Source organism: Neofelis nebulosa, chromosome 2 (genome assembly GCF_028018385.1).
Source record: "Neofelis nebulosa isolate mNeoNeb1 chromosome 2, mNeoNeb1.pri, whole genome shotgun sequence".
NCBI lineage: Eukaryota > Metazoa > Chordata > Mammalia > Carnivora > Felidae > Neofelis > Neofelis nebulosa.
Window position 1 is genome coordinate 27,818,733 of NC_080783.1, and position 72,089 is coordinate 27,890,821.

A 72,089-nucleotide genomic window follows, 5' to 3' on the forward strand; every position below is an offset into this window, starting at 1 on the left:
GTATTTTCTCTGTACTGCGTAAGGGAGTTAAAACTTAGATCATAGTTTTCCAGAAATAAGTCTCAAGGAAATCATTTTGAATCTTTGAAGACAGTTTTGAAAACTATGAGCCCAAAATGGTGAATCTCATTTTCATAAATGACCTCTAGAGAATTGAAAGAAAGTTCATTTATATTAGCAAACTCTGCCCAATTTTTGTCAAATCTAACATTTTCAGAACATATATATAAATATACATATTTGTAGTTATATAAAAGAGAACAATAGTTTGGTTCAATAAAGGACCAGTATTCTTGGTGAATACCAAATGACATTATTTCATGGAAAATGCCCTTTTTAACACACTTATGTGGGTCATCATACTATTGGAAGTCAGATTTTGAATGTGTGTAATACATGTTGGCCCATATTTTATCTAATGGTCATAGTTTATTTGTAGTATTTGTAGTATTTTCAGAAAGGGAAGGTTTACCATCACTGAAAATGCATGCAGTTTCCTCTTTGAAGGAATTTAATTATTATTTCTAGTTTTTTACTTGTTTCCATGAATTTCCTAGGAAAGCGCTTATATAGAATTTAAATTATGGCAATTTTTCTTTGTATTTTTAATTGTTTTTTTAATGTTTATTTATTTTTGAGAGCAAGAGAGAGAGACAAACTGTGAGTGGGGGAGGGGCAGAAAGAAAGGGAGACATAGAATCCAAAGTAGGTTCTAGGCTCCAAACTGTCAGCACAGAGTTTGAGGCGGGGCTCCAGCTCATGAACTGTGAGATAATGACCTGAGCCACAGTCGGATGCTTACCCGACTGAGCCACCGAGGTGCCCCAATCTTTTTCTTTTTAATATTGACTCCTCTTATTCACTATCCTTGGCTTATTACGTTGGCTAGAGCGTCAAGCTAAATAGAAGTGGAGATTACAGGAATTGCTAATTTATTCCTGAATTTGATGACTTACTTCACATGGTTCACATTTATCTGGTTTGTCAGATTTCTGTTACATACAATTTACAAGGTGATAGAAGTGTTCTTCTATTTTTGGTCTGCTTAGACTTTTAATAATTTCTTTGGCATTATATTTATCATGCAATAATAGATTTTCTCACATTGAATTTCTCTTTTGTCATTTTTGGAATGAATCTAATTTGTTCAAAATGAATTAATATTTTAATACAGTATTTAATTTTTTAATATTTTATATTTAGTTTTTACATCGATATTCATAATTGGTATAGTTGTTTAATTTTTGCATATGAGTGTCCTAGTTTCCTGTAATGAATTGAGAGATTTTCATCTTCCTATTTCTCTTTTTGTTGTTTTTCTTGTTTTTCTCCTAGTCACACTATTGATCAAAGTTCTTTTCAGGGGATCTAATTTTTCTTTGTCTCTGGATGGGAAGTTTGTCATTTCTTTTTTGTTTGTTTTTCATTTTTTCACTTAAAATTTGTAAGATAACATACACACAAGTGTGTACATATTTAAAAATCATTTTAAAGCAAATAGTCATGGAAACAACCAGATCAAGGAAAAGAACATTTACATATTCCTAAGGTCCTACTAATCAATATTCATTTTTTCCTTCTCTGGTCTTTCTTCTCAAGGTAATCACCATCCTAACTTTGTGACTATTAATTTTACTGATTTTCCTTTAGAGTTCTGTCAATTATAGATGCTTATCTAAAAAATACATTATGCCTGTCTTTGAAATTAATATAAATGAAATATCCTGTAGAAATACACTTTGTGTAATGCCCTTTAAGTCAGCATTTTGAGGAGCACCATTCATATATATAACTGTACTTCATTCATTTTCATCACTATATAAAATTGATTGTATGAATGTACAATTCATAGGTCCATTCTCCTCTTGATAGATATTTAGAATAATTTCAGTTTGGGGCTACAATAGTTGTGAGCTATTTTTAGTTATGTGCTCTTGAAAACAATACTTTCAGAGCTTTTTTTTTTTGCATGTATCTTGGTATAATTATGCAAGCGTTCCTTTAATATACACACACATATCCTACAAGTGAAATAGCTGGTTTATAAAAAATGCAAATCTTCAAACTTACTAAATAATGCCAAATTGTTTTCTAAAACCTGCTATATCAATTTATTGAATTGAAGAGCCCAACCCAGGACTCGATGCCATGACCCTGGAATCATGATCTGAGCCATAATCAAGAGCTGGATGTTCAACTGACTGAGACACCCAGGCACCCCATTAGTCCCATTAGTCATATCTGATTTTAATTCTCTGTACATAATCATCAATGTTATTGAAGGCCTTTTTCATATGTTTTGTTTTTCATATCTCCTAAAGAAATCAAAGATATATCACACATTAGCTTTCTGTCCCTGTAGTAAAAAAAAAAAAAACAAACAAAAAAAACAGCATGAACTTTGAAATTTGACAAGTTTTGTTTCACATGCTGGCATTGATTTTTATTAAATGGAACTACATTTTTGTTTTCAATGAGGTTTTAGGGCTAAAATTATGCTGAGGGGAAAAAAGGACACAAAAGAGTGCATTCTGTATGGTTCTATTTTTATGATGCTCTGGAAAAACTGAATGCATCAAATATATGACCTTGAACTAGTCATGTTAATTCACTGAGCCTAATTACTTTCATTTAAAATGGGACTAATAACCACTTCAAGGGTTATTTTGGGAATTAAGATGTATAATGTATATAATAGCATCAAACACAAAACCTAATCCATATTAGAAGATGAATCAATGCCCCTCTATGTCTTTTGCTTTCTTTTATTTTTCTGTTGCTTTACATGACAAATATGAGACATCAGTGCAGTTAATGTCTCTTATTACTTGTTATCTGGATGACTCAGATATGAAAGAAGACTTCATTTAAATGTGTTATTTTACATGGATTTTTTATTTTTTTAAATTTTTTTTTCAACGTTTTTTATTTATTTTTGGGACAGAGAGAGACAGAGCATGAACGAGGGAGGGGCAGAGAGAGGGGAGACACAGAATCGGAAACAGGCTCCAGGCTCTGAGCCATCGGCCCAGAGCCTGACACGGGGCTCGAACTCACGGACCGCGAGATCGTGACCTGGCTGAAGTCGAACGCTTAACCAACTGCGCCACCCAGGTGCCCCTTACATGGATTTTTTTAAACTGTAGGTTGATTTTGTACAAGAAAACATCTTTGAAAACAGCATGTCTCTTGGTACTATTTACATACCTGAAAAACATTATTTTATGCTGAAAATATAAATTTTTACATTTTTTGATAATATGTTTACATTGTAGTTTCTCAGGATTATGCAAAACTGGGCCAAACCAGCCATTCAACTGCCTTCTAGTTCTAATTATACATGAATTCCCATCAAATTTCCAATTTTCCTGGATTTTAGGGACAGCTGCTGTGATGTATAGAATATCCCTAGGTTACTGCTTATGCCAATCAAACACACATGCACTCATATGATCAAGAGAGCTTAGAGAAAAAAAACACAGTAACTCTGAAAGCTGGAGATACCCTCTTGCCTTTCTCCATTTCATATGCATGAGTTACAAACAGAACCTGGCTAGCTGCTTTAGAACTTTGTACTACTAGTGGTGGAAATATCGTTAGGGAATAAGAAGCATCAAATCATGTAAAGGTGCTTCTGAAAACCTGCACTCATTCTGAGATTTAGGTAACAATTTTTAAAGCTAAATAACACAGAGTTGTTAAGCATTGTTTGGTTGAATATATAAATCCTATCATTTTTTTTAAATTATAAATTATATAATGGAAATACAGAGCACTTATTTTGAATTTCTACCTTCAGAAAATCATTTTCACTATGTTGTAAATAAGAACTCAGAAATGCATCTGGTGGCTGTGTCCACACAAATGGAAAACTGAAACTACATTCCCTACCTGTGAAGAAAAAATGTTCTGATAAATAAAAATAGTCCATGTCACTAAAACTATTTCAAAATAAGTCAAGTTCTTTATTATCTTCCAGGAAACATAGACATGGCCACAGTAATACTAATTCATTCACCCTTTCCTTTCTCTCCTTCCAATATCCATCTTTATCTTCTCTACTCTAGCTCCCATCTCCAACTCCAGAAAGTCCTCAGTCCTCATGCCTTTGACTCCTTTTTTAATGTGTTTCCCCCACATGTTTCCCCCACTGTGGAAGACCTACGGACATGTTCTGTGTCATGTCATCCTCATGACAACCTTATGTCATGACATCTCAGGACATCTCTACTTTACAGATAAGGAAATTGAGGCTTTCTGAATTGCCCAAGTGGAGAGTAAAAACTAAAATTCAATTTATTGACTCCCAAGCCTATATTCATTGCCATTCTGCTCTTTTCCTTTTCTAATGAAATGTACCTATGGGCCCTTACACTTTCAAGGCATTCACATTAGTATAAATAATTATAATAGAGACAGATGTGAAGGCGAATCTGGTTCTGGAAAAGAGTCAAATCTTGTTGGAGCCATGGTTATAAAATTAAGTAAATCAGAACACTGAATGCTATGCTATTGGGTAAGAACTCCCTTTTATGTACCCAAAATAATGAGGCAGAATTTCCATGTGATTCATAAAATGGTTCTAAAGATGTCTCAAGGTCATGATGTATTTGTATTCACGTTTGGAGGCATTAAAACACTAGTTCAAATATAGATTCTAAAGTATACATGTCAGGGTGCTGGGTGGCTCAGTCAGTTGAGCGTTCAACTCTTGGTCTTGGCTCAGGTCATGATCTCAAGGTTCGTGAGTTCAAGCTCCACATTGGGCTCTGCACTGATGGTGCAGAGACTGCTTGGGATTCTCTCTCTCTCTCTCCCTCTGTCTTGCTGCCCCTCCTGTCTCTCTCTCTTTCTCTGAAAATAAATAAGTAAACATAAAAAATTCATTCACTCTTTGCATATAAAATATACAAATCAATGGGGCGCCTGGGTGGCGCAGTCGGTTAAGTGTCCGACTTCAGCCAGGTCACGATCTCGCGGTCCGTGAGTTCGAGCCCCGCGTCAGGCTCTGGGCTGATGGCTCGGAGCCTGGAGCCTGTTTCCGATTCTGTGTCTCCCTCTCTCTCTGCCCCTGCCCCGTTCATGCTTTGTCTCTCTCTGTCCCAAAAATAAATAAAAAACGTTGAAAAAAAAAAATTAAAAAATAAAATAAAATAAAATAAAATATACAAATCAATAGTGTGTGTATTTGGTTTTTGTAGGTTAATAATTGTGACATTAAAAGTGATCATCCAGGGGAGGGGACCAAGATGGTGCAGCAGCATGGAAATTCTCTGCTCCTCTCATCCCTGAAATGCAGCTAGATCAGCACCAAACCATTTCGCACACCTTGAAGATTGATCTGAGGACTAACACAACAATCTGCATCATTTGAGCCACAGAACTCAGCAGATACATGGTGCCAAGAGGTGAACTGGGGAAGAGAGAAGCCACAGAGGGTAGGGAGCTGGAAGGAGGTGTTGCTTGGCAGACTGACAGCATGGTCACAGTGTAGAAGCCGGGAGTGGATGGAAGCTGGAGACAAAGGAGGGGTGCTTGACTACAGGTTGGCAAGAGCACAGAGTTCTGATGCTAGAGGCTGAGAAGCTGGATGATGCCATTTTCACCTCTCCCAGACACGTGCATACAGGCTTACACACACCACAACAATCTACCCCAGTAAGCTAAGCAGTGCCGCCTAGTGGAGAACAGAGCCATTACACCAAGACCAATCCAACTACGCCAACCAAGCCCTAGCGGACCACCATAAGTCTCTCCACCTGCTTAGTTTACAGACTATAAAGTGCTTCATAGTTTGACCTCTAGGGGAAACTACATGTAATTTCATTTAGATTTTATTCTATTTGCTGGTCCATCTATTATTTTTTTTTCTTTTCTTATTCTTTGATACAGAAGGAGAAAAAAATATTTTTATTTTCCGTATTTATGAAAAAGATTTTTCTTTAATTTCTTTTCTACTGTTTTTTAATTATTTTTATAATTTCTTAGTCTATTTTACTTTCTTCATTTCATTTTATTCTATTTTATTGTATATATTTTAAAATTTTTTAAACTTTTTCTTACATTTTTCCCCTTTTTTTCTTTTCTTTCCTTTCCCTTTTTTCTCTATTCTATCAAGATCCTTTCAACAACCAGACCAAAACACATCTACGATCTAGCTTCCTTTATTTGATTTTTGGGGGGTATTGTTTTTAATCTTTTTTATTTTATTTTTTATTTTGTTAATTCTATTTCTTCCTCCAAAATGACAAACAAAGGAATTCACCCCAAAAGAAAGAACAGGAAGAAATGATAGGAACTCAATCAACACTGATATAAGCAAGATATCTGACCAGAATTTAGAATCACGATAATAAGAATACCAGAAGGGGTTGAAAAAAAGCATAGAATCCCTTTCTGTGGAGATAAAAGAGGTAAAATCTAGTCAGGACAAAATTAAAAATTCATAACAGAGATGTAATCTCGAAAGGATGCCATGGTGGCAAGGATGGATGAAGCACAACAACAAATCAGCTATATAGAAGACAAACTTACAGAGGATAATGAAGCAGGGAAAAAAAGGAAAACAGAGGCAAAAAATCATGATACAAGAATTAGAGAACTCAGTGACTCATTAAAAAGGAATAACATCCAAATCATGGGGGTCCCAGAAGATGAAGAGAGAGAAATAGGGGTAGAGGTTTATGTGAGCAAATCATAGCAGAAAACTTTCCTAACCTGGGGAAAGACACAGACATCATAATCCAGGAATCACAGAAAACTCCAATTAGATTCAACAAAAACCGACCATCAACAAGGCGTATTATCATCAAATTCACAAAATACACAAACAAGGAAAGAATTATGAAAGCAGCAAGGGAAAAAAACCCTTTACCCATAAGGGAAGACAGATCAGGTTTGCAGCAGACCTAGCCACAGAAACTTGGCTGGCCAGAAAGGAGTGGCAGGATATAGTCAATGTGATGAATCAGAAAAATATGCAGCCATGGGGCGCCTGGGTGGCGCAGTCGGTTAAGCGTCCGACTTCAGCCAGGTCACGATCTCGCGGTCTGTGAGTTCGAGCCCCGCGTCAGGCTCTGGGCTGATGGCTCGGAGCCTGGAGCCTGTTTCCGATTCTGTGTCTCCCTCTCTCTCTGCCCCTCCCCCGTTCGTGCTCTGTCTCTCTCTGTCCCAAAAATAAATAAAAAACGTTGAAAAAAAAAATTTAAAAAAAAAAAAAAGAAAAATATGCAGCCAAGAATTCTTTATCCAGCAAGGCTGTCATTCTTCAAAGGAAGGAGAGTGTCCCAGAAAAACAAAAACTAAAGGACTTCATGACCACTAAACCTACCCTGCAAGAAATTTTAAGGGGGACTCTCTGAGGGGAGAAAAAATGTAACAAAACAAAAAGACCAAAAGAAACAAAGACTATAAGGGGCCAGAAACACCACTAGAAATTCCAACTCTACAAGAAACATAATGGCAATAAACTCATATCTTTCAGTACTCACTCTAAATGTCAATGGATTAAATGCTCCAATCAAAAGACATAGGGTACCAGAATGGATAAGAAAACAAGATCCATCTAAATTCTGTTTGCAACAGACCCATTTTAGACCTAAAGGCACTTTCATATTGAAATTAAGGGGATGAAGAACATCTATCATGCTAATGGTCATGAAAAGAAAGCTGTAATAGCCATATTTATATCAGACACACTAGATTTTATTTTATTTTATTTTTTTTTAATGTTTATTTTTGAGAGAGAGAGAGACAGAACACAAGCAGGGGAGGGGCAGAAAGAGAGGGAGACACAGAATCTGAAGCAGTCTCCAGGCTCTGAGCTGTCAGCACAAAGTGTGATGCAGGTCTTGAATTCATAAGCCATGAGATCATGACCTGAGCAGAAACCAAGAGTCAGACACTTAACTGACTGAGCCACCCAGGCACCCTGAGACAAAGTAGATTTTAAAACAAAGACTGCAACAAGAGATGAAGAAGGGCAATTATTTCATCATTAGGGGTCTATCCACCAGGAAGATCTAACAATTGTAAACATTTATGCCCCCAAAATAGAAAACCCAGATATATAAATCAATTAGTTACAAACATAAAAAAAAACTCATTGACAATAATATCATAATAGTAGAGGACTTCAATACCCCACTTACAACAATGGACGGATCATCTAAGCAGAAAATCCGTAAGGAAACAATAGCTTTGAATGACACACTGGACCAGATGGACTTAACAGATATTATCAGAACATTTCATCCTAAAGCAGCAGAATACACATTCTTCTCTAGTGCACATGGAACATACTTTAGAATAGATCACATGCTAGGACACAAATCATACCTCAAAAAGTAAAAAAAGATAAAGATCATACCGTGCATATTTTCATACCACAACACTATGAAACTCAAAGTCAACACCAAGAAAAAATTTGGAAAGACAAAAATACTTAGAGACTAAAGAACATCCTACTAAAGAATGAATGGATTAACCAAGAAGTTAAAGAGGAAATTTAAAAGTACATGAAAGCCAATGAAAATGATAACACCACATCCAAAACCTCTCAGATGCAGCAAAGGTCAACTTAAGAGAGAAGTATATAGTAATCTAGGCCTTCCTAATGAAAGAAGAAAGGTCTCAGATACACAACCTAACCTTACAGCCTAAAGAGCTGGGAAAATAACAGCAAACAAAACCCCCAAACAGCAGAAGACAGTAAATAAAAAAGATTAGAGCAGAAATCAATACTATCGAAATAAAAAAAAAAAAAAAAAAACAGAACAGATCAATGAAACCAGGAGCTGGTTCTTTGAAAGAATTAACAAAATTGATAAACTCCTAGACAGTTTGATCAAAAAGAAAAAGGAAAGGACCCAAAGAAATAAAATCAAGAATGAAAGAGGAGAGATTACAACCAACACAACAGAAATAAAAACAATAAGAGAATATTATGAGCAATTATATGCCAATAAACTGGGCAGACTGGAAGAAATGGACAAATTCCTAGAAACATATACACTACCAAAACTGAAACAGGAAGAAATAGAAAATTTGAACAGACCCAAAACCAGTAAGGAAATTGAATTAGTAATAAAAAATCTGCCAAAAATCAAAAGTCCAGGGCCAGATGGCTTTCCAGGGGAATTCTACCAAACATTTAAGGAAGAGTTAATACCTATTCTCTTGAAACTGTTCCAAAAAGTAGAAATGGAAGGAAAACTCCCAAACTCTTTCTATGAAGCCAGCATTACCTTGATTCCAAAACCAGACAGAGACCACACTAAAAAGGAGAACTATAGCCCAATTTTCCTGATGAACATGGATGCAAAAATCTTCAACAAGATATTAGCCAACTGGATCCAACAATACATTAAAAAAATTATTCACCACGAAAAGCGGGATTTATACCTGGGATGCAGGGCTGGTTCAATATCGGCAAATCAATCAATGTGATACATCATGTTAATAAAAGAAAGGAGGGGCGCCTGGGTGGCGCAGTCGGTTAAGCGTCCGACTTCAGCCAGGTCACGATCTCGCGGTCCGTGAGTTCGAGCCCCGCGTCGGGCTCTGGGCCGATGGCTCGGAGCCTGGAGCCTGTTTCCGATTCTGTGTCTCCCTCTCTCTCTGCCCCTCCCCCGTTCATGCTCTGTCTCTCTCTGTCCCAAAAATAAATAAAAAACGTTGAAAAAAAAATTTAAAAAAAAAAATAAAATAAAAGAAAGGAAAAGAACCACATGATTTTCTCAATTGGTGCAGAGAAAGCATTTGATAAAATACAGCATTTCTTAATAATAATAATAATAATAATAACCTTAAGAAAGCAGGGATAGAAGCATCATACCTTGAGATCATAAATGCCATATATTAGAGACTCACCACTAATATTATTCTCTATGGGGAAAAACTGAGAGCTTTCCCCCTAAGATCAGGAATACGACAAGGATGTCCACTCTCACCACTGTTATTCGACATAATATTGGAAGTCCTAGCCTTAGCAATTAGACAACACAAAGGAATAAAAGACATCCAAATCAGCAAAGAGGAAGTCAAACTTTCACTCTTCACAGATGACACAATATTCTATATGGAAAACCCAAAAGATTTCCACCAAAAAACTGCTAGAACTAGTTCATGAATTCAGCAAAGTCACAGGATATAAAATCAATGCACAGAAAACAGTTGCATTTCAACACACCAATACTGAAGCAACAGAAAGAGAAATCAAGGAATCAATCCCACTGACAATTGCACCAAAACCCATAAAACACTAGGAATAAACCTAACCAAAGAGTTGAAAAAATTATACACTGAAAACTATAGAAAGCTTATGAAAGAAATTGAAGACACAAAAAAATGGAAAAATATTCCATGCTCCTGGATAGGAAGAACAAATATTGTTAAAGTGTCGATATTACCCAAAGCAATCTACCTATTTAATGCAATCCCTATCAAATTAACACCAGCATTCTTCATAGAGCTAGAACAAACAATCCTAAAATTTGTATGGAACCAGAAAAGACCCCAAATAGCAAAAGGAATCCTGAAAAAGAAAACCAAAGCAGGAGGCATCACAATCCCAGACTTCAAGCTATACTACAAAGCTGTAACCATCAAGACAGTATGGTACTGGCACAAGAACAGACACTCAGATCAATGGAACAGAATAGAGAACCCAGAAATGGACCCACAAACATATGGCCAACATATGTTGGCCATATGTTTCCTGCTTTGACAAAGCAGGAAAGAATATCTAATGGAATAAAGGCAGTCTCTTCAGCAAGTGGTGCTGGGAAAACTGGACAGCGACATGCAGAAGAATGAACCTGGACCACTTTCTTACACCATACACAAAAATAAACTCAAAGTGGATGAAAGACCTAAATGTAAGACAATAAGCCTTCAAAGTCCTCGAGGGGAGAGCAGGAAAAAAACCTCTGACGGCCGCCACAACTTCCTACTCAGCACGTCTCCAGAGGCAATGGAAACAAAAGCAAAAATGAACTACTGGGACCTCATCAAGATAAAAAGCTTCTGTACAGTGAAGGAAACAGCCAGCAAAACTAAAAGACAACCGAAGGAATGGGAGAAGATATTTGCAAATGACATATCAGATAAAGGATTAGTATCCAAAATCTATAAAGAATTTATTGAACTCAACACCCAAAAAACAAATAATCCAGTGAAGAAATGGGCAAAAGATGTGATTAGACACTTTTCCAAAGAAGACATCCAGATGGCTAAGAGACACATGAAAAAAATGCTCAACATCACTCATCATCTGGGAAATACAAATCAAAATCATAATGATATACCACCTCACACCAGTCAGAATGGCTAAAATTAACAACTCAGGCAACAACGACAAATGATGCCGAAAAAGGGATACTCTTTTGCACTGCTGGTGGGAATGCAAACTGGTGCAGCCACTCTGGAAAACAGTACAGAAGCTCCTCAAAAAATTAAAAATAAAAATACCCTATGGCTTAGCAGTTGCACTACTAGGTAGTTATCCAAATAATACAGGTGTGCTCTTTCAAAGGGGCACATTCGCCTCAATGTTTATAGCAGTTATATCGACAATAGCCAAAGTATGGAAAGAGCCCAAATGTCCATCAACAGATGAACGGATAAAGATGATGTGGTATATATATATATATATATATATATATATATATATATATATACAGTGGAGTATTACTCAGTAATCCAAAGAAATGAAATCTTGCCATTTCCAACTACGTGGATGGAACTAGAGGGTATTATGCTAAGAGAAATTAGTCAGAAGAAGACAAATATCATATGACTTCACTCATATGTGGAATTTAGGATACAAAACAAATGAACGTAGGGGAAGGGAAGCAAAAATAATATAAAAACAGAGAGGCTCTTAAATATAGAGAACAAACTGAGGGTTGCTGGAGGGGTTGTGGGTGAGGGCATGGTTAAATGGGTAGATGGCATTAAGGAAGACACTTGTTGGGATGGGCATTATATATAGGGAATGAATCACTGAACTCTACCCCTGAAATCATTATTGCACTATATGCTAACTAACTTGGATGTAAATTAAAAAAAAAGGAAAGTATTATTTCTAAAACAGTGTCAACTTTACATCGATATAGTGGCACTAATATGTACTCAATTGTGATACTTATTAGAAAATCTAAGACCCTCTTAAAAAAACGTGATCATCCATACAATGTGCTTAGTAGGATATTAAAGTACTATGAATATAGTAAATACTTCATAAATGCTTCCATTGGCATTAATAATAATTACAACCAATTAATTACTTTGAAATCATGAATTATATATCTGTATCTGCAGCTAAATAAGAATTAAAAAAGTAAAATCAGACTACTTTAACAAGAAATAAATAAAATAACATAAATAACATAGATGGATAATATTAAACCGGAAACCAATGGTTTTCTTAGAACCATTATAGAAGAAGGCAACATAGGAACTACAAATACTCAGCCACATATGAACTTAAACTATCAATAGATCTGAAGCAACTTCTTGTATCTGAACGTGGAAAGATGTTTATCTTCCAGACAGAATTAAGCAATCAGTGGTTTAATAAAAAATCTTGATAATTAATAGGTGATTAGGAGAGATAAAAAAGATTAACATGTTTTAAAAAAGAAAGAAAATAAATGTGTTCATTAGTGATGGATAGGTTAAATATGGATGAGCTAATGGGGTCTTAATGAATCCATATGCCATGGATTTCCCACTAATTAAGAAATCAACAAAGATGACCAAACAAAATGTGTGACATTTACAAACCATCTTTCAAAATTACTTCAGAAGTGTTAAGTTACTAGAGAAAATTTTTTCTGAATTATACCAAAATATACATGTACCTCACACTAGGGTAGTCTTCTCCCATTGGCTTATGGCTCTTTTGTGATGGTGTCCAGAGCAGTGGTTCTCAAACTTTAGTATGTGTAAGAATCCCACGGAAGGCTGGATAAAACATAGTTCCTGAGCCTCACTCCCATGTTCCTGGTTCAGTGGGGCTGGGATAGGGCCAAGATTTGCCTTTCTAACAAGTTCCAGGTGATGTTGATAACTGCTAGTCTTGGGACTAGGTTTGAGGACCACAGTTTTGGAGTCTTTGTATAAACAAAGTACATGCCCTTCAGAACAAGAACACAAAGAACATAAACATAAAGCAGGGTTGAGGTCACAATAATCTAAAGAAATTTGATACAAGAATGGCAGAAACACTCCTTCAAGGAAATTTTTTCCACTCCAATGTCACCTTGCAGTTACAAATACATCTTGTGCAAAACACTTATGCAGAACTTGGTTTATGATCTTGCTCTAACAAGCTATAATGTTTATTTTTTTGAACAATTAAAAATATGACTTTGCTGTCAAGCAGTCTTCCTAAGGTATATGAAACACAACAGGTTTTACAGGTTTTTTGTGTCCTACATTTTGGCTCTCATTGTGGGCAGAGGGAAATAAGCTGATGTAAGCCAAAAACACTTCTAACCTGTCAAGTTATTTTTTAAGAACTTACATGTTTATAAGAGAAAAATAACAATCTTGGAAGGATGATTTTCTGCTCTATAAATAAATATGATTACTGGCTTTTTCACTCTCTTTTTATAGTTTTATTAGTTATATTTTTATTGTTCTTTGGAGATATTTTAATGACAACTTGGGAGTACAGGCAGTATGAAAACCTCTTCCTGATGAAGTATTCATAGTTATTAACAGAAGGCAAGTGTTAATGTATTGAAACAGAATGAGACAAAAAGACTCAAGTTCCTGGTCAGATGCTTTGGTTCTAACTAATGAAATAAACGCATGTTACACAGAATGGCTTCTGGCTACCTTATCAGATTTTCCCTCTTGTTTCAGCCTATTTCTACTGAATTGAGCCCATGTTAGCACTATGCACTTAAAGAGATGGAGAAGACTCTTTTAGGTGAGTTGTATCAAGGTAAGAACAGAAGTGGCACCAACTGCCCTTTTCCCTATGCTCTGTCCTCAGGATAGGGCACTTGTCTGGCCCAGCCATTCTCACTGGGAATGAATATGGCTGTGTACAGATCACATGTTAGTAAGCATTCTTGGATTACAAATGGTTGTTTCAGGGAGTCTCACTGGGTTCTAATTAGACTTCAAAAAATAGTCATTCTGTCCTCTGAATTAGTCCTTAGTGTTACAGAAGATTGGGCTCACTTATTTCCTATATCTGGTCTCTCAAAGGCCCAAAAGACCTTTGTTTATGAGAAGCAGATTTTCTCATAAATGTTAAATCTGAAGTGGGAGTTTTTCTTTCATTAACTCACTTTCTATTAAGAATGAGTTAGTGGGGTATTAATGGCTCAACTACTTTATCTGTTTATATGATCCTTGTAGCCTGGCTTTCGTATTCATTTTAAAGGAAAAAGTACTCAATATCTAACACATTCAACATCGAGTTTAATTCTCATTATCTAAAGTTTGATAACCATAAGAGATATTCTGTGGAAAAGTCCTCATAATAAACATGATCAGAGCCTCACAGGCTTCATTTCTGTTTTCTATTTTCTTCATTTCACCAATATTAAATAATCACAGTCAGAACTTTTTTCAGTTTTTATTTACATTCCAGTTAGTTAACATACAGTGTAAAATTAGCTTCAAGCGTACAATTTAGTGATTCAACACTTCCATACATCAGCTGGTGCTCATCACAAGTACACTTCTTAATCCCCATTACTAATTTCACTCATCCCATCACCCACCTCCTCTCTGGTAACCATCAGTTCATTCTCTATAGTTAAGAGTCTGTTTCTTGGTTTGCCTCTCTTTTTTTCCACTATGATCAATTGTTTTGTTTTGTAAATTCAACATATGAGTGAAATCACATGAAATTTGTCTTTCTCTGCAAAAGGCAAGATCTCATTCTTTTTTATGGTTGAGTAGTATTCTAGTGTGTCCACATCTTTATCCATCAGTCAGTGGACATTTGGGCTCTCTCCATAGTTTGCCTATTGTTGACAGTATTGCTATAAATATCAGGGTGCATGTATCCCTTTAAATTAGTATTTTTGTATCCTTAGGGTAAATATCTAGTAGTGTAATTGCTAGATCATTGGGTATTTCTATCTTTAACTTTTTGAGGACCCTCCACACTGTTTTCTAGAGTGTCTGCTCAGGTTTGCATTCCCACCAACAATGCACAAGTGTTCCCCTTTCTCCACATCCTCACCAACACCCGTTGTCTCTTGTGTTGTTAATTTTAGCCATTCTAACTTATGTGAGGTGATATCTCATTATAGTTTTGATTTGCATTTCCTTGATGATGAGTGACATTGAGCATCTTTTCATATGTCTGTTGGTCATCTGTATGTTTTCTTTGGAAGAATATCTATTCGTGTCTTCTGTCCCCTTTTTAACTGGATTATTTGTTTTTCTGGGTGTTGAGTTTTATAAGTTCTTTATATATTTTGGATACTAACCCTTTATCAGACATGTCATTTGCAAATATCTTCTCCCATTCCATAGGTTGCCTGTCAGTTTTGTTGATTGTTTCCTTTGCCGTGCAGAAGCTTTCTATTTTGATGATGTCCCAACACTTTATTTTTCTTTTGCTTCCCTTGCCTCAGGAGACATATCTACTAAGAAGTTGCTGTGGCTATTGTCAAAGAGGTTACTGCCTGTGTTCTCCTCTAGGATTTTAATGATTCCATGTCTCACATTTAGGTCTTTAATCCATTTTGAGTTTATTTTTGTGTATGGAGTAAGAAAGTGGTCCAGGTTCATTATTTTGCATGTTGCTGTCCAATTTTCCCAACACCATTTGTTGAAGAGACTGTCTGATATTCTTTCCTGCTTTATTGAAGATTAACTGACCATATAGTTGTGGATTCATTTCTGGGTTTTCTAATCTGTTCTTTTGATCTATGTGTCTCTTTTTGTGCCAATACCATACTGTATTGATTACTATAGCTTTGTAACATAAATTAAAGTTCAGAATTGTGATACCTCCAACTTTGATTTTTCTTTTTCAGGATTTCTTTCACTATTCAGGGTCTTTTGTGGTTCCATACAGATTTTAGAATAGTTTGTTCTAGCTCTGAAAAATGCTGGTGTATTTTAATAGGGGTTACATTAAATGTGTAGATTGCTTTGGGTAATATAGATATTTTACCAATATTTGTTCTTCCAATTCGCGAGCATGGAATGTTTTTTTTTTCCATTTCCTTGTGTCCTCTTCAATTTCTTTCATAAGTGTTCTATAGTTTTTAGAGTACAGATCTTTTACCACTTTTGTTAGGTTTATTCCTGGGTATCTTATGGTTTTTGGTGCAATTGTAAATGGGATCAATTCTTTGATTTCCCTTTCTACTGCTTCACTATTGGTATATAGAAACGCAACAGATTTCTGCATGTTGATTTTGTATCCTGTGACTTTATCAGTAAAACATCACATATCAGTTCATGCCATAGTTTGGTGGAGTCTTTTGGGTTTTCTACATAGAGTATTATGTCATTTGCAAAAAGTGAAAGTTTGACTTCTCCTTTGCTGATTTAGATGACTTTTATTTATTTGTATTGTCTGATTGCTGTGGGTAGAACCTCCAGTACTATGTTAAATAACAGTAGTGATAGTGGGGCATCCCTGTCTTGTTTCTGACCATAAAGGAAAACCTCTCAGTTTTTTCCCATTGAGGATGATATCACCTGCAAGTTTTTCATATATGGCCTTTATTATGTTGAAGTATGTTTTCTCTAATCCCACTTTGTTGAGTATTTTATCATGAATGGATGTTGTACTTTGTCAAATGCTTTTTCTGCATCTGTTAAAAGGATCATATAGTTTCCATCTTTTTATTAATGTGGAGTATCATGCTGATCGATTGGTGGATATTGAACCATCATTGCAGTCCAGGAATAAATCCCACTTGATAGTCATGAATGATTCTCTTCATGTACTGAAAATTTTTGCATCCACATTCATCAGGGATATTGCCCTGTAGATCTTTTTTTTCTTAGTGGAGTCTTTATGTGGTTTTGGTATCAGTAATGCTGGCCTCGTAGAATGAATTTGGAAGTTTTCCTTCATTTCTATTTTTTGGAATAGTTTGAGAAGAATAGGTATTAACTCTTCTTTAGATGTTTGGTAAAATTCACCTGTGAAGGCATCCAGTCCTAAAGTTTTGTTTGTTGGGAGTTTTTTGATTACTGATTCCATTTCTTTGCTGGTTATTGGTCTGTTCAAGTTTTCTATTTCTTCTTGTTTCAGTGTTGGTAGTTTATATGTTTCTATGAATTTATCCGTTTCTTCCAGATTGTCTAGTTTGTTGCCATATAGTTTTTCATAATGCTCTCTTATAATTGTTTGTATTTCTGTGGTATTCTGTTCTCCTTTCTCATTCGTGATTTTATTTATTTGGGCTCTTTCTCTTTTCTTTTTGATAAGTCTGCCTCGGGGGTTATCAATTTATTTTATTTTTTCAAAAAACCAGCCCCTGGTTTCATTTATCTGTTCTACTGGTATTTTTTGGTTTCTACATCATTTCTTTCTGCTCTAATCCTCATTATTTCTCATCTCCTGGCTTTAGGCTTTGTTTTTTTTTCTCTTTTCCTAGCTCCTTTAGGTGTAATGTTAGGTTGTTTATTTGAGATTTTTCCTGCTTCTTAAGGTAGACCTGTATTGCTACATACTTTCCTCTTAGGACCGCTTTTGCTGCATCCCAACGGTTTTGGAACACCATGTTTTCATGATCGTTTGTTTCCATGTATTTTTTATTTCTTCTTTGATTTCCTGGTTGACCCATTCATTATTTAGTAGCATGTTGTTTAACTTCCATATATTTGTGGTCTTTCCAATTTTTTTCTTGTGGTTGACTTCAAGTTTTATAGTTTTGTGGTCAGAAAATATGCATGGTATGATCTCAATCTTTTTGTACTTGCTGGGGCCTGACTTCTGACCTAGTGATCTATTCTGGAGAATGTTCTGTGAATAACAGTCAGAATTTTGAAAGACATTCTTTGCAGCACATCTTCAGAACTAATGCATTTCAAACATGTTATGAGCAGAATTCAGTATATCTTACTCTCTTCCAGATTCCTTTTTCTGGAATTTCTTGCCATATATTTTTACTTCTATTCTTGTATTTTTCATTATTTAATAAAATTGTGAACAGCTAGCAGACTACTTTGAGTGTATATATTTCTTATTTTCCAGTACATTTTGTTCTTGAATTAATTGAAATACATTCCCTTTTAATTCTTTAGCATGAAGCTGAGCCAGAATCCTGGTTATTGATACAGCAATTCCACAGAAATCCTAGCTAATAGATATCTTTTATTAATTACTTAGAGTATTCAGAAACCATGTCAACTACTTTACATGCATTACCTCATGTAACTCTCATAGCAACTCCATGAACTAGGTATTATTATATACTCATATTTTTAAGGTAATACTACAGTAAGTAACTTGCTCAAAGTCTCAAAACTCTTAATGACTGACCCATGACTCAAACCCAAATTATTTTTATTCTGAAACACATGTTTCAATGAATACCATGTACTAGGGCTATTTTCAGGAATTTGAGGCTGTACATATATTTTTGAAGTGAGCAGTTATCTCTGGCGTATGATAGAAGACCTCTCACTGTCAAATATCTCTTCCATGAGTCTATGGTAATTCAAAAATTTATCCTTCAAAATGCATTATTTTAATTAAAGCTTTTCCCTTCTGTTTATGCCTATGACTGGCAATAAATTACATCTTATATATTAATCTGTTCTCTATTATCACCTCTTTCTCTTTCCTCTTACAGATTTTCCCCCTTGTTTAAGGAAGCCTTCTAGCTGGACTTTTGTTTCCACATTTCCCTGTTTTCCTCTCCTTATCTCAGGATATCAGGATATCTTATATCTTCATGGGAGGCCTCTGAGCAGAGAAATCAGCCCAGAGAAGGTAGGTTTCTGAACTTGCAGCCAACTCTCACCCAGAGAAGTCCTGCCTTTACCTGCTTCAGGTATTGAGTAACAGTACTTGGCATACTAAACCTCTCCCCTTCTACTACCTCCTTCTTCTCTGTTTAAACAGCTAGAGATAACTTGATGTTACTTTGTTCAAAACTTGGAATCTTCTAAAAGGACCAGAATCCATTGGCTGAGCAGTCCTATGCACTAATAAACCATATAACTGAGCCTCTGGGCTTTTTCTCTGAGACATTTTCTCCAATGGCTTTGCTAATCATAACGCTCATCACCTTGTCTCTTGAACCAAGAAAGATATGCTCATACTCCACAAGGGGACCAAAATTTATCTTACAATGAACCTGTGTAATTTATAACAAAATCTAAGGTTTTATTAACATTCTTTTCCAGAAGTGGCTTTCTTCAATATTACCATTTCCATAGTTACTGCTTTTCCCTAACAATTAAACTTTAGACAACTAATAATTCTTTAATATCTGCTCTGTGTTATAATTTAACTTTTAAAACAACTTTGAAAGGTAGACCTTACCATACTCATTTTTCAAATAAAGTACTTGAAGTTAAGAGAGTTTAGATAATTTCCCCAAGAGAACACATACAGAGCTTTGATAACAACCATAAAAGCTGGACTAGACCATAGTTACTTTAGATCCTATATACTTTCTCCTACATCATGCTTAAAGTTGTTTTGCAAATAACAGCTTCATTAAGATTTTGATCCCAAAACTTGCAGATTATTACTTAAGGATGTCTACATGCAAAATAGGTTGTGTTTTAAATGAAAATTATGATTTAAAATATTTAAACTGGAGAAATATTATTAACTGAATAAGAGCCCCAAGAAAAATCATATGAATTTCTAAATAAATAGTTAGCAAAACAAAAGATGGATTAAACACAAGGAAATGAAAACTTATAAGTCAGAGCAAGAAACACTTTATTTATGATTCATCTCCTGACTCACTCTCAAGTAGGGTAAAAAACATCTTCTGACCTGATATGTATAAAAGGCACAGTGTATTCATTTGGGAAAAGTAATTTTGAAATCTCAAAAAAACTTAAAATACTTCAAAATATATAGCACAAAATAAATTGGAAAATAAGTTTGCTAAGTTTCCAGTCTTTGAAAAAACTTTAGAAAAATTGATCCACATATGTCTAAGAATAGAAAAAAAATTATTGCCATTTAATTTAAAAATTTGAAAAACAGAGATATCTGGGTGGCTCAGTGGGTTAAGCATCCAACTTTGGCTCAGGTCATGATCTCACAGTTCGTGAGTTTGAGCCCCACATTGGACTCTGTGTGCTGACAACTTGGAGCTTGGAGCTGGCTTCAGATTCTGTGTCTCCCTCTTTCTTTCTGCCCCTCCCCCATTCATGCTCTGTCTCTCTCTTTCAAAAATAAACGTTAAAAAAATGAAAAACATTTGATAACTGAATGACAAATCTAAGCAAAACATTTATTGAAAATTATTAAGAGATTAGAATAAGAAATGTTTCTACATGGACATTATATCATCATTGTCCTCCACTTGGTAATACATATCTTTGACAAACTTATTTTGCAATAAACCAATTGTTAGAGTTCTTAGTGTCATCAGACATTAGGTTTACCAATAATGCTTCGCAATAGTCCCATATTCTAAAATGTGGTCTACATGGACTAAATTTTATTGTTTCAACTTTCAAGATATTAATTGACATAAATATATCTTTAGAGTTTTGGAAACAGTTTCTAACTCTTATATAAAGACAAGGAAGATAAAACAACCTCATTCAAGTGATGTAATTATAAGAAGGCAGGATGTGTTATAGATTTAGCAAGTCAGCATCCTGTATATCCACAATACTTCTCACTGAAGGCTGGTGTCTGGGCTTCCATTATTACAGATGGTTTATATGGTATGAGTTGTCCCTGGGTGATGTTATATTAGTTACGATTCTTGGGCTTTGGCTAAAATTTTTAAAATTGTATTTAGAAAGATATACAGGGTTTAGACAACTGATAGAACAGGCATGAAAAGTTAGTCAAACACTTCACAGTTCAGAAGGATCAACTAGCAAAGCAAATCTCTTTTGTCAGGAATAAGGCTCGTCTGGATATATCTGCTATCACCGAACTTTGATGTTTCTGCCACTGGCCACGTCTCTGCTGCTGTCACCAGTGAATTATCCACTTGAGCTTCACCTCCCAGCAATGAGCCAAGTGTGGGACTTAAGCCTTAGCTCCCTCAGAAAAGCAGTGGGAGGACTCTGCTTTTCTGGATCCCATAGTGAAGGGTAAGCCATTTCCTGTGTATCAGTCAGGACTGAGGCAGAAAAAGAGAACCCTCTCTGAGTGTTTCAATTGGAAGAGGTTTAATTTTTAAAAAAGAAGAAGAAGAACTAGATGCTTATGAATAATGAGAAGAGTTTCTAGTCCTCAGATTTTTGCTAGCCTTTCGACACGCTGGAGGTAGATAATGTGGCTTTGGCCATAATCTTATGAGATTGTTTATTATCAGTCGCTTGCGTTTCAGCACCCACATGTAGGATTTGAGGGGTTATGCCTAGAGACTGCTGTAAAATCTCGTATTTGACAAAGGCTGTGAATTTGCCAGCTGCTGCTAGAGGAAGGGATAATGACCTTTGCTTCACGTCTACCTTTCAGATGTGGTGTGAATGCCTAATTAGCGGGGTTTAAACACAACTCTGCTGACAAAAAAAAAGTCTCCAAAATGTAGCTCCCAAGTGTTCTCTGATTTGGGGATAGGCACAGAAGGGAGCGAGTGTATTGCCAACCCATAGTTCTATATTCCTTCACAGAGACTAGACATATATACATAGAATCATCTCCAAATAGAAAGACAGATCTCACACTGGAGGAAAAGACTACAGAAATACACATCACAATGTAATGCTCACATGTTCTTCATCTCATGTGTATTTTCTGAACAGATGATAATATCCAATAAAAATTTATTTTTTAAATTACCAATTAATCTCTCTATTCCAGCCATTTTCAGATACAATCTTATGGCACAGATACCACAGCTCTATGGAAGCCCTATTTTTTACTAATATGATTGCTATGTGCTAGTATAACTAGGGAAAACAATACTGAAAAATACAAACGTACACACCGACTCTCTCTTGTCCTCTTCCATCCATTATATACAAAGATTGCTCTTGGATCTTTGGCTGCGCCTTCAGATAGTATTCTTATATTTGTTACATTTTGGACATGTGGTCTGCCAGAGATAAGCTATTTATTTCATGGTTTTCCTTAGGCAATCTTAGTTTAATTATTTAAACTCACTCTAGGCTATACATGAATTCATTATTCTTTGTCTGCTAGATTAACCATTCTAGACAACAATGGTTTTTCAGAAATTCATTTATAATACACAGCCAATCCAAGGGACCCTAGTTGCCTTAAACCTCATTGTGAGCTCCTTGTGAAATGTAAAACTATTTTAATTCAACCTTTCACCAACATAGAAACTGGCACATAGTAGGCACTTAATAAATATTTGATGAATGAATGAATCAGTAACAGTAAACTAGCCATAGCCAGGACTTAATCATTGGTTGATCTATATTTATTGTTTTATGTAACATAACTCCAGATATAAAAACATGTGACACATGACATAAATCCAAAAAAAAATTTCTTTTTAAGTTTTTTTTTTTAATGTTTATTTTTGAGAGAGAGAGAGAGACACATACACACAGAGTGCAGGGGGAGGCGGGGGGAGGGTCAGAGAGAGCAGAAGACACAGAATCTGAAGCGGGCTCCAGGCTCTGAGCTGTCAGCACAGAGCCCAGTGCGGGGCTTGAACTCATAAACGGTGAGATCAGATGCGAGCTGAAGTCGGGCACTTAACCAACTGAGTCACTCAGGCACCTCCCCCCAAAATTTCTTTTTAAGATAAGTATCCTTTCAAATTTTTGCTTTCAGTAACTTTCTATTGTAGGTTAAATTATTTTGACATATATTTTCATACCAGTATGAATTATTCTTTTTAATTCTTCAGTTCCTCACAAATGTTATTGCTACTTTGGCAACCACCTTCTATGACAAATTGTAAACATTAAAACTCAAATTACTTCTCAAATTATCTAATCTTTAATCTGAAGGCCCAGGGAGACATTTATTATTTTAGAGTGAATCATTTCCAAGACGAAACTCCCTTGTTGCCTCCCAGATTCTAAGATCTAAACAAATCATTAATTCAATAAAATGCAAAATAAAATTACAAATTAAAGGATAAGAGCATTTTTTTTCTTGAATCTAAGTCAGTTTTATAATACAAACAATAAGAGCCTTTCACTTAGCTAATGATGATCATTTTTTAAGTGATGATAAATAAGTAACTTTCCCTAAGAAGTAACTATTTCCAAGTTGGCTAGCACTTAATAAATCTGACCAATCACCAGATAGTCTTAACATGAAAAAAAATGAAACTATAGGGCACAGATGAGGCTCAGTCAGTTAAGCATCCAATTCTTGATTTCAGCTCAGGCCATGATCTCAGGGTTGTGAGATGGAGCTCCGTGTGATGAGCGCTAAGCTTGCTGAAGATTCTCCCTCCCTCTCTGCCCCTCCCCTGCTCTCATGCTCTCTTTCTCAAAAAAAAGAAAAAAAAAAAAATTATATATAAGAAATAAATGAAACTATATATTCCATAAATTCTTCAGCTGAATTGTCTAACAAACATCTTATCTTATAAATTTATCAACAATAGAAATTGAATGATGATAAAAACAAATAGTTATTAACAAATGGAGTATACAGTCCCAATAAAAACTCCAACAGGAAAGAAATTGCCAAACCAATTCAAAAATCTATATGGAAATGCCAAGGAAATACGTTTGTCACGTTAATAATAATGCTACCTTCCGGGGCGCCTGGGTGGCTCAGTCAGTTGAGCGTCCGACTTCGGCTTGGGTCATGATCTCACCGCTCCTGGGTGTGAGCCCCGCGTCAGGTTCTGTCCAGCTCTGTCCGGCTCTGTCGGGCTCTGTGCTGACAGCTCAGAGCCTGAGCCTGCTTTGGATTCTATGTCTCCCTCTGCCTCTAACCCACTCACAGTCTGTCTCTGTCTCTCTCAAAAATAAATAAACATTAAAAAAATTAAATAATAATAATAATAATGCTACCTTCCTATCCATGGAAATGGTATAATTCTCCAGTTACATCTTCTTTAACATCTGTCAGCAATGTTTAATAGTTTTCAATTTATAAGTATTAAATATTTTTGTCAAATTATCACTATTTCATATTTACTGATGCTACTGTGTTTTTGTTATTTTTATTTCTATTTCTAAATGCTTTTATCTAATTTATAGTAATAGAATTAACTTTTGTTTATTGATTTTACACCCTCCAATCCTACTAAACTCCTTTATTAGTTCTAGGAACTTTTTTGTAGTTTCCATAGAATTTCAGCATAGATGATTAAGTCTCTCTGAGTCCAGTTTTATTCACATTCTTTCTTTTACTTGCCTTATTGCTCTGGCTAAAACCATTTCTAGAACATTAACTACACGTGGTGACAGCACATATTTTTGCCTTGCTTCTAATCTTCAGGAAATTATTTAATCTTGCACCATTAAATAGGATACTAGCTATGTGGGTTTTTATAGATGTCCTTTATCATATTGAGGAAGTTCCTTCCTGTTCTTATTTACTGAGTTTTTGCATTTTTGTTTTTCCTCATAAATGATATGGGGTTTTGACAATTACTATCTCTGTGTTTCATGAGATGACCATATTCTACTTTTCAGCTTTTTTTTTTTGTCTGTTAATATGATGGATTAAATTGATTGATTTTTAAATGCTAACACAACCTTATGTTCTTGGGTTAAATGTCATTTATTTAGTCATGAGGTATTATATAAAATACCAGAAGAAAGTGTTTTCCTCTGAAAATGTTGACACCAAACGATTTTTTTTAACTTAGTAACTTCAAAGAAATGTTATTGCAATATGACTATATTAGACATTTTGGCCTGCTGTAACATAATAACAGAGATAGTTTGCTTATACACAACACAGAAATTTATTGCTCACAGTTTTGGAGGCTGGGAGGTCTAAGATCAAATCACCAACAGATTCAGTGTCTGGGGAGAGCTCCCTTTTTTGGTTCATAGATAGCACCTTCTCATTGTGTCCTCACATGGCCAAAAGGGCAAGGGAACTCTTTGGGATTTGGGATTTCCTTTATAAAGGCACTAATCCACTAATACCATTCATGAGGGCTCTGCCTTTATAACCTAATCACCTTCCAAAGATCCCACCCCCAAATGCCATTGCACTGGGGATTTGATTTCAATATATGAATTTAGGAGGGGGCACAAACTTTAAGGCTATAGCAACGACAATGGCCATCGTACAGCTTTATCCATGATGTATAATACCTTGTATAATATGGCTGGAAGAGAATTCTCAACTCTCTTAATTAACTATGTCCAGAATCTTCCCTTTTCTATTATATCTGCTTTAGGCTTACCAAAGAAGGTAAATGAAAATTAAAAGCAAAACAGAAAACTTTTGAAGTTAAAATTAACTTTTAAGTTTGCTTCCATGAAATATATTTCTGTGGTGTTGATAATGGCCTAGTCAGTTAACTCAAAATATAAATGCATAAAATATTTTCTTTAAATGGGAATTCTTGGCTAAAGAATCTGAATGCCTAGACTAACCCTTCAATCACCACTAAAAAAAAGAAAAAGCAAAACATATTTTCCTGCTCATCAATGAGTAATATCACCACATAACCTTTAGAGATAAAAACTAATATACACCATATACAGAAGCATGTATGGGAGGTTAAGAGTAACATAAGTTAGGGATCATGCAATGTTACTACTTTTAACCCCAAATTATGATTTAGCAGATACTGATGCAGCTTTATACAGGGAATATCTACAGAGAACTAGCTGTTTTAAAAATGAAAGTGATTCCCTTTTGAATGGTAGAAAAGAAGGCAGACAACTTCTTTTGATGGAAGGAATACAATGGTAAAAAATAGATGACACCCACGCAAATTGCCTTATCAAGGCTGTGAAAAAACTTCTTTAATTTTTTAATTAAGTTTATTTATTTATTTTGAGAGAGAGAAAGAGCAAGTGGGGTAGGGGCACGGCAGGGGGTGGGGGGTGGGGGGGGTGGGGGAGGTGGTAGAGAATCCCAAGCAGGCTCTACAAGGTCAGCACAGAGACCAATGCAGGGCTCAAACTCAAACCATGAGATCATCACCTGAGCCAAAATCAAGAGTGGGACGCTTAACCAACTGAGCCACCCAGGCACCCCAAAGAAACTTTAATAATAGTGAAACTTATCTTCTTTACTTTTCCATTGTTTCTTTCCCTGACTAAATTTCCTTAACATGGAAGGGTGCCCTCAGCCAGCTATGTAAGCCAGCATCTGGTCCTACACTCTACCCTTGTCAAGCACCTTAACCCAGTTTACATGGCACTAAATGGCAATGTTAAGTGGATAAGAACCCTCTTCCTACTTCTCCATTGCTTCAGCAGCCTCTGGGGAGCCAGTTAGGGAAAACCACTTTCAAGGAGGCTATGACTAAATATGCTTAGTAGAAAGAGAAAGGGAGAGATGCACAAGCAAAGGAGAAAATCGTTGTGAGTAATTGCAATATGGTGATAAGATCTCTATTCTGTTCATACTTCCTGTGTGGGGTTGTTCACTATAAATTGGTAGCCTCAATGCATAAAGCTACCCCGTACCTAAGACAGAATACTGGGAATGGAACAGAGGAAAGCCAGTTCATTTGAGAGGGTGGGTATGATGCTGCTGATCATCCCTCTCTTTTCTGGACTTGGAGATAAAGTTTTCAGTTTGCCTTTTCTTTGATTCTGGTACTGTCTTAAGAAAACAACAGCTGAGTGTCAACATGGTCCCATGTCTTTGGGAGAAAAGGGAGGGTGGTTGTATGGACAGTGCCTTCACTTATAGGCACCATAGCAACAGTTTTGTTTGAAAGTAGAAGTTACTCAGGAGTGCATTCAGGGCTGCCTAGGGGGCGTCCAACTCTTGATTTTTGCCTCAGGTCATGATCTCAGGGTTGTGGGATCGAGCTCCAACTTGGGTTCTGAGCTGGGTGTGGAGTCTGCTTAAGATTCTCCCTCTCTCCCTCTCTCTGCCCCTCTCCCCTACTCAAACTCTCTCTCTCTCTCTCTCTCTCTCTCTCTCTCTCAAATAATAATAATAATAAAAGAAAGTAGAAGTTACTCATAAAAGAATTTCCTTTATTTTCCCTGCAATGGGTAGAAGGGTAAAATAAAATTTGGAAACCATGGGTTTGATTCATATATATCTGAGTTTGCTGAATCAGTTGGTAAAGGAGGCTTATCGATACTGTATTTGTAGGGAAGTCTGAGGAGCTCCCTTGGAAAGAACTCATCCATGAGCAAAGAAGTAACTGGCCTAGGAAGAAAACTGAGTTTATTTGCCAGAGGTGAGAAACTATTACAAAGTCATTCCTAGCTATGGTACTGGGAATTGCCTTACGTGACCTAAAGGGACTTCTGTCTGAATCCAGTAGAGAGCAAAGATGCTGTGAGTGAAAAGGAAACAGACTTCCATTAAAAACTCTCTCGGGCACCATATTGCCGGCAGCCATGCCAGAGTATCCTACTAACAGAATGTGGTGGACCCAGGAAAGAGCATAATGACTGACTGAGGAACTCAGAAAGCCTGGGTGCCCACAAGGAATCTCAGAAATGATTGGTAGAGGTGGGAGACTTTAAGAACATCCGTTCTGAGCAAGATGAATTGAATTATTATTTAAATTAATCTATTATAAAAATAGAGAAGGCAGGACCTCTGACTATAGATGCAAGTAGGTGGGAGGCATGACTGTGGGCATCTATGGAAATCCTCTCCTGCTTGCCTTCATTTCCCAGGGAAGATTAGAAATTAGGTCATCATCTGAGAGGGGGTTGTGGTGCTGGAGGAATAAGGAGAGAATAATGAAATCATCACTTAGGAGAAAAGGAGAATGAATCTATCAGGAAAATGTAGTCTGATTTCTGGGTAGCACTAAGGGCCCACATGAGGCTAGTGAGCATGAATCAAAAGTTAACCTACCAGCAGGTTGTGAGTGTTTCCACCAGCTCTGGGTTCCTCTGTACCCCTGCTGAGAAAAGGGTTGAAGTGAAGGGCAGAGGCGGTTCCAAAAGTACCTGGAGCTCAGGGACCTCTCTTCACACCTAGTAGGATTCCACAGTAGGTCATCTTGTTTGCAAGCATCAGTTCAACACTTCCAGAGTAATAGCATGGCCAGTCTCTACAATTCTGTCGGTTGGTCTTAGTATGACTGTTATCTCTCCAGCTCTTGTATCTGAGTTCAAAGTAAGAGGAAGGAAAAATGCACATGGCAAAAAAAATGCCTGTCTGCCAGGGCGCCTGGGTGGCTCAGTCGGTTAAGTGTCCGACTTCAGCTGGGGTCACGATCTCGCGGTCAGTGAGTTCGAGCCGCGCGTCGGGCTCTGGGCTGATGGCTCGGAGCCTGGAGCCTGCTTCCAATTCTGTGTCTCTCTCTCTCTCTCTCTCTGCCCCTCCCCCGTTCATGTCTGTCTCTCTCTCTGTCAAAAATAAATAAACATTAAAAAAAAAAATGCCTGTCTACCAATAAGGGGGAAAAGTAGGTACTTAATGAAAAAAAATCTCATGAGAGTCCCTGGATGAAATAAGTGGCCTACAGGGAATGAATAGGCAGTCTTAGGGAAAAGCTTCTTTGACACCATGAATTATAAGAGTCTCACCAAGGACAGGAAAATCTTCCAGGGCGTCCTTTTTATTAGCACCTGCTGCTAAGACATACAGGAAAGAGAATAATACTCAGGGCCAATGGTCTCTAACAACAGAGTTACTGTGATTTATCAAGATGGAAGAGAAACAGCCAACTACAGGAACAACTAATGGGGGCACAGGAAAGGACTGACCTTTCCTCCTTCCATGTGGATCACTAATGCTGTGGACACAGAACATGTTAGGTCCAGGTTTTTTCTTGTGCACCTGGAGCAGGATGAATAGGGCTTCCAAAGACAGGCTGTTGACATGTGTGGTAAGGGCAGAATAAACACTAAATGCCTACTGTTTTGATTATGTTAGTAAAGTCTCACCCAAATTTGAGAGTTGCTTGAAAATCTGTGAGCAACCCCAGGGGGATAAGAATAGATGGCAGAAGAGAAAAACATAAACTCTGAAAAATAACTTTTAAAAAATTATGGGAAAAATATATAGCAGAAACCAAACCTATTCAATTATGATTGTGTGCAATCCCAGCTAAATTCTGAGGAGGAAAAATAACAGGGAATGAATATAACCCACAAAAGAGATAGAGAATCCACTATAACAGCAGCAACACCCTATGTGATAAGGGTGGAATTTGCCATAAACCTGCCATTTGGAGAAAATTGAAAAGAACATTAAATCTATGAAAAAAGGGATGATAGATAATTAAATAAAAGAATGAGATGAGTGGGATTGTAGATACACCAAAAAAGAAAAGAAAAAAAAAAAACACAAATGTGTATTTCTCAAAGGAGGGAGTTAAAAAGTAGAACTTAACTACCTGCCTCATACAAATGCTGCATTTAAAGCCCCAAAGGATGGAAGTCAAAGAATGAAAAAATATGCTTGGCAAATGCTAAGGAAATCAAAGCCCAACTCACCAGGACAATGTCAGGTAAGTTCGAACTCAAGGGGGGAAAAAAGTTAAATGAGGGGGAAAAAACGTCATTGAAAATGATAAAAAAAAAAAAAAAAAAAAGAGCAATTCACAATGACAATGCACCAGTCAGACATAATAGTGGACAAAAGGGAAAAAATGCCATAGTGAATATCAAAATAAATCTCAGGGTAGTAGGAGACAATACCTCTCACTTATTAGCCTGTAGCAAATCAAGTAGGAAAAGATTTATGAAAGGTGTAGAAAATCTGAATATGATTATCCTGGCTAGTTTAAGTTGAACACAAAGAACATACTGTTTTTGAAGGATATGAGAAAGGGAAACTGACCCCTCAGTTTCTGACTTCATTTTTAGGAAGGCTCCATCTCTGCTGTTTTTCTGCTAGGCCCCATTTATTCATGTTCTACATTTCACCTTGATTCTGAATAAACCATAAAAATGATTTCCCCCTCCAAGGGGGAAACAAGAAAGTTAATCTGAGTTTCATCCTGGGTCCCCAACACCGGATCCAACTGGATCCCAAACATGGGATCTTTAGCTTAAAACTTTAGGACTTCAGCTTCAAACAAACCTTGGCCCATGCTGGCATCAATAGCCCCTACCTTCAGTGATTTATGAAATAGCACCTACTACTCACTTGTCACTTGCCTTTGATCGGACATTACCCTGGATTCCTGAAGGATCACATACCCTAGACCCCTTTCCAATATAAACTCCAAACCCCAACCGATGACAAGACTTACTCTCCTTTTTTTTCCTGAGTCTCCCAGACACTCCATGTACTAATATCTATCACTTACCCTATTCAATAAACTCTGCTTTCACTTCCTTCTGGCTCATCTTTGATTTTTATCCTACGGGAAGCCAAGGTCCTCAGGGTCCTTGGACGGGCCCACCTACTTCAGATCCACAGGGTTTAGAGAAAAAAATGATCATACACTGAATCAAAAGAAAAAAGTCACTGAATTCAAAAGGTAGAAATATGAGAAATTGTGTTCTCAGATACAAGGCAATAAAATGATCAAAATATTTTAAGAATCATTAGAAACAAACTCGAATTTAGAAAATAATCTCTGAACATTGAGGTCAAGAAAAAAAATACAAAATTCAGGATTTTTATAATATATACTAAAAACCACTTGTACTTGATAGTCTTAAATCTTGCTTGATAAATAAGAAATAATAAAAATATATAACTATTGATCTCAAAAAATTAAGAAAAATCACAAGTAAATCTATGGAAAGTAAAAGCAAATCGTAAACATAAAAAAAGCAAATTGTAAAGGATACATAAAAATAAGTAACTTTAAAATAAAAAAAGAATTAGGACAGATATATAAAACTAACATTTTGTGTCTGAAAACAAAAAGAAAAAAAAGTAGCAAAATACAATGATTCACCAGCCAGCCACATGAAGTAAAAAAGAGTAAAAACCAAAGTATACTAAATAAAAAAAGTAATGGGAAATAACCAAATACATGGGGAATATTAAAAAATAATAATAAAAGTACCATGCAAATTGCAAAGCAAATGAATTTTACCATTTGGATAATACAAATTATTTCTAAGAATCAATAGTGGTAGGAATCAACTTTAATGAAGCCCATTAGAGTTGACTAACTGTTCCTTACCAAAAAAAATCTAAAGCCCCAAATTGTTTCAAAGAGAAATTTTCCTAAGCCTTCAAGAAACACTATATGGCCATACAGTTTAAACATTTTAAGTGGTAAAAAGTAAAAGAAATCTCCCAATGTTTTATAAAGCCAGAATAACACAGACACCCAAAGCTGAAAATTACCACAAAGACAGAAACCTATAGGTAAATCACATTTATGAACATAGAGAGAGCAAATCTGAATAAAGTATTAGGAGATATCTCTTAGCAGTATTTTGGAAATAGAATGTACCATGGTGAGGATGAACAAATTCCGAGAATACAAAGAAAGTTTATTTTGTTAAGAAATATTTTCATTTAATTCAATTCAATAGCTAAATGTGGGGGCGCCTGGGTGGCTCGGTTGGTTAAGCGTCCTACTTCAACTCAGGTCATGATCTCGCGGTCCGCGAGATGGAGCCCCGCCTCGGGCTCTGGGCTGATGGCTCGGAGCCTGGAGCCTGCTTCGGATTCTGGGTCTCCCTCTTTCTCTGCCCCTCCCCCATTCATGCTCTGTCTCTCTCTGTCTCAAAAATAAATAAACGTCAAAAAAAATAGCTAAATATGTACTCAGAAAACATGAACAAATTTAGAAATAAAATGTTTCATGTCTCTTAATTACAAAAGTAATGCATAAGAATCAATAGACCTCTTCAAGACAAGCAAGTACTCTTCAAGTTATTGCAGGAAAAAAATCCATTAAATTCCTATAGCAACGTAGCATAAAACTCTCGGCAAAGTAGATGGCCGGGTCCACCGCCTGAGGTTCTGCTGATTGGAACACCACATCTCTATGGTTTTTTTAAGGGCCATTCTTTTAAAAACCTCTTTTTAAAACCCACGTATAAATCAGGAATCAAGCAAACATTTTCATTTTAATGACTCCTATTCAACAACATACTGGAAGTTGTAGTTAGTGCCAAGGGCAAAAAAGGCATCAAGGTTGACAAAGTTATGCAGAAAACATTCATGGTTGGGTTTGTTTTCAACATCTGAAACAGGGCTGAGACGGACTCTGGAAGTCGGCCTCACATGCAAGCAGGCAGAAGGAGCGCCTTCCTTTTGAAATGTGGTTCCTGTCATCACAAATACTGAGCTAGTGTTGAGGAACAGTCAGTAACTAGATAAGAGAGTGTTGGGACATCTGCAGTGGGCACCTGTGCCTTACCCATCAGGGACTACAATCAGGCAGGGGAGGCACTGTCCTCAGGGGAAAAATGTAAAAGGACACCAAAAACCTCAGAAAGCAACATAAAAAATATGAATGTGAAAATCCACAGTAAACAAAACAGCAAGTTTCAAATGAAGGCTATGTCCAACAAAGGACTCCTGTGACACTTCACTCACCTCACCCCATCCCAGCTCTGTTGGATGAGAAGGTTCTGGGAATGTAGGAACACAAGGAGGAGAGTTCCTGCAGTCAGAGTCTGAAGGTATGGAATGTGATGCCCAAACACGGCTTGAAGGTGTTGCCCAACTGCTGCTGTTTCTCTTGATTAGAGGAGGGGCCCATTTTGGGGGGTTCAGGCCTCTGAAGAGAAACGATGCCCGGCTAGTGACGGTATCGTGAGGGAGCATCAATGAGACTTTTTCTGGTGATATGTGGCAAAATTTTTTTAAACTAAACACTGGAGCCAACTGCCATTGTCAGGGTGAAGAAACTTTCCTGGGGAGGAGTGTCAGGAACAAGAAAACAGGGGAATGAGTGTCTCTTCTCCAGTCTTCAAATCCCCTCTGGTAATTCCAGTTAATGAGCCCAGGCTGGGAGCCATCTGACAAAGTAGAAAAATGGCCCCAGATCCAGCAACATAAATCAGAGTATAGAAAGGTAGGTTTGGAGCGCAGAATCGGTAATTTAATGACAAACACTATGAGCTTGGCAGTGATCAGTGGAAGGTGGGGATAGGAACAGGGCACTGTTCCAAACTGAGGCCTTCCAGATAATGCGTTTTTCTGCTTACTCTCATGTACTTCTGCCAATGGCTGTGAGATGTTTCAGGAAAACAGACCTGAGCCTGACAAGCAGTCTGGGACTCACCCAGCTGAAGCAGCCAAACTCCGTTGAACCCACAGACCTATGAGTAAGGAAAATAAATTTCTTTTGGTCATAAACCATTTTGTGACAGTCTGTTACACTTCAAAAGTCAACTAAAATGCTCAGTCTCTTATCTATAAAATGGGCTTAACGATTACACTTACTTTTCAGGCTTAGTGGGACATCTGCTAAAACAATCTAATACAAAAGAGGGCATGAGGGGCATCTGGGTGGCTCAGTCGGTTAAGTGGCCAGCTTCATCTCAGGTCATGAATTCACAGCTCGTGAGTTTGAGCCCCCCATCCCCACATCGGGCTCTCTGCTGTCAGTGTGCAGCCCACCTTGGATCCTCTGTCTCTCTGTCTCTCTGTCTCTCTCTCTCTCTCTCTCTCTCTCTCTGTCTCTCTCTCTCTCTCTCTCTCTGCCCCTCCCCTGCTTGCACTCCTCTCTCTCAAAAATAAATGAACATTTTTTTTAAAAAAGGGGGACATGAATTACAGAAATAGAATAAGTAGCTCACAAAATGCAAGGGAGCCTCATTTTCAGGCTTTGGGCCATCTCCTTGCTTGTTCTTTTTTCTTTCCTTTTTTTATTGTGGCAAAATACACATATCATAAAATTTACCATCTTAACAGTTTGTAAGCATACAGTTCAGTGGTAGTAAATATATTCGCGATGTTGGATAAATTACTCAATCTCCCTCAACATCACCATCTCTTTTCTCAGAAGCTTAGTTTTCTGATCTGCAATTAGTGTGCAGATACACAAAGCTTTATGAAATCTAAAACAACACACATGGAAGGCGTTATTGAGCACAGCTTCAAAATTTAGACTTATTAACAAGAAAATATTTAAAGAAAGATCCATGTCTCAGTTTTAGCAAATGTAGTTGTTGTCTCACTCTATTTAACTGAACATTGTTTTCCAAGCAGTTTTCTGCTTAAATAAGCCTTTCTTCTTCAGGGCAGAGGCATTTAATAACTTCATTTAGCAGCTGCCTTCTCATTTCCAACTTTGACCCCTGCATTTGTATTATTTTACCCCATTCAGTATGGATAGTAATTTTCTGAAGTGTCTTCTTTTCCTGAGATTAATTTGAATCTGTGTAAACCTGTCACATCTATGTTCAGTTGTTAATATTACAAAACAAAGCTCTGAAGTAACAACAGAATACTTTATATGTGGGATTAAAAGCACTTTTTATATTTCACCTTTTGCTCAAAACTGACACAAAATAATATTATCCACAAATGAAATGAAGGCTTTCAGCAGCTTAAAGGATGTTTCATGAATATGAATTATGTTCTTCCATTGTTATCATAGATACTGGTGATTTGGGGCAAAAACACAACTTGTTCTTGCATAATCATCCCATATACTTTACATAAATGAGTTGATTAGGTTTTATAGAATTATGTAGTTTTGTTTTGTATCAACTTTAATAGCACTTAAAGAAGCAAACGCTGCAACAGCATTATAAAAGGTCTAAACACTAAAATTTCCATAAAATCACCAAAAAAGACACAAAAATAGACACATAGATCAATGGAACAAGATAGAGAGGTCAGAAATAAACCCATACTTATATGGCCAATTAATCTACAACAAAAAAGCAAGAGTATACAATGGGGAAACAGCAGTCTCTCCAACAAACGGTGCTGGAAAAACTGGACTACTTTCTCTTTTTTGTCTTTCTCTTTTTCTTTCTGTCTTTCTGTCTTTCTGTCTTCCTTCTCAGTATAGTTAACATGCAGTATTCTATTAGTTTCAGGTTTACAATATAGTGTTTCAACAGTGCTACACTGAAACTCGGCCACTTTCTTGCACCATACACAAAAATAAACTCAAAATGGATTAAAGACCTAAATTTGAGACCTGAAACCATAAATCCCCTAGAAGAAAACATAGGCAGTAATCTCTTATTCATTGGCTTTAACAACATTATTTATGGATATGTCTCCTTAGGCAAGGGAAACAAAAGCAAAAGTAAACTATTTGGACTACACTAAAATAAAATACTCTTGCACAGTAAAGGAAATCATCAACAAAACAAAAAGGCAACCTACTGAATGAGAGAAGATATTTGCAAATGATATATCTGATAATGGGTTAATGTCCAAAATATATAAAAAACCTATACAACTCAACACCAAAAAAATAAAATAAAATAAAATCCAATTGAAAACTGGAGAGAGGCCCTGAATAAATATTTTTCCAAAGAACACATACAGATAGCTGATTGACACATGAAAAGATGCTCAATATCACTAAATACCAAGAAAATGCACATCAAAACCACAAGATATCATCACTTCACACCAGTTAGAATGGCTAATATGAAAAAGACAGGAAATAACAAATGTTGGCAAGGATGCAGAGAAAGGGTAACCCTGATAGTGGGAATATAAATTGATGAAAATACTGTGGAGAACAATATGGAGGTTCTTCAAAAATTAAAAATAAAAATATCATATGATTTAATAATTCCACTATTGGGTATTTATCCAAAGAAAATAAAAACACTATTTCAAAAAGATATATGCACCCCTGCATTTACTGCATTATTTACAATAGCCAAGACATGGAAGCAACCCAAATATCCATCAATAGATAGATAACTAGGTAAAGAAGATGTGTTATATATGTGATATATAATGGAATATTACTCAGCTACAAAAAGGAATGAGGTCTTGCCATATGTAACAAATGGATAGATCTGGGGGTGGGGGGCAGAGACCTAAGTGAAATACATCAGAGAAAGGCAAATACCATATGATTTCACTTATATGTGGAATCTAAACTACAAAACAAAGAAACAAACAAAAACAGGAACAGACTCATAAATACAGAGAACAAACTGGTGGTTGTCAGAGCAGGGGAGTGGAGAGATGGGCCAAACAGGTGAATGATGCATATTAAATATGTAATATGAATTGGATTACAGATGCAAAAGTACTCATCCCTATAAAAATGTAAGCAGAACTCTGGATAATACAGTTTGATTATCCTATGCTAAAGTCAAGGTGGCGACTGTTCTCATCTCGGAAGGCAAATGCGCAGCAAAGACTTTCTGAGCCCATCCCCTTCCTCAGAGTCTTCGGCACACGCTGCAGAATAATTGAAGCAAGTTGTAGCATAGATGCATCAGTAGAATATTTGCCACAGGAAAGAAGTTTAGAGTATCAAATATATCAGTGTAAAAGTATATTTTGTACCTGCTTTCCAGCCAGCTGGAAAAATTTATAGAAATCAGTATGGGAAAAAACCCACATACCTTTGGAGATAAGCTTATCTTGGTTTCCAAAAGTGTAGACTGGCCCTTTAGGGAAATTTCTGGAGATGGCAGTTCATGGAGAGAGGAATGATTGCTAGCTCTCTCCCCATTTCTGTGGCCTCTTTTAGAGGTAGTGAAAGACAAAGTACAGCTAGGATTCTGTTTGAATTGAAACTGTAGTTGGAAGGGAAAAAAGATTAATTTAGAAGGAAACAACATTCACATGTGCGCGCACGCGCACACACACACACACACACACACGCACACTCACACACACACAAATCCAGGTCTGGGTAATTGGTAATTGGGGTATCTGATTAGAATCCGCTTTACCTGTAGGTTGCTTCAGATGCTGTATCTAAACTCAAACAGGCATTCAGACTCTTTCAGCCTCTCCTTTTAAGCTTGAATGCCTTTGTGTATATAAAGATGTTGCACCTTGAAAATGGAAAGGAAGCATTCATGCTTGTTTCTTTAGCAAAGTCAAATTTTAAAGAACATCGTCTCTTGAGAAGAGAATGATTCTATTTCCTAATTCTGTTTGCTTGATTAAAACATTTGGGTTATTTTCTCTCATTCTTGAGAAACATACTTCTGTTCTTTTCTCTGCTCCAGAGGTTATGGAGGTAGAAGCAAAGAAAGGCGAGTCCACTCTTGCACTCTCTCCCCATGCTGTAGCAAATTACCTGAGAGCTGCTTTAGAGCTAAGCTACAAAGAGAGATGCCCCTGGAGCAAGCTGAACAGGCAAGGAATAGGCTTTCTCCTGTGGGAAGTCTCCAGGGATGGAACTTCCTTAGGGTCCTTAATAACCATCCTCCTACACTACAATCAGCTAAAATCTCTGACCTGTGTTTGAACTGTCCTTTATTTCAATCAAGCACTTTTATTTCAAAACTACATGCAAGCTTAATGAAATCTGCAGCATAGTGATTAGGGGTTAAATAATTTCATCGATTTGGCACCAAGCCTATGAAAAAGCCCTTAAATCTTTATATTTTTGTATTTAAATTTCACAAAATGGAAGTCTTATAATTTTGCCAATAATGATGGTCTTGATTTAATTCTAGCCACTTTATAATCTTATTGCTTTTTACACTTAAACTGTGTTCCAAATGAACACACACCACTCTTCCTTTCACTGGGACATATAGCGAATAAATTTACATCCATGATTGGGGAATAAAGAAATATTGAGTGTAACCTCCCTTTCAGGAAGGTTAACGGACTTTTTTAACCTGGATGTATGTATGGATGCCTGGGTGGCTCAGCCAGTTAAGCATCTGACTTGGGCTCAGGTCAAGATCTCACAACTCATGGATTGGAGCCCGCATTGGGCTCTGTGCTGACAGCTCAGAGCCTGGAGCCTGCTTCAGATTCTGTGTCTCTGGCTCTCTCTGTTCCTCCCCCATTCTCTCTCTCTCTCTCTCAAAAATAAATAAACATTAAAATAATTTTTTAACCTGAATGTTCTTGGAGCCACAGTATAGGGAAAATGTGTGCTTCGGGAGAAAATTATGCATTACTTATAGCTCACCCGTTTGCTCTTTATGACTGTGACTCTATGGGAGCCATTTTGCACCTTTGTAAATTATCAATAACTGATAACAGTGCAAAATAATTCTTGTCTACAAACACGCAAATTCTTTTCTGTTCAATAGACTTTCCTAGCTAGTTTTGTCCTCATTTGCATACTCACTTCAGTATTCCTTTACTCTAAATAAGTTTGTACTTTCTGAACTTTTACTTGGAACTGGTTATAATACCTTACAGATCTCCTCATTAATGAGTTAAAGAAAATCTTTAACTTGTGTTCATTAATCTGTACAAGATGTGTACAAGAGTCCTGATTTTACCCTATTTTAAAAATGGTCTTTTAGCAATAGGAAGATACTAAACAAATAACATAAAAGTCAAAGGAGCTTACTTTGACAAAATTTAAGCAAAACGGTCTCATGTAAATGTGGACCCCTCCCATGCATATTCGTTTGACTTTAGAACACGTGCTACACTCTGTCCACCGGGGGTTGGGGTTATCTGCACACTCAACTACTGCCCTCAACCGGGATAGGGTAGTGGACATGATTTAGTTGCCAGTCTAGCCCCATCATCAATCCTCCCTTCCCCTTTGCCTACAGCGCCCAGATTTTCCTTTAAGAACCTGCCCTCCTCCATTGTGTAACAGCCAGGACACATGGCTGCATGGTCCCCATTCAGAACTTCAGGTGTGAGCCCTGACTGATCTAAGACACGTTGCACATTCCCATCCTCTTTGCCATAAGCAGTTGGTTCATGGATGGACAAATGAACCAAAGTTAGCTTATGAAGGCAAAACTCAGGTCTTCCTTCAACGTCTGGAGACAAAACAAGTTGTTTGGAGAGCTTTTGGCACAAAAGCAGCTGGTCCAGGAGGAAAGACATTTTTACAATGAAGGTGACATTATGAAAGTTGAAGTGAAGAAAATAAAAACAAATAAGCCAAATAGTCCCCAGATTCTTATTGATTTCGCTGAGCCACTGTGTCAAACCACCTTGGCATTTGCTTTTCTTCTTGGCTTTGCAGACACATGAGTGAATAAATTTCCTTATTCTTTTAGGAAGTGTGAGTTGGTTTCTATTTACTTATACCATTAACATTTCTTATGTTAATCAAACTGTGAGGTTTCTGAGATTAGAACCTCTGATTTTCTTAATGCCTCCTATAGCATAATGTGTGATAAGGAGACATTCAGAATCATATCATCCTTTTTTGTTTCAAATGTTTAAAACACTGCTTTTTCCAATTTTTACATTCTGTTCCATTCCAGGTGTCTTTTAATATTTTAAAGCCCATTTATTATCTCTTGCCTGTATTTCATTTCTCATTTCCTCTCATAGTTGTTCCATTAATTGTGTATAAAGTATCTTTATTCCTTTGGCTCTTACTCCAGGCATTTTGGGTTTTACTATTTAAAAAAGTATTTATGCTATTTCCAACTGGATTATGAAATCCCATCCTAACTGCCAATGCTCTTCTTTAGTACAACACAGAAGTAGTAAATGGAAATTAGCCAAACTGACCTAATCCATTTATCACTTTATTGATGCTTTATGTGATCCCTAATTTCTTTTTCACTTGTAAATTATCTCATTAGATTTAATGTCAATAGAATATGTCTAACTCAATCTTCATCAATCAATGTTTTAGAAGAGAAGAGCATTCTCAAACTCATCTATTTGAAACGAAGCTTCACAATTGTATAATTAGGTAAATTAGAAGGGCAGTTTTGAGGGCCAGATAAAAGTATCTGTTGAAACAAAGGAATTTGCATATCTGTTGATTGAGACACTCATTTAATTTCATCAAGTTGAAATACCCGCATTACTTATATAGAGCATAAAAAAAAAACACGGAAATTTTCATCAAAAGGACGATGGCTCAATATATTATACCAGACATTGAATACATAAATGGACAATGGCCAGACTATATATGACAACAGACCTCTGACGCAAGCAGCAACCTCTGCAGGCATCAGCCCAAAATGATCAGGACTTAGTGACTGCTAGCTTCCTTAATTTTTTGTCCATGCTTGCAACTCAGGATCAACCAGAGAAAGCCAAATGTGCTCCCAAACAAATCCCATAACGCTTCTCATTAATCTGCCTCCAGCTTCTCCATGTATACAACCTCCAATCAGAGTATACGTGAGATCTTCCTTTTTGTCACTATAAAACTTTCCCTCACCCCTGCCTGCCTTTGAGGCTCCACCAAACACAAGTGATGGCAGCTAACTCCCTTGCTCTAGAAAACTCTGAATAGATTGTGTTGGTTCTCGTTTGGCCCTAAATAGAGTTGTTTGTCCCCATGACAGTAAACCAAGACTTAATTGCAGTTTCCACCTTGCCCAGAGATGTCACCTTTAAACAGTCAATCTTCAATTTCTTGATCAGTACTAGTGAGGTCATCTGCATAATAAAACCCCCTCCCATTCCCACCTTCCCAAAAAGATTACGTGGCCTGAAAAAAATCTTTCCTTTTGCTAACAACCTCCTTGACCCATCCCCCTCCTTCTGCCTATTAAAAAACGTTCACTTTGTATAGCTCCTCTGAGTACCTATCCATTTATTAGAAGGGACACTGCCCACTCCCCCCACTCATGAATCATTGAATAAAGGAAATTTGATCTTCAAATTCATTCTGCGAATGTTTGTTCTTTAACAGACAACAAAGGTAGTTTTCTAAAACTGAAAAAAATCAGGCGACATAATGAGCAAGTTCTTTAGAATAAGCCTTTCCAAAGCCTTGAGCTTTCAACTGCGCCATTTTCTTCAAGATTTTATCTTTTTAAGTAATCTCTACACCCAGTGTGAGGCTTGAACTCACAACCCCAAGATTAAGAGCTGCACGCTTCACAAACTGAGCCAACTAGGTTCCCCATCAAACGAACCGTTTTTTGGTACATGGTAGGCAAGTTCATTTTAAATTACACTGATGCCTTTGTACCTACCTTTCAGTGACAAAAACAAAAAAAGCAAACAAAAAACAAAAAAAAACACACTGATTCCTAATGGACAGATTCTCTGTGAGAGGAAAGCCAATACCAGGAAGGTCCTCAGACTTCAAACAACATATAATATGCACAAAACAAAATAGTATCAAACAACTTCTATAAGAATTTGTGATTTTGTTTTTCTTAGATTTACTTATGATTGTGCCCTTTCTTTTACAAAGTTGTCGTAGACTCTAGGTCTAAATTTCTCTTTTGGCCAGCAAAAGACCACATGCAGGATTAAAACAAGAGATGGCTAATGTCTGGGGAAAAGACAAGAGCCCCAAATAAGTGTCCTTGCCTGGTATTTACTCAGATCAGAAAGCTTACAAATGTGATGGGTGTGCACAAAGAAGCAAAAGAAACTGTGAACATTAACTTGAGGATGTGAGGGGGAAAAGGGGGCTTTGAAGATATACAATGTTTGGGGTTTGGGTCAATATAAAACAAATTCCAGACACTGGGCAGATGGGTATATGTTTGTTAACAGAAGACAGGAGGTGCCATGCCTGTTTATCTTTGCCAGCCTTGGGGATGAGACAGATCGGGAGAATAACCTCAGGGTTGATAAGACACCTTTTCTTTTGTTAACCATCTCCACTCCGGGCTGCTTTGCCAGCAGCGCAGTGGTCCATAGTCCAATTCACCAACCTGGCCCTATTCTCCTATGAAAGCAGCTTTCTGCTATAGTACTAAACTTGGGGTGCTTTCACCCAGAATATCTAATCTTGTTATTCCTATGTATTGAGCACCTTTGCACTGTTTCTATTTCAGGCCTTTGCCTCTCTCTATACATTTTTGGGGGCTCTGCACCTCCTATTTTGGGGTGCCTTTGCACCTCCCTATTCCTGGCACCTTTGTGCCTCCCTATTCTCTAGGTGTCTTTGCACCCCCCCATTCTTGGGGTGCCAATCTGGCTTACCCAAACTCGGGTGTGAGCATTTTATGGCTTTGTATTTCTTTATGCCTTGTTAACCCATTAGTGTAAGCCCAGGGGATTCCTAAGCTTATCCCCCACAGAAAGTAAAATTCATATGATTTTTCTTTCATGGTGGAGAGCTGGAAAACAGATCATTGATTTAGCACTAAATTTCCTAGCATATGACTTACATTTAAACAATAAGATGACCCTGTTTTGAAGATAATATGTGACCTCTGTGGGTGGGAGTTCAGAGGAGGGTGAACATAAGCAATTCTCCTTCTTGGCTTATGAAGAGGCAATGGTTAGCATTGCAGGCAGAATGAAGGATCAGAATAACAGGGTTCTTTTCTTGGGTTTTAATCTCTTAGTCTTGAAACGAATAAAAGGTCTTCTGGGGTGTCTACCATATCCAGTTTCTCTCAAGTCCACAAGGACAAATTATCCCAACAACCAGGAAAAGGGATAATATTTTGTGTAAGTCACAAATGCACAAAGTATTACATAGATGTTGATGAAGAATAATCAAAAAACTGAGAAGAACCTAGAAAACTTTGCTCTGAAAATCACAGAACCAGAGGCAGGGCAGCTCCTATGGGCCTGTAAGTTTAGTGGGTTAGAGAGAGAGAGGGATGCACAGGGAGACAAAAAAGCCTAGAAGCAATAAATTGAAGGTCAAAGTTTTTAAAGCTTGCCTTGTGGATTCATCCTGGTGGCAAAAACTTCCCAAGCATTTAACAAAATTCAAAATCAGAAATGGCAAATGTTTTGCTCTCTGAATCACTTTATGTTCTAATTTTTTTTTTTCAGACAAGACATGATCTTGAGAAAACTTGTCATATGCCAGCCGGATTCTTGGATTTTAACCGTAGACTTGGCAGTTTGGTCAGAACATCACCACTACACTGACATTTGAGAAGATGTGTAGCTCTTCGAAGACAGAAACCTGAATCTCCTCCAGTATTACCAGTCGGTGGAGTCTGAGGCAACAAACAACTGTATGCCTTTCACCTCACTGAGAGATCAGAAAATGTATCATTTTTACCTGTAGGAATTAATAAGGAACCAAAATTTCAAAAAAAAAAAAAAGAAAGAAATTATTTGGAGAATGCTATTATACCAGTGAATCCCAAAGACTTCCAAAGAAATGACAGGTTTGGTGGAAATTTTCTAGAGCTCACTGCGCAAAAAATTTAATTACAGCACCCATGACCTCTACATGATATGACTCACTACACAAAGTGCCATAAAACAATTTTAGAGGGTTTTGGCGCTTCAAAAAAAAAATTGAAAACTGGTTTATTATTTGGGTCTTTATTGAAGAAAACTGAGATACTGTTCCTTTAATATTGTTTACACTGTGGTCTTTAAGGTATGAGAGTGGGGGAAGATGAGAGAATGAATGAGGAAGAAAGGACACATTTTGGTGTGTAAAATATGAAATAGTTGGCTGACATTTTCATCTGATAAACTTTCTTCTTCTGACTTTTCTCTCCCTTAGGACATGAACTTTCAAACAAAAACAAAAACAAAAACCTTTATCTCTTAACCTACTGAAGATAAAATTTGCTTCCTTTAGAGAGTGTCTCATAAGGAAATAGAAGCTAACATTTAAGTGGTTTTGGAACAATTGACTCACCACTTAGAAAAATAAATTTTATGCCTGTCCTACAAAAAAAATGCCTTTTGCTCTGAGGAGAAAGATTTGTAAAGTTAGGATCTGCCTAAATATATTGACAAGTGGGTTTCATTTTAGGCAAAAACATGTGTAAGCAGTGTTAATTACCTAAGGCCACAAGTGCCTATAAAAGTAAAACAAGTACAGAAATACACTCAGAACACTTTTTTCCCCACTCAAAGTACACAGCAAATCATATTAACAACTATTTATTGAAATGCACTCTGCTTTCCCTGACAGTTTATACCAAATAAAACTAACATTGAGAAAAAATTAGAAAAGTTTTAATGAAGTGGAACTATGACAATATCATGGGTAACAATAATATTTGTATTCATAAATAAATGCCATATTAGTTTCTAGAACTGCCATAACCCGATGCCACAAACTAGGTAGCTTAGGGGCACCTGGCTGGGTCAGTCAGTGGAACATGCAACTCTTGATCTTAGGGTCATGAGTTGGAGCCCCACATTGGGCGTGGTGCCTACTTAAAAAAAATATATATTACTCCTCATCAGGAAAATACAAATCAAAGCCACATTGAGATACCATCTCACACCAGTCAGAGTAGCTAAAATGAACAACTCAGGAAACAACAGATGCTGGTGAGGATGTGGAGAAACGGGAACCCTCTTGTACTGCTGGTGGGAATGCAAACTGGTGCAGCCGCTCTGGAAAACAGTGTGGAGGTTCCTCAAAAAAAGTAAAAATAGAACTACCCTACAACCCAGCAATAGCACTACTAGGAATTTATCCAAAGGATACAAAAGTGCCGATTCATAGGGGTACATGTACCCCCGTGTTTATAGCAGCACTTTCAACAATAGCCAAAGTATGGAAAGAGCCTAAATGTCCATCAACTGATGAATGGATAAAGAAGATGTGGTTTATATCTACAATGGAATACTATGTGGCAATGAGAAAGAATGAAATTTTGTAGCAACGTGGATGGAACTGGAGGCTATTATGCTAAGTGAGATAAGTCAGTCAGAGAACACATATATCATGTTTTCACTCATATGTGGAACTTGAGAAACTTAACAGAAGACCATGGAGGAAGGGAAGGAGAAAAAACAGTTACAGAGAGGGAGGGAGGCAAACCATAAGAGACTCTTAAATACGGAGAACAAATGTCCCTATGTTAATTTGATTGTCTAAAAAGAGCCTATTTTCAAATAAATACATTCATAAGTACTGAAAGTTAGGACTTCAACATCTTTTGGGGAAACATAATCCAACCAAGATGTATTATTGCTTATTTATAGTGACTCATTCTAAGAGTCAGCCAATTTGCTAATTAGGTTGATTAATAATTAATTGATTATTGATTATTAATGATCTCCCAGCAGACCTTCAGGTGGTCAGGGAAAGAACCTTGAGTGACAAGAAGACTTTTCAATTGAAACCCCTTCAGCATTGGATTATTGGGGGGTTGGGGGGTGGGGCAGTGTTTGTCCGGGCTTGCCAGCAAAGCTGCAGATTTTCTCTCTTCAGGCAGGGCATCAGAGAGGATCATGAGCTCTTAGAAACCACAAGCTGCCACACAGAGAGCAGGCATGTCGTGTGCCTCCATGTGTTCAACAGAGCACAGGGGAGCCAATATAACTTGGGAAATGATCGAATCTATGAGTTGTCTGCACTGCATAATAAAAACTCCTGAAGGAAGCACAAAAATGTCCAGGGTCCTCCTTTTTAAGATTTTTTGGGGAAAAAAAATCTATGTTCTTTTGTTGTTTCAGTTCTTTCTCCCAGAAGGAAATACTGAACATTTTACAAAATATAGATGAATCACAAGTAAATTTCATCCCAAGACTGTCAGTAGTCCTCTGTCTACCTGACAGCTGAGAGAGACTTTTGTCACCATTCTCCAATAGGAATCTATCCTCACGTTTTGGCTAGGGCAGTGTTCTCACAGTGTGGTCCCTTACCAGCAGCATCGGTATCACCTGGAAACTGGTTCGTAATGCAAATTCCTGGCATTGCCCAAGACCAGGTGAATCAGGAACTCTGGCCATGAGCTGCAGCTATCTATTTTAACAAGCCTCCAGGAGATGTTTGAAGCTCCCTCAAATTTGAGAACCATTGGTCTTCACTAAAGTGAATGCCCTGCCAGTCAATATGGTTTAAATAAAAACTATTGGATTTTTTGTCATAATCAGCGTTTAGGGTTTACTTTAAATATATGTTTGGTGTTATTGGCTACTGTTGCTCTCCTGAAATATGGCTTTGTTAATAAAACTTTAGAATTGCTTTCTGATTTAAAAATCAGTAAGTGCCAAAATATTTTAGTGTCAAGTGTTCAAACTTACTCTGAGGGGAGAGAACATTTTCAAATGCAGCCTTGAAAATTTCAGACAGGGCATCAGTGTTTTTCATCTGATTCCAGATTAGAGAAACCTCACAGGAGCTGAGAATTGATTTGCTCTGAGTATCTTGCTTTAAATTGTTTCTGAAACACAAATGCCATCCCACACCTGCTGAATCACAATCCTTTTTTTTAGGGCCTCGGGTAGTCCATCTCAAAAATATCCTCGGATGACTCTATCGGACACACGTTATGAACTATATAACAGGCCTCACAAATTCTACCCTTGACATCTTTTGAGAAGCGATTACTTTTAACATGAAGACATCTGTCCTACTACAGCCACTTGAGAGAGTAAGTTACCATTTATAAATAAACAAAGCCCTTTAGTGGCTTATTCATATCGTAAAGAATAAGCCACAGGGGCGCCTGGGTGGCGCAGTCGGTTAAGCGTCCGACTTCAGCCAGGTCACGATCTCGCGGTCCGTGAGTTCGAGCCCCGCGTCAGGCTCTGGGCTGATGGCTCGGAGCCTGGAGCCTGTTTCCAATTCTGTGTCTCCCTCTCTCTCTGCCCCTCCCCCGTTCATGCTCTGTCTCTCTCTGTCCCAAAAATAAATAAAAAACGTTGAAAAAAAAATTAAAAAAAAAAAAAAAAAAAAAAGAATAAGCCACAGAGAAAGAAGCAGTCCCAGCTGAAGGCCCTGGGAAGGAGCCTGACGTAGATGGAAAGGTACAGCATCTGGAGGGTTTAGCCACATGCTGAGAAGTAGCAGCTCCAACTTTTTGGGCACTGACCATATGCCACAGGCTCAACTTACATTATCTTCATATTCCCCGCCTCCAATACTTTTAACAACCCTAAGAGACCATGACGATTAGCCCCACTTCCAGACAAGGAAACTGAAAAGGAAAGCGATTTGCCCAATCGCAAAGCCAGGAAGCAGCAGACGTGAGTTTGGAGTCAGATCTCTCTTGACTTCTTCTACTTCTGTACAGCTGCCGTTCAAGAACGTGGCAGGCATTGGGCATTTGATACACATTTGCCAAGTGTTCTGACAAGACACCCTGACAAAAGGGCCACAAGAAGTCCAGAAGCAGCCAACCAGCTGGCATCGGTGATGCAGGTCAAAAGGCATCACAAGTTGGATACAACTAAACCATCCAACAGGAGGAGAACAAAGGAAGAAGAAAAATTAGTTAACATTCATTGAAACTTTTACTATGTGCTAGGCTCTATTTCAAACACTTCACCTGTGTTAATTTATGTAATCCTTACAACAAACCTATGTGACAAACATTATTAGTCTCTCAATTTCACAGAGAGGTAAAGAAACTTGCAGAAGGGCACCGGGATAAAACTCAGGCAGTCTGGTTCTAGAGAATGCACTCTTAATCATTATGAAAATTCAGATGTATCTTAATGATATTACCACATGGCCGGTAAACTTATAAACATGTAGACTATACAGACAGATGTGTATGGGAAATATTATATGCCAGTTCAAAAATATTGAATAATTAGCTTGTTCACTTGCACGCCATAATAAATATAAAACATTTGGGGCACCTGGGTGGCTCAGTCAGTTGAGGTCTGACTTCAGCTCAGGTCATGATCTCACAGCTCATGAGTTCGAGCCCTACGTTGGGCTCTGTGGTGACAGTTCAGCGCTGGAGGCTGCTTCAGATTCTGTGTTTCCCTCTCTCTCTGCCCCTAACCCACTCACATTGTCTCCATCTCTCTCAAAGATAAACATTAAAAAAAAATTTTAAATAAGTATAAAACATTTAACATTTATTTTATGCATTATATATAAAGTGTAATTTTTCACCAGGCCATATGAATAATCTTGCTATGTAACAAACTGACCAAAATTTAGCAGCTTTTAAGGACAAACATTTATAATTACATAGTTTCTGTGGATCCAGAATCTTGACATGACATCTAGGTTCTCTCACTCAGCGTCTCTCCTAGGCTGCATTCAAGGCATTGGCCAGGATTTCAACCATCTCAAGGCTCAACTCAGGGAGGATCTACTCTCAAGCTCATTCATGTGGTTGTTGAGTGACCTCAGGTCCTCAGTGAGTGTTAGTCAAAGACATCAGTTCCTTGATGTGTGGGCCTCTCTATGGAAGTGCTCACAACATAGCTGCTTGCTCCCCAGACAGAGAAAGAGAGAAAGAGAGAACATAGCCTTTCCATGACCTAATCTCATGACATATATATGACTTTTGCTATATTCTATGTGTTAGAAGTGAGTCACTTCTAGTCACCAGCCCACCCTCAGGGGGAGGGAATTACATGAGAAAGGCCTGAATACTAGGAGGTGGAGGTCACTGTGGGCCATCTTAGAGGTTGCCTACAACAAACATTGGTATGTTTCATCATTTCCAGCCTCTTATGAACATCTTTCTTCAAACTATTTTGGGCCATATTTCCCAAAATGCAACTCCTTAAACAAAACCTTTGAGGAGTTTCAAAACTCTTGAAAATAAAAACTAATATATACCAATACATGACTTACAGCACTCTACAGTGGAAACACTGTTCACATATATAACTCACTTTAGTGCTTGGAAGAGTTTTTAAATTCCGGGTCTCACACTATTGTTTTTTAAATGCCAGAATACCTCTCTTGTTACTTATTATGGGGACACATAAAAAGAAGGAAAATGTACGATTTCACAGATTGGCCCGGCACTGAGCACAGGGTCTGTTATAATAGGAGAAATAAAGATGAAAGGAGGCTTAATGGAGTTGGTGGGAAGCAAAGCTAATTTGAGAGAACAGGCATGTTTGTGAATTCTGATAAGCCGGGGGAGGCATCTCAGCGTCTCTTGGAAATACAGAACTGAAGGCCAGGGAAGAGGGGAGGACGGGAGAGTTTTTCCTTACTTTAATTCCTGATTATAGAAGTAACATGAGCCCATTGCAAAATAGATAATTTGAAGCATAAAGAACATAAAAATCTTACAGTCACACAGCCTAGAGACATAAGCTCTATTTAATATTCTCTAAATATTTCTAAGTATTTCTAAATTCAATATTTTCTAAAGCTCTTTATAGAAATATATATTTGTATATACAAAAATGATATGATATGCCAAGACTGTAACTCTGTCTTCTAAAGGATGTTGCAGATTCACATTAGTAGGAGTAGGTGGGTAAATCTCTTTAACATCAGTGAGGGTAGGAATCAGGAAAGATGAAAATCCCTGCATCATCGGTTCTGGACCACAGGAGGGCACATGGTCTGCAGGGCCCAGGAGAGGGTCTACATGGGCAGGAGTAGTTCCTGGAGCAGAGAAGAGACTGTGGAGTTAAAGAGCTTTGTCTCATAAAGGGCGAGAAATTGAATTTGACCAGGAGCCTAAGGAAGGGGTACCTGGAAATACAGAAGTAGGGAGTTTTAGAAACCAGGGAAGGCTGAAGGACTTTCAAGAGCTTATATAACCAAGATTCATTTATTTCCTTATTTCTCTGATAAAGAGAAAATAATAGAAAATGTAAGTGATTGTAGATGTGTGATTGAAAGGGTCTGCTTTCCATGTTTCAGGTGACACAGTATAGGACAGGGATACCACAAAGAACCCAGAGAACTAAGGCTTTGCAAATTTTAATAAAATACCAACACTACAGGGATAGTAGGTTGAAGAATGAGGATTTAAAGGAAGACATCTCTCTACACAACCTCTCTTTTTAGCAACCATATTTTTTTCCTTATTCCATACTATTTCTCCACTGATCCAGACGAATAAACTGGATACACCGAAGGCCAACATTCAGAGGAGGTGAAACCATTGAGAGAAGTTCCCACAGTGAGGCATTTGGAAATATCCACAGTAAAGATATGATGAAAGATATAGGGCAGAGTGCGGGGGGGGGGGGGCGGTGGGCGGGGGAGATAGGCAAAAAAAAAAGAAAGAAAAAGTGAGTATTATATAAATGACGGATGAAGAGTTTCAGAAGTTAGAAAGTCAATAGTGTTAAGAACTGTCAGGGCATTTAAACAAATGAAGATAAAAACAAATCCCCTGAAATTGCCATGAAGGAGGTCACAGATGATCTTAGAATGAAAGCAATATACAGGGAGGGAGGCAAGGTGTCCTGGCTGGAACCCAGACACCAAAGAGACAAATGAAAAAGGAGTGGAGGTAAACAAACAAACAAACAAAAACTGATATTTGATAAAGAAGAGAATATTTACATGGCAGTCTTGAAATAACTCGCTACAAATTAATTAGCAATTATAGAGGGGGAAGATAGTAATTTTACTGCAGAGAAACCTGGAGAACACCCGGTCATCAAAGTCCACCTCAACTAATGGAACTAACCAGCATCATGTGGCTTCTGATGTGATACAGAGAAAGACACATTTTGTGATATTCCATCTGTAAATGAATATGCTGAATCCAACTGTGAGGAAATATCAGACAAGCCAAATTTGAGAAACATGATATAAAATTACTTGACACATAAAACTGTCAAGATCAAGAAAGGGAAAGAAAGGCTGAAGAAATGTTCCAGATCAAAAGACTCAGGAAAGATCATAGCTAAATGTGATTCATGATTGATGCTGGACTTGGAAAAAGCAAACTAGAATAATAGAGTTGATTATTGGATCAATTGTCAACATTTGAACATTTACTTGTATTAATAGTATTGTACCAATGTAGATTTCCTCATTTTAATAATTGAACTGTAATTTTGCAAGGGAATATCCTTAGGAAATACACTGTGAAAAACTGAGGAGCAAAAAACCATCATTTCAGCAATTCAATCTCAAATGTCTCAAAAAAAAAAAACAAAACAAAACAATGAAGGAAAGAGAGAATGACGAAAAATTAGGGAAAATGTTAACAAAGGGTGAATTTTGGAAAAGCTATATCGAGTTCTTTGTCCTATTCTTGCAACTTTTCTGTAAGTTTAACATTACACTAAAATATAAATTTCCAAAATAGTATGTTGCACTATTTGCTAAAGACCTGAAAAAAAATCATAGTTTGACAAATTAACTAAATAGGAAATTTTGGAATATCAGGCATAAAATAATGTTGTAAGTAAAATAGTAAAACAAAATAAAAAGACTTAGGTAGTTAAAAACTATATACTAAGATGAAAGTAGGGGTATTTGTTCTGCTTAGAAGTAACTTTCTCACTTTAACCAGACCTTTTTCTTAATATCGCATAAGTTTATGAGTGAGAGCTTGGATATCAGATTGCTTCTGTTTGAATTCTGACCCTCCCATTTTCCATGTGGTTGACTGTGAGTAAGCTAACCTCTCTCTGCCTTAATTTCCCAATCTATGAAATGGAAATAATAATAGGTTTTCATGTAATCACGAGGATTAACTAATCTAATGAACTGTTATTTAAAACAGTGTCTGGCTCATGGTATTAGCTCTTATCTGTATTATTGGATCTTTGATTTATACGTTTTCAGGGTTTTGAAGAATCACAAACAATCCCCAGTGACACTAAGAGAGGTTTTCTAGAGAGAAAAATGATGGTGGCTAGAGTTTCAGTACATAGAGCCTGGGCATTGAGTGGTGAGAAGTGGTATGAACCCAGGACTGCGGTCAACCCTGGTGTTTAGTGATCAAGTGAGCAAGGGACTATACCTGTACTTTTTACCATTACAAATTTAAGTAGAAAATGGAATTTATGAGTGGTCAGCATTTTATCCTCCATTGACTTTCCACTTTGTGTCCTTTTGGTGCTAGGTTTCAATTACTTTTCTGCAACTATAAAAAACAAAAAAGAACATAAATTTGAGCATCTCAGGTGATGCAGAGGGACACAATATATTTTACATTTTCATAATGAGATAGAAACGTGGAATTTAAGAAAAAAATCTATATTTCCATATTTGCTAACAGGCTTAGTATTTTTTTTAATTTTTTAATGTTTATTAATTATTTGAGAGAGAGATAGGGAGCTAGCAGGGGAGGGGCAGAGAGGGGGGAGGGTAACAGAATCCCAAGCAGGCTCCACAGCATGGACCCAATACAGGGCTCAAATTTACAACCCCAGGGATCGTGACCTGAGCCAAAATCAAGAGTCGGATCCTTAAACAATTGAGTCATCCAGGTGCCCCAGGCTTAGTATTATTATACATAGCCTCCAATCTCACATGATAGCTGATTCATATCATATGGCTTCTACTTACATTCTCTGGGGTTAGGTAGATCTAATTAAATGAAAAATAAATATTAAGAGTCTTAATTCTCAGACAACACAAAACACATAAATAAAACCTTAACTATGTTGAATGCATTTGGATCCTAACTATTTTTTGATGTTAATAATTAAATTTGACATTAGGAAGATCGGTGTAACTCAGGATGGCCAAATATATAACTCATGATAACCAAAATAACCAATGTCAGATGTTTCAAAATCTTACATGGTTGAAAGATCTATTTGAAGTACAAGATAAAACAGCATATTTTAATGTAACATAGTTCAGTGATATGAAATACCTTTTCCAACTATACATATCTGATAAAGCAGGATTTTCTTCATAAATAAATAGTCTTTAAGCTTCATAGTTTTAAGTTTCTCAGTTTCAATTTGTAATATAATAAATATTATAAATATAATCCACATGAACAAAAGTCTTCAATAATCTTTAAGAGTACAAAGTCATCCAGCAACTAAAAAGACATGTTGACTTTTTTGATGTGGTCATCTGATTCAATTTTGAGGATACTTTCTGAGCAATTTTTTAACTAAACTAGCATAGTTGGTTCTGAAGCCGTATGTCTTTTTCCATTCATCAGAAGTGAAGTGACGCAACAGAAGGTTTGCTATTTCATGGAGCTTCTTTGGAGGATAAAAGATAAAAATGTATAATTGCAGTCTGAATTTATGTTTGAAAATCTACAGCTTTTCAAATGCATCCCATTTGATCAGAACCTTGTATGCCAACACTAACTGAATCAAAACATATTTACAATTTTATGTTTTAGATTTTTTCTAAAAGAAGCTATGCCACATTAAGTTAAAATGTCATTTCTAAATGTCTGGTTATTAGAAATAATCATACTGTAGTTATCTCAGTGAATTCATTTCTGCAGAGAAGAATTGATAGGTGATAAATAATAGTATAACTGAATGATGCGAGACTCTTGTTCTTTAGAAAAAAGAAACTATCCCAAAATAGCTATAAAGTTTATGGGCACAAATTTCATAATGCCACACACCAGTGTAGCAAAATTTGGGATGAGTATTCATCATTGCAAGGTAAAAATAATAAATAAAATAAAATAAAATAATAAAATAAAATAACACTTGTCACAAGTTAGGAGTTAAGATTAAAGGGTCCCTAAGCAATATAAATAAATAAATAAATAAATAAATAAATAAATAAACAAACAAGCAAACTCCTTATTTTTATTATCATGAAATTGCATAAATTAGAATGAAAATGTAAAAGACATTATTTAGTCAAATAAGAAAAATTCACCTTTTATTTAGGACACGAAGATGTGTGGAATAAAGTTGAGAGAAATTTAACACCTCTGAGAATCTGACCATCAAATATACTGAATGTTTGATAGTCGAGCTAAGAAGACGTTTTCCAAGGTCACCTAAATATGTCTGACAATAAACACGTTTTTCTTTCATAGTGTAGAACCTAGGTGAGTGTTTCTTGATAGTGGGTTACCACTATGTAGGGCAGTCTTTTAAGGACCTCAATCCTTTCCACTTTGTCATTATTTGGTGCATAAAATTTTCTTACATTAGCCCATCAGACAGCGTCAGAGCTTTTTATTCTGCAGTCACCATTGATCTAAGCATGTGGTCTGTCTGGTAGAATCTGTTGAGACCATTCAGTGTCATTCTGTCCATTCTTTTATAAATGGCTTCTTTGTCCAAATCCTAAATTATTCTCTTCTTGTATTTTCTCCAACCTCCTGAAACTATCCAAACTCCGATAGAGTTTTCTCTGTAGTAGGGTCTATCAAATAGTTAAGAGGCATAAATCTATTATACATGAAAATCATCTGGCTTTGTTGGATTTCAGTTTCCAAGATCATCCCAATGAACTTAATAAAAGAATCTTAGGACTACCTATTTTTTGAAAATAGGTGAAAAAGCAGACTGAGGAACAGTTGGCCTTTAAAACAAACTTAAACATTTAAAATGAAATCATACACATTTATCTTCTTCCCCTGATTTTCCAGAATCTCCTATACCTGCCTCCAGCATCATTGTCCCAATGCTCTATGAATAATCTTCATAAGTCCTTTTGCCAAAGTTCACAGCACCTCCTGTGTTGTGGAGTTAGGAAATAAGGAACAGCAAGAGTAGCATCTCACCAGCAGCTGAAAGTCAATGTAACATCAGCAAAGAGAAGAGAAGAGACAACTGGTGATCTCAGATTATAAAATTAATTGAGACACAAGGAGACTAAATCAAGATGGGGGACAGAGCAGAATGGTACAGGCAGAAGCTAGCTGGCAGACATACCAGGAAGTGGTAGAGATCAGTAGCACTCACTATATCCATGCCTTCTCCTCTTCCTGGGCACACAGCTAGTCCTATGCTCCTCAGTGTGTGGTGCTTGGCACTGTTCTATGAACTCTGTAACTCATAATGCTGTGAAGAGATAAGACCAGGGGCACCTGGGTGGTTCAGTCAATTAACCTACTGACTCTAGATTTCAGTTCACGTCATGATCTCGTGGTTCATGAGATCAAGTCCCAAGATGGCCTCTGCACAGACAGCATAGAGCCTGCTTGGGATACTCTCTTTCTCTCTGCCCCTACCCGACACATTCACATGCACTCTCTCTCTCTCTCAAAATAAACAAATAAACAAAAATAAAGAACTAAGAGCAGACTATGAATCAACTACATCACTAAGCACACAGTTAAGTTCAGCTAACATTTTTTCCCCAGAAAAACTTTCCCAATGAAGGAAGTAATGTGTTGATTTATATTTTCATTTAAGTCTCAAGGATTTAGTAGAACAGTTTACTTTGAGCAGCACTGTTGTAGACAGCACTCCCCCAACTCCTCAGAGCTTGTTGGGGACATGTGACTAGATCTCACTACTGCAATGTGAGCAGAAGTGATACAAGTCAACTCCAGCCAAGATATTTGTAGTGAACACTGTGTTGTGCGACTCGGATCTCCCTTTTCAGGACTGAAGCCCTCACTCTGCTACCTGCTGTCAGTGTTGACAGTTCAATGCTCACAGCTAAAAGCCTCTTCCAGTGATGGCTCTCACTTGAAGAGAGCTGCACTTCCTCCAAGGACTGCATTTGCTTCTTGGGGACAACCACATTCAGTGATATCGCTGTATGGGTATAAAGTCCTGGCCTTTTACCCTAAATTCTGGACAAATCTGAGTTCCAGGGTTCCCCGTGGGTCAGCAGAAGCCTTTGTTTTGATGGCATCACAGCTTAAGTCTTCTTTCTGCCCAGTTATACTTCCTTCATTCTTTTCCAGGTTTTGATTCCAAAAGCACTCCCCAGGAAACTTCTTGAACACAGATCTTCATCTCCAAGGGTTCTCCCTAAGGAACCCATCCTGCCACCATAATGGAAAGCAGATCTGATTTCCTCTCTTTCTCTTCTCTGGGCTGACAGACTCATGTAGAGGATTTGCTGGAGATCTTAGTAGGTGGAGTAGTCACGTAATGAATCCTTGGTACCTAAGGGCTTCCCTGGAGCCTGAGCCTACCCATCAACTAATCAACTAATATCGGACGAGAATACAGTAAGGTTTGCCCTGTTTGTTAAGTAACTGAGATTTATGGTTATGTATTGCAATAGTTAATAAACAAACACTAATATAGAGCATAGATTATGGACTTATTAGTAGCTAAATATTAAGTAGATATTTCCACCCACCTCAAAACTGGAGTGTTTCTTTTTTTTTTTTTTTTTTTTTTGCCAGCCAATTGGGACTACTGGTAAAAGAAGACTTTCCTTGGATTTTTAAGTGTTCTTGCTTCTTCATCTTTACTTTTAGCTTTTCAGTTGTGTAATGGTAACTCTTGAAGATATTTTCTAAATTTATTTAAAGAAATACAAGCAAGCAAAAAGACAATTCTTTCCTTTGGAAATTTTTAAATGATTAGATAAATTCTTAATGGAGTAGCTGACATAGGAATCATACACAAAAATGGTACACCCAGACTCAGTCTTAGATTTTAAAGTAATTATAAACCTATTACAGTCTAGGTAGGTAAAACAAGTTGAAATACAACTAAACTGTGCTAATACCCTAACCTATTGTTTTTCTGATAAAATGGCAACTTGAATAAATGATTTTCTATCACTGAAAAGGAACAAAAGATACAGTTCATTGAATATCAGACAAGACAAGTAAGAGTAAACTAAGAAAGAAAGAAAGAAAGAAAGAAAGAAAGAAAGAAAGAAAGAAAGAAAGAAAGAAAAAGGAAGCCCTATGCTTTAGCCAAAGAGTACATAGCCATGTACTATATGTGCTTTTTGTCAACTCATTGAAAGAAGGTGCTAAGATATATCCTAAGGAGTAATTAAACTTTATCAAGAGCTGTGAATAGTTTAAATATATGATTTTATGGACATTGATAGAAGACACAAGACTTCTGAAATAGAGACAAGGAACAGTTTATTACTCAGCAATAATGGAAGTCAACTTATCAGCATTTTTTGCAGTGATTCCTTGAGACTAATTCCCACAGAGGGAAATGAAGACGGCCAGATGGTAACTGAACACATGATAGATTGTGTTACAGGAGAGGAACCCAGAGCTTAGGGAACTCAAAATGGGCAGTAAGCATGCCTGCCCTTTGCTCAGAGAGAAACTATCTCCATTATCCAAGGCTATAATCAAACCCTCTCCTGGTCCCAGGAAAGAAACTATCTATGTTACCCAAGCTATGGACTATACAAGCATTCTTGAAAGATAGTCTAGAACAAAGGGCAGTCAGTACAACTGCTCAGAAACTATATAGAAATTTGGGAGACCTGTGGAGAATTGTCTCCCAAAAACCCCATGAGAAAGCCTTTTCTATGTTTGCTCATTACACAACAACATAAAAACATAAAACTAATGATTTACATAATCAGTGTTTTTACATGCTTATGTAAAAAAAAAATACAGAAAAGCATAAAAAATAAAATATCAGTGTTTTACTTATCATATTATATTTAACCTCAGCTAGAACCATTCTTTGATTTTAAACTATCTTGATCCTTTTTAGAGAATAGAATATGTTCCTAAAGAGCTATGAAGATCTGCACGGTTTTCCAAATCTTCCTTTAATTTCTCCCATGCCAATCTGGCCTCCTTTGTGTATAGTTTACCTATGTGTTGAACATTCACCCTTCTGTTTTCTCTCCCTTTGTTACTGACTGATTCAACCACATTTTTGTGTTTTGTGCCTGGAGGAGGATCTCAACTGTCATCATGAATACCCAATTAGGCAATTTTATTGTCTTCCTGCTATTACTTTTCTCCCTGATGCACCCCTGAGGTCACAGTGATTGTTTAATGGACCAGAAAACATCTGATGATAACACAGGACCTCTGGACTCCTGGATTCCTGTGAATGTCTCTGAAGGTTCTTTCATTTGGCTTCAGCTGTGGAACTGTCACTCTGTGAGATTAATAGGCTGACCTAATTGAGGCCACTAATGAGCTATTCTTCTCTCTTCAAAGAACATTTTATCTAATTCCTACACATACATAGTACAGCATCAGGGATGTTCATTTTTCTAGCTCCTTTGTTTTATGATAGCATTGAGTATCCTGGGAATTATTAAAAGCTTCATCATAAATACACAGACAGGTCATCTGCTTGGCCTCTGTAGGCATTTGAATTTGAGACTCACTATTTAAAAGATAGTAGTAAGGGGAGCCTGGGTGGCTCAGTAGGTTAAATATCCAACTTCAGCTCAAGTCATAATCTCATGGTTGGTGAGTTCAAGCCCCACATCAGGCTCTGTGCTGTCAGCTCAGAACCTGGAGCCTGCTTCAGATTCTGTCTCCCTCTCTCTCTGCCCCTCCCCCACTCACACTCTGTCTCTCAAAAATGAATAAACGTTAACAAAAAATTTTTTTAAAGATAGCAGTGAGAAAGAAACATGAAATTGCTAACCTGTAGGCTTTGACCTATGGCTTATAGTAGATATGGAACCAAATCCTAAAATTCTAACCAAATTCTCGCTAATTCTTTTCTTAAGGAGAGTTGAGGAAGAAGTGATCAATTTAATGGATGCAAAGATTATAGGGCATGAGAACATTGATATATTTTACTTGATAAATAAAATGCCTGGTATCCATTATATTAAGAACTAGGAAACATACAATGTAGGAAGAGTTATGATTCTTTCATTTAAAAAAATTTTTTTAACGTTTATTTATTTTTGAGACAGAGAGAGACAGAGCATGAATGGGGGAGGGTCAGAGAGAGAGGGAGACACAGAATCTGAAACAGGCTCCAGGCTCTGAGCGGTCAGCACAGAGCCTGACGCGGGGCTCGAACTCACGGACCGTGAGATCATGACCTGAGCCGAAGTCGGACACTCAACCGACTGAGCCACCCAGGTGCCCCAATTCTTTCATTTTAATAGTGTGTAACTTATGAGGAGAAAAAAAAAGATATGCATGTGTGAAAATGTTATGCAGCAAATAAGACAAAATAAAAAAGATGATAATGAAAGAAAACATATGTCATGGGGAACAGCAGAAAGCGATCAGTTATCAACTGGCAAAGATTTAAGAGTGTCAGTGTTCCCAAGGAGATAGGGCTTCAGGCTGGGGGGTGATCAAAGAAAGCCCTTATCTCAGTTACACATGGCAGCTGGTTGTCAATGTTGAGAATGTATGTGTCCCAAGTGAAAAGACATTAAAAGGGAGAAAAACTACAGTCATTGTCTCCATTTAGTCTTTCTCCTGGATATCTGGAATTTAAATAGCAACCTGAGTACCTTTGGGAGTAATGGCAAAAAAAGAGAGAAAGTAATTATATGAAAACTGGACATTATTCAAATAGTCCAGGAAATATTAGACTGCATGTCAGACTACATAAATGCAAACTCATTCATATAGAAAAAATAGTTTTAGAATGTAATGTAATATTTAATGTTGAAATTAATATATGTAATATTAGGCATGGCTTTGGGGAAATGGGAGATAGAAATGATTAATAGTAATGTTACAGGTGAAGCATGTGAGATTTAGAGTAATTACATTGCAAGAGGTGTTATGAGGACAGTCAGTGAAAATCCACAACAGTGGATGTCTTCGATATTATAAAGAAAGCTCTATTTCCTCTCTTTCAATATCTCCAAGTTCATGCAAACAACATTTTTGTCCAGTTTGAGGTATCCATTTGTCCCCTGGATCTTGTACACATACTCAGGATTAAAGAATCCTGCTCACCAAGATCTATTAAGCCACCATCCATCACCACAGAGATCCCTATTGACTATTGTTTGTCAGTAGCCCTGAGTCCTACTTCACAAAGTGAGAGATGGGGCTAGGACAGATCCTGGACACCCTGGTCAGATTCTATTTATGAAAGGCTTTATTGCCAAGCTATTTACATACTCATTCTATCTTTTAAATAGAGAAGAGGAATGCTCATCAGGCAGCACCATTAAAAATGCTCAGCTTTGCCACCTTTGAGCTATGCTTCCATTTCTCATGCCCAAATTTGCCCATTGTAGTTTGCACTCATTTCTGTGATTATTTAAATCTCCAGTGACCAGCAAAGATCATACCTTGAGATGAGCAGTATTTGACCTTTATATTTTTACTATTAATATGAGTGAAGTGCTCATATCAAGATATTCTGTTTGAATAATCTTGATATTAGTGTTGTTCAAGCCCAAACTGAGCCTTTAAGTTGTTAATAACAACTCTCCGTGTCATGTATTCTGGAATGGTTAGGGTCTCTGCATCCTAGTCATCTTTCTTTTTGTATTCTTTTTTTCTACATTATGGTCACTTGATTTCTGGACCACAACAATGTGAAAAGCTCTCAATATACTTTCCCAAGGAAAATCTTGATCTATGTTTCTATGAATGACTGATTAAACTTTTGTCTTCAGTCTAGGAAATGTGTGTGTGTGTGTGTGTGTGTGTGTGTGTGTGTGTGGTGTGTGTGTGTGTGTTTTCTTAATATAGAGCATGAATCAATGGCATTGTAACTTTGCCGACTTCACTCATCCGCTTTTTCACATTTTCCTACTTTTCAGGGCTTTTATTTATTTTCAGATGTCCTGGGATCTCATGCTGCAATATACTACCCATAATGGAGAAGAACCACGGGACAAACCCAATCCATTATAGAACAAGAATATTTAGCCTTTCTACTGGCTTAAATACTTATTAGCTGTGCACCCACAGTAATCTGTCTTAAATTCACTGTACCTCATCTGCAATATAAAAATTATAACAACTGCTCTGAGAAACTTATTGGACTTCTGGTTTTTGGTTCCACACATAAGGAGCTTAGAAATTACCATTCTGTCCTAACAACAAGCAAAAACTGAACAGACTGAAAATTCAATAACTCTTCTTGGATCTTTAAGAGAAGGGGGTGGGGAGAGGGATGCAAGGCAAACCACTGCCTCCAAAACTGGAAAGACAGGTGAATACCACAAGTCACAGCTCACTAGAGCAGAGACTTACAAGTAAAAACTGTCACAGAAACCAGAGCTAGAGGAAGAAAGAAACCTGACTCATAATTGGCAAAATACTGGAGGCTCAGTGCAGACAATTCTGAGAGTTATAAAGTCCAGGGAGACCCAGTTGTAGGGGGTGCCCTACAATACTGTGAGATTTACCTCCAGGAGTTCAGCCAGGTTCCCACAGTTTTTAACTGGAGAAAAATGCCTTAGGTCTTCTGGCAATAAGAGGGAATAAGGAAAAATTTTGAAATATGCCAGAGTAAGCACTCTGTTCTTAACAGGGCCGGCCCTCAGGGGAAACTAGCTAACCAAAGCCTAATCTGCAGGAGGTATGATCAGAGCCTAGCTGACTTGGGGAAAGAGAAGTACCAAACTTCAACCCACCCTACCCATCCTGTCCCACCGAACCAGGGAGGAAAAAACTGAGAAACACTTGTGAAGTTCACAGTTCAGAAGCTTAGGCTCACTAAACAACTGAGACCTACTGTAGAACACTTCCCCTCCCCGCACACCTTACCACCATATCACTAAGGGCCTATTTGCAACAGTGTTTGTTTGTTTGTTTGTTTGTTTGTTTGTTTGTTTGTTTGTTTAAAGTAAGCCTCACACCCAATGCAGAACCCAATGTGGGGTTTCAACTCAAGACCCTGAGATCCAGACCTGAGCTGTGATCAACAGTCTGATGCTTAACCTACTAAGGGCCCCAGCAGTTCTTTTTACCCAGTACATCATGCCTGGCTATAAAGAAAAATAACAAGGCATACTAAAAGGAAAAAGAAAATATTAAAGAGAACACACATCAAAACCGGACCAGGCAGAGATGTTGGAATTATCAGATTAGGAATTTAAAACAACTTTAATTAATATGCCAAGGGCTTTAATGGATAAAAGAAACAGCCTATGAGAACAGATAAATAATGTAAGCAGAGAGATGGAAATCCTAAGAAAGAACCAAAAAGAAATGCTAAGGATAAAAATATACTGTAACAGAAATGAAAAATGCCTTTGATGGGCTTATTAGTAGACTGGACACAGCTAAGGAAAGAATCTCTGAACTACAGGATACACTAATTGAATTCTTGAAAATCCAAAAAGCAGAGATCAAAGACTGAGAAAAAAAGAAAAAAAAAAAAACAGAACAGAATATCCAAGGACTGTGGGGCAACTACAAAAGGCATAATATATACATAATGAGAATACCAGAAGGAGAAGAAAGAGAGAAAGGAACAGAAGAAATATTTGAAACAATAATGACTGAGAATTTCCCCAATGTCAGACACCAAACCACAGATCCAGGAACTTCAGAGAATACCAAGCAGGAAAAATACAAAACAAACAAACAAACAAACAAACAAACACCACTGTGCCTAGGTATATCATTTTCAAACTACAGAAAATTAAAGATAAAGAAACTAATTGTTTCAGACCAAAAAAGCTAATGGTAGTAAAGTTTCCTTGAAAAAAACGTGAAGTACCATACAAATTTAAGGGCTTTCTATTCTCATTTACAACAATAAGAATGAAATCTTTGATACTAAAATATTGGATTCATAAATTCTGAAACAAGACTGACAGGCCTCTTTCTCCCATTTTAGTCATGACACTGATGGTAATTAAAATAAACTTTGCATTGGTGTGTGTTAATCGGAATTTCCTAGAATGTTGTATAAATAGAATCCTCTTTTATATACAAAAAAATAAAAAAAAAACTTTGCCTTTTTAAAAATTATTTATTTTGGCATTTATATATTTATTCAACAAGCATATCAGAACCTACTGTCAGAGGCTGGGCTAAACACCCATGATACGTAGATGAATAGCCAGATTCCCTACTTTGGAAACATTCTTGGCATAGTGAAGAAGACATATGGGTCAGCAGAAATCAGAATACAATGGGGTAGAAGTATATACAGAGATTGTTATAGATGCACAGAGAGTACAAAGAAGCTCCAGCCTCTCTGCTCTCCACCTAGGGCAACAACTCTTTTTCTACCTTTCCTTAAGGCTGGAACTGGCTGCTGTAGCACCAGTTATGCAAAAGGTGCTCTCCCAATTTACAGATCATAACGTAATGTTTCACCCACCGGGCAAGGAGGGATAGTTCAAGGGTAGGAGAAGTGGGCGTTTGTAGAGACCTCCAGCTTTGCCAGTCTAATATTCCTTTTCCATTTTTTTGGTAACATACTCTTTATTTCATGAGGGTATTTTGAGCAGGCAGGGTAGTCTGACCTCTGTTCTTCTGCCCACGTGACCCAATCCAGATCAAATAGAATCTTGTTTTGCATTTTCCTTCAGAGCTAGCAGAGTAGAAGCTCTTTCCCTCCCCATGTTGCTAAACAGTAAATGTAAGAGCCTGGAGCTATAAGAGACTCCTTTTCCACCATGGGAGTGCCTGTCTGAAAACGACATCAATACAGACGAAGGACAGCTGAAAGATGAAGACATAAAGACTTGATGACATTGTTTGAACACTAAGATCCAGCCACATCTGAATAGCTGCCTCCTTTGGGGTTTCCACTTATATGAGTTAATAAATCCCTTTCTTTGCTTAAGCTGATTTAAATTAGGTTTTGATCACTTGCAGATGAGGATTATTAATACAATCTGAAATATAACTGTGAATCATCCATTATTTTCTCTTTCCAGAAGTTCAGACTGAAGAGAAAGCTGGAATAGTCCTGCTCAGCCACGTGTCTGTGATAAATCAGAAATTACCAATTCAATGGAAAAGTCATTACTAGTTTTACATATGGCTTTCTTTCTTAATATGGTCATTTCCTTCCCCTTCGTCTTATCTATCTACTATATGTACCCTATAGCAAATTGAGTTTGTTACTGATTCTGTAGGAGTGTTCTGCTCAGTGTTGACAAGAATGACTGCCTTCAGCTGACAGGCCACTTGTTCAATTTTATGTTACTTCACATCATTCAACTTGGTGGTTGGTGGCGTTGGATGGGAGGGTTGGGACGGAACCTATTTTATATGTTGGATATGCAGATTTGGAAAGTTGAAGATAAAAATAGAAGAGAATTTACTTTCCACAGAGTTAAGTAGAATTATTCTGCTTTAAATGACATGGATTCCTTTTTTTTTTTTTAATGTTTATTTATTTTGAGAGAGAATATGAACAGGGAGGGGCAGAGAGAGAGGGAGACAGAGAATCCCAAGAAGTCTCCACAGTTATCAGCACAGAGCCTGACACAGGAATTGAAACCATGAACTGTGAGATTATGACCTGAGCTGAAACCAAAAGTTGAGTGCTTAACCTACTGAGCCACCCAGGTGCCCCATGACAAGGCTTCCTTAACATCAAAAGTGTTTCATATTAATGGCTACTTTCAAATGCAAATACTTTCTCTGCTGGGGAAAAATAACCATCTTAACATAAATATCTTAGTATTTTTTAATAATTAAATGTGGAATAAAAAAGGAAATCCCGCCTGGGTGGCTCAGTTGGTTAAGTGTCTGACTTCCACTCAGGTCACGATCTCATAGTTTGTGAGTTTCAGCAGTGCGTTGGGTTCTGTGCTGATAGGTCAGAGCCTGGAGCCTGCTTCAGGTTCTGTGTCTCCCTCTCTCTAGGCTCCTCCCCTGCTTATGCTCTGTCTCAATCTCTCAAAAAAAATTTTTTAATAAAACTAAAAAAAAAAAGAAATGGTCTTGAAAGGAGGATTAGCAACAATTCTGCCTTAAGCACTCACTTAAGTGTTAGCTATAAAATAGAAACTTGTTAAGCGACGTTAAATCCAATAAATTAAGTAATCAATATATAAAAATCATTACCCAAGGCCAAAACCAAAGTTATTCTACTCTTAAAATGACAAAGCAAAAAGTACCTGAGTACAATGGCAAATAAAGAAGGATCAAGAAGATAAAAAAGGAGAAAATCATTCTTGTTATTGTCCTGCTATCCCAGAGATTTTGAAAAGTGCAGTAAAGTGAAATAAAAATAAATCCTTAGTTTGGATAGAACCATGCTTGCTATCTTGGCATAGATATTATAATTTTATTCATAATAAATAAATATAAAGAAATGAGACAGACAGTGGTAAGAGCTGCGTATCAAAACATATGCAGACTTGGAAATTTCCGTTACCACTGTATTCCCAGTAGTAAACGAGAGCCAATTGCTACCCGGTATGTAAGTGCAGAATTAAAAACTGTGGTTGTCAGTACAATGAAAACTTAAATTAATAAGCATCAGAGCTCTGTGATTCAAAGACGTGAGAACAGCTTCACAGGAAAAACTGAAGTGAATTGTTTATTAATTAAATTTCAATATGCTTAAGAGCCAACTGACTGATGAAATGGGAGAAACCTGGATAAATAAAGGCATAACTGTAGCAGGGAGTATGGCCGGAGTCGCAAAAGATGAGTCTGCAAACAAAGTGCAGTTAAGTGAAGGTCCTCATACTGGAGTCCCAACTCCAGGATGAAGCTTCTTTTTATTAGGATAATTGCTAAAGACTATGTACATAAAGTCAGTTAAGCAAGTATGTTAATCAATCTAATGGTTTAGCTTTTCAAGGTTGAATTTCGAGTTAACTGGTTTCTACATCACTAGGAAGGGTCAGGTGTGAAGGAGAATCTGATCTTGGACAATGTTAATGGCTCTAGGCATTCCTTAGGAGCTGCAGCCACATTCAGCTATGCAAACATGTCCTAAGGCCTTGCACCTTCTCCAGCCCTTCCCTTTTGAAGTCTTTTCCTTTGATGCTTCTCTCCTGCATCTCCCACATCAAACATCTAATGAAATATCATGAGGGGCTCACATGGTTAGTAATATGATGAAAGGGACACATTGTAAGGATATTGATTAATATCCTTTTTATCCAATAACAGTAACCTCACAGCTCCCTTCTGTTTTTCTTTTGATCATGCAAATTAAGCAGTACTCTTGTTAACTGTCCATCTATTTCTTCTAGGAAGGCCATGTTCCATTTACCATCTCCATGTTCCTCTGAAGGTCAAGACCATTGATCTTGCTGGTCATTGCAATGATGAAAACACCTTGCATTGGGTGGTTAAGAGCCATTAACTGCGTCCTCTCTTCATACTCCTTTCCATTAACAAACCAAACCCCATGAATCTTCTCAGACCAACAGTGCTGGCCTAACCAACAACTGAACATGCTGGTGACTCTCTTACCAGTGCAAATGGATGTCTTCTGGGAAATGCAACACTTGAATATGTCCTTTGTTCTCACATAATTTATCCCCTTCAGCATTCTCACTTCCCTGGCCCTTTTAGTCTCTTCATCACTTTCTCCCGCAGGAATTTAAGCATTGCCACATCACTTTGGATGAGCCATTACTATCTCCAGGCCCCCAGGGGCAGCAAGTTGGAACCATCTACTGGGATGTTTGCTAGGTATTCAGTACTGTGTCCTGAGAAAGTGCCCTCAAGCCCATAATATGTCCCTTTCTCAACCTTATGCCCCCTGAATTAATCAACAAAAATGCCCAGTCCTCCAGGCACCCCTTTAGCTTATGTTGTTACATGCTGGTTAATATTTGCAGTTCACTCATTTTATAGCAATTCTATCAGGCCCACCTAGGTACGGGCAGATCCAGAGGGGGCCTTCTGATGCTTTGCAATGGAAAGGCCACAGAAAGAATGCTGTTTTTTAAGGATCAACCACATCATAGGCCCTGACACCAATCTTACAGAAAATGACCAGTATAAGGAAAAAGGAGGAAGTATCACTACAAAGATCCTGCAAATATCTAAAGAATAATAAAAGAATGTTATAATACTTGATGACGATACACTTAAAACTGGAAGAAATGGACAAAGTCCTTCATAAGCACAAGTTACTAAAAAAAAAAAAAAGAAAAAAAGAAATAGAAAGTCTGAATGGCTCTTAGGAAGTAGAATTCATAACCAAAACCTTCACACCAAGGGAACTCCAAACCCAGATAATTTCATTGGTGAATTCTATCAAATAATTAAGGGGGAAATAATATCAAATATGCAAAAATATTTCTTTAGAAAGCAGAGAAGTTATACTTCTTGACCTGTTCAATGAGGCAAGTATAAACTAACAGAACAATAAACTTCATGAATACAACAGTCCTTGATCAAATATTAGCAAATTAAATCTAGCAATATGTGAAAAGGATAATACATCATGACCAAGTGGAGTTTATCTCTGTAATGCAAGGTCTATCATTTCAAATAAAATCAGTATAATTCACCATGATATAAAAAAAGAGAGAGAACCATGTGATTATCTCAAGAAATGTGGAAAAAGCATTTGAAACAATTCAAACTAATCATGAAAAAAATTCTCAGCAAGCTAAGGACAGAAAAAAACTCATTCTGATATGAGTCATCCATAAAAATGTGTAGCTAACAGCATAGTGAATTAATGAATACTCCCCCTCCAAATCTCTGTGCAATATTTCACTAGCCAGTGAAATATAGTACAAAGAAGAAAGAAAAAAAAGGCATAAAACTTAGAAACAAAAAAGTAAAACAGTCTCTATTTGCAGATATCATAGTTGCATCAATAGAAATTCCTAGAATATCTAATAAAACTAAAAGTTACTTAAAACAGTTGTAGGATTCAGGATTAAAAAAATTTTTTTGTACATTAGAAACGATTATAAAATGAAATAAAAATGAGGAACTAATTTTCATTAGTAAGCAAAAATATAAAATACTTAGGAAGAAATTTAAAAAAATATGAAAGACTACCATATTGAAAACTATAAAACATTGCTGAGAGAAAATACAGATCTAATTAAATGGAGAGCTAAACTATGTTCATAGATGACAAGACTTAATATCGTTAAGATAACAATATGCAAATACCTCCTCAAAGAAAGTCTTAACAGGGACACCTGGGTGGCTCAGTCAGTTAGCGTCCAACTCTTGGTTTTTGTTAAAGTCATGATCTCACCGTTCCTGAGTTTGAGCCCCACATCGGGCTCCCGTGCTAACAGCACGAAGCCTGCTTGGTATCTTCTTTCTCTCCCTCTCTTTCTGCCCCTCCTCTACTCACACTCTCTCTCCCAAAATAAATAAATAATCATTTAAAAAGACAAAAAGAAAAGAAAATCTCAACAGATTTCTTGGTAGAAGTTGAAAAGTTGATTACATGATTTATACTGAAATTAAAATGACCTACAATAGCAAAACAATCTTTAAAAGAGAGATCAAAGTTGGAATGCCTATATTATCAGAATTTCACATTTACGATAAAGTTAAATCAGTGAGGTATTAGTGTAAAGATAGACAAATAGATCAATGGAACCACAGACACACTCATATTTGATCAATATATTCTCAACAGTGTAAAATAAATTATCAGCAATGTTACCATGCAATTCAATGAGTAAAGAAAAAGAAAAACCTTTTCAACAAATGGCGCAGGAATGACTTCAAATCCTTGTTTTAGAAAGAAAAATAAAAGCTCAATCCTACCCCACATGATACACAAAAATTATTTTGACATGGATCATAGACCTAAACATAAGTCAACACTGTAAAGCTCATAAAAGAAACATAGGAGAATATTTTTGTAACCTTGAAGCAAGCAAAAATTTCCTAGGCCACAGAAAGTATACCCATAAAAGAAAAATTGATAAAGTAGACTTCATCAAAATTAAGAATTTTAACAAACTCTATTTATGGAATGTGTAAAAGAGATATTTCACAAAAGAAGATAATCAGATTGGCTGTTTTGCACATATACAGTTGCTCAATGGAATTAGTCATCAATAAAATGCAAATTAGAACCACACTGAGATATCACTACATATTCACTAGAGTTGCTGCTGTTAGAAAGACTGGAAATACCAAATGGTGAGCCTGTAGAACACATGGATCTCTTACATCATTTGTAAGACGAAAAATGACAAACTTGATTTTTGAAAATTACTTGTCATTTTCTTGTATAATTAAACCTATTCTCAAAAGGAATTGTCCAAAGATATTAGTAGGCACTTGTTGGGAGTTTAGCTGAACTACATAATATTGCTGCCTCCGCATCCATTTCATCCATTTCCTGTGGCCAAGGAACCATGCAGGAGCTTTGAACTGGCAGCTAGACCCTCCAGGAGGTGCATGACCTAGGGAACAGCCTGCAGGGTCACAAGTAAATATAAGTTCCTGATACAACTACCTCAATGACCCTTGTCAATGCCCTTCCCTTAGAAGAGACACCCCACTCCACCGCACCCAAAGCTTACCAAAATCCCGCTTAGTGTTTTAAATTGTCAAATTCTGCCTTAGCTTGGGAACTCTAAAGCACTTCACCCTCAAGACACCAGTGAAGACATGGGGCCCAGGTCCTGCCCTGCTCTCTCTCCCTGGACCCTGCCTTGATCTCCCCGAATGGCTTGTCTGTGTACCTCCTTCCCTTCCTGTGAGTAATACACTCTATTTCACTTTCCCTTGCTGTTGTCTGGTAAAACCTGGCTCACCCTATCACACTCTGGGGCTCTACTTAACACATGGTAATTTAACAAAGTCACAACCCCACTGTATTCACAATGGCTAAAATTGGAACAACCTAAAATTTTCAACCACAGGAAAATAAATAAATTGTGGTATATTCATATGTACCACATATATTGCTGGAGTATTTCTCAGCAACGAAACGGAATGAATCACTGAAATGCACAACATGGGTGAATTGCTCAATATTATATTAAGCAAAAGAAGCCAGCCACAAAATAATGCATAATGATTCCATTTATATGATGTTTTAGAATAGGCAAAATTGATCTATAGTGATAGAAATCCAAAAAATGATTCCTGAGGTCAGAGATAAGGGGATATTGACTGGAAAGGGGCATGGGGACCTTCTATGGTGGTAGAAATGTTCCCTATTCTTTTTTTTCTTTTTTTTAGTTTTAATTTTTTTTAACGTTTTATTTATTTTTGAGACACAGACAGACAGAGCATGAACAGGGGAGGAGGAGAGAGAGAGGGAGACACAGAATCCGAAGCAGGCTCCAGGCTCTGAGCTGTCAGCACAGAGCCCGATGCAGGGCTCTAACTCACGGACTGTGAGATCATGACCTGAGCCGAAGTCGGATGCTTAACCGACCAAGCCACCCAGGTGCCCCGAAATGTTCCCTATTCTTAATCCTCTTGCACTGTTGGTGGGAATGCAAACTGGTGCAGCCACTCTGGAAAACAGTGTGGAGGTTCCTCAAAAAATTAAAAATAGACCTATCCTATGACCCAGCAGTAGCACTGCTAGGAATTTACCCAAGGGATACAGGAGTGCTGATGCACAGGGGCACTTGCACCCCAATGTTTATAGCAGCACTCTCAACAATAGCCAAATTAAGGAAAGAGCCTAAATGTCCATCAACTGATGAACGGATAAAGAAATTGTGGTTTATATACACAATGGAGTACTACATGGCAATGAGAAAGAATGAAATATGGCCCTTTGTAGCAACATGGATGGGACTGGAGAGTGTTATCCTAAGTGAAATAAGCCATACAGAGAAAGACAGATACCATATGTGTTCACTCTTATGTGGATCCTGAGAAACTTAACAGGAACCCATGGGGGTGGGGAAGGAAAAAAAAAAAAAAAAGAGGTTAGAGTGGGAGAGAGCCAAAGCATAAGAGACTCTTAAAAACTGAGAACAAACTGAGGGCTGATATGGGCTGGGAGGGAGGGGAGGGTGGGTAATGGGTATTGAGGAGGGCACCTGTTGGGATGAGCACTGGGTGCTGTATGGAAACCAATTTGACAATAAATTTCATATATTAAATAAATAAATTAATTAATTAATTAATTAATTAAAAAAAAAGAAATGTTCCCTATTCTTGACTGTTGTTGTTTTAGATGAGCGTATATGTTTGCCAAAATTCATCAAAGGGTATGCTTATATTTCATAGTAAATAAATTAAATGTCAATAAGTTAAGGAAAAAATGAGTATTTTTCTCTATGCTGGATCTGCCTCAGAATCTCTGATTTCATGATGTTTATCTCAAATATAAATCTGAAGTATGAGTGAGGGTAAATATTTAATTTCAACCATAATTCTTGTGTTATAGAGTTAACAGTGGTCACAGGGTCTAGAAAATGTCCTATCCTTTATGTTAAGAATCTAATGTAAAGAATTCAGAAGATGCAACCTAACTTACTTTGGTTTTGGCATCTCTCTTGATAAGACAGCTTCCAATTCATATCTTCTCCCCTACAAATTCATTTCTCACTAGTATTTGACATTTGTATTTTTAATTACAAATGAAATGATAGTTACTGCATTAATGGAACCTACTCCCTGCTTACCAAATCTCTCACATACTCATATCCAACAAACTTGTCTTCTCTGTTGCATCACAATGTGCCGACTTAACAGGTGATACAGCTTTTAGGTTAAAATGAAAAAGGTACTTTGACTCAAAAATGTAGGTTCTGTTCCCCAAATGGAAAAAAAAAAGACAATGTCATTTTCTCTGGTGACTCAAGAGTTGTTTGTGTCGGGAAAATATAAACAGTGAAATGCTAAAACCAGGTGCATTGTCAAACCCTCAGATCTGACAGTGTTGAGCCCTAGGTGGCATTGGGCCATACACTGCCTTCTATGTGGGTCTCTGGCTCATTCTTCCAGAATCACCCTTGCTGCCTTGGTGTTTATGCCCATTACCATATTCATCTTGTAGTTTGCAAGGTCTGTGCCTTCTCCTCTCCATTGGGAGGTACTTTCAAGCAGTGGATACAACTTCTAATTCCATTTGGATTTCTTCTCTAATAACCTAGGACCTAGTGGTCCACACCTGGTCATTCAAAATGCATCTTGTATATACATATAAAAAACTACACCAAACCTTCCTTAGATTTGTCTATATTGCTTCACAATGCATTTATATTTAAAAATGAAGAGTTTCAAAAGTAAATTTTACACCACAAAGAAAGAATGGGATTTCACTTAATTTCTAGTTGAAGGGTTGAGTCCCAAAGTCCTTGGAGATCATTGCTAGGAAATGGCACACATACCATTGACTCTTGAATCTACTTTAAGGGAAGGTAAATTTTAACATTTCATTAGCGCATATCTCAACATAGGTTGTAGGAGAGATCTAATAATAAGTGTCTGTGTGGGCCAATTTAAGAGAGACACTTGGGAGAGAAAAATATTCTCCCCCATAGATCAATTGAAACCTCTGTCACTGGGAATTTTTCTAAAAATAGGCCTTTCAAGTTTGTTTTTTTTTTAAATCACTCATTCACTGTAAGTTTGTGAGACTGAATTTATTATTTTTGTACTTGAGAGAATTCAAATCAAGTGTCTTTGAGATTTTCCTATGATTCATGACAGCCCTTAGAGATGGTTTGTTTACTGCTGACATTCATTTAATTAAATCTTAACAGTAGCTAGGAAAGAAGCAAAAATAATATATTTTAGCTTTAAATGTGGAA

General features: G+C 37.1%; 1 long non-coding RNA gene across 1 annotated transcript; it reads left to right on the forward strand.

Annotated features, from left to right (window-relative positions):
• The first annotated feature begins 18,801 nt into the window (after positions 1–18,801).
• On the forward strand, positions 18,802–45,017 carry LOC131499185 (uncharacterized). Its single transcript, XR_009255761.1, has 4 exons — positions 18,802–18,934; positions 27,335–27,422; positions 33,306–33,396; positions 42,884–45,017. It is a non-coding gene; the product is annotated as an uncharacterized LOC131499185 (long non-coding RNA).
• The last annotated feature ends 27,072 nt before the right edge of the window (positions 45,018–72,089 follow it).